This window comes from Mesocricetus auratus, unplaced genomic scaffold (assembly GCF_017639785.1).
Source record: "Mesocricetus auratus isolate SY011 unplaced genomic scaffold, BCM_Maur_2.0 Super-Scaffold_100014, whole genome shotgun sequence".
Classification (NCBI taxonomy): Eukaryota; Metazoa; Chordata; class Mammalia; order Rodentia; family Cricetidae; genus Mesocricetus; species Mesocricetus auratus.
This window is the reverse complement of record NW_024429197.1, coordinates 18,432,599-18,504,260: the sequence shown is the minus strand read 5'-3', so window position 1 is coordinate 18,504,260 and position 71,662 is coordinate 18,432,599. Positions and strand designations below refer to the sequence as shown.

The 71,662-nt window shown below is 48.6% G+C and overlaps 2 protein-coding genes across 2 annotated transcripts; one reads left to right on the top strand and one right to left on the bottom strand.

The window, feature by feature from the left end:
• The first annotated feature begins 33,966 nt into the window (after positions 1-33,966).
• On the top strand, positions 33,967-36,908 carry Pou3f1 (POU class 3 homeobox 1). The gene has a single exon (XM_005084354.4). It carries the CDS (start codon positions 33,970-33,972, stop codon positions 35,323-35,325), a length of 1,356 nt encoding a protein of 451 aa, XP_005084411.2. The 5' UTR covers positions 33,967-33,969; the 3' UTR covers positions 35,326-36,908.
• Positions 36,909-55,611: 18,703 nt separating this feature from the next.
• Positions 55,612-70,900, bottom strand: Utp11 (UTP11 small subunit processome component). Its single transcript, XM_005084355.4, has 8 exons — positions 70,720-70,900; positions 63,286-63,347; positions 60,712-60,814; positions 60,135-60,248; positions 59,431-59,524; positions 59,201-59,331; positions 56,747-56,857; positions 55,612-55,879 (listed from the first exon to the last, which is right to left on the bottom strand). Exons 1-8 carry the CDS (start codon positions 70,780-70,782, stop codon positions 55,796-55,798), a joined length of 762 nt encoding a protein of 253 aa, XP_005084412.1. The 5' UTR covers positions 70,783-70,900; the 3' UTR covers positions 55,612-55,795.
• Positions 70,901-71,662: the final 762 nt, after the last annotated feature.

Here is a 71,662-nt window from a genome sequence, read left to right as displayed (position 1 = left end):
CTGTGAGTTTGCATGATTCTGCCCACCTACCAAGGAGTCAGAGCTGGGACCCATGGAGGAAAATGCTGTTCCTGAGAGCCCTGCACTACCTGCTCAATGGTAGACAGAGGTAGCAGGGCAAGAAGCCAGGGGAGTGGGGCCTAGGCCAGGCCTGCACCAGTATCCTCTAAAGCACTTGGTCATTGACACAAGAGGAAAACCATAGAATATGATGGAAAGAGGACAGTTGTTCCTCTCCCCACCTCTTTATACGTGTGAAGAAGCTCCTGTGCTGCCAAACCCTTCCCAAGATCTGAACAATGCATTGGACATGTGTCTTCCAGCTGTAAAGTTAGAATGTCCAATGAGGTGGCCCTGTCCTCTGTTACCCTGGACTGATCAGTCCCACAACTTCATTTAACCAGTTCCACTGGGCACAGATCCCCACGTCCAGAGTCTGTCCCACATGGAAGCTCTGTCCTGCTTTGGGCCTGTTCGGACCTCATTCCCTTGCCCTTGTTATTGTCTGAGGGAGCCTGGTTTCTGCAGGACAGTAATGCAATGTGGCATCCCATTAGCCTGAGCCTGCCCTTTGTGCCCGCCTCCCTCCCCCAGCCCCCACACGCATCAACGCTTCATTGAATCACCAGGGTAGTAGTGCATGTCTCATCTGTGTCAGGGTCTAGGAACAATGTGAGCAGCACAGTCAGGTCACCCATCACAGGTGACACCACCCACCCATCAGCCCGGCCATCCCTGACAGGCCCCGCTGTCACTGGGGACAGCTCTGAGTTTGCCCATTCGGATCCTGTTTGTACCTTCAAAAAGAAAGAGAGAAATGCTGTAGCTCAAATGGGAACAGCAGGAAAAAAGCATGCATGCAGCAGGGGAATTGTGCAGGCGGGCAGGGGGGCAGCAGAAATGGAAAGTGGGGAGATGATGCTCTGGCAATCATCCAAGTTGGGGCTGGCCAGCTGAGGTCCTCCAGCTGCTGGAGACGAGAGAGCCAGACCCTACGAGGTCATTTGTCTACTTACACTCCCTCCCCCACAAGCGCGCCAACCAAAGCCACAGAAGCAGGCAGTCCAAGAGGATTTCAACCTGGAGTCCCAACTCTAAGGTTGGAAAGCAAGTCAACCAGAAGAGACTGCTAGTATTTAAAGCAGGCCAGTCGTTCAGACTGGTGCCAATTGGCAGCAACCAGATCTAATTGATTCAAGCTGGCTTCGGCCAAACCAAATCTGTTGGAGCCAGCTCCAACATACAGGGCTGCCCAAGACTGGATGGAGCTGAACCAAACTGGCTGTGACCTGCTCAAATTACCTAGGGCCGTTAGAAAGCCAGATATTCACACATTTTCTCTTACTCTTGGCCATATATGTCTTTACATATTCTTTCCTCTGAAGATGTCACAAATCCTTTTGTTTCTAGTATATATTTAGTATGCTTTTTATGTCAAGCATTGCAAGACATCCCAAGTGTGTGTGTGAGCACATGCACACATGTACACCCGGGTACACATGCACACACATCATCCTGCTGGGTCAGTGACACAGAGCTGGATTCTATCGCATGGCCCGTGTAGACCTAGGCTCAGGTCTCTGCACTGCAGTTTCTCAGCCGTGTGATCTTGAGGAGGTAACCTCATTTCTACCAGTCTCAAAAGTCAAAACCTCAGCTAATGAGCAGGACCTGCTTCTAAGAGGGCAGCTTTTAAAACCCAGACACAGATATAAATACAGGTATATAGATATAGATGGAAATAGGAGAGGGTAGTTAGAACTGGCAAGTAATAAGCACTTAATCTACAGAAGCTTTATAACACCATGATTAGTCCAAGGCTCTGATCATACATAGAGTAACTCCTATGGGTCAGAAAATAAAAATTCAGACTGACCTCCCCCCCCCAAGCTGGGGAGGTGGCTCAGCAAATAAAGTGATGGCTGTATAAGCATGAGGATCAGAGTTCAAATCCCCCAAAACTCATGTAAAAGCTGAGCAGGCATGCCAGACCATGAATTCAGGAAGCAGAGAGAAGATATCCCTAGGGCAAGCTGCTATCTAGACTACCTGGAACTGATGAGCTCACACACACACACCCATGTGCCCACTCATGTGAACATGCATACACATACATGTGTGTAACAACTAATTGAATTTTTGTTAAAAATAAAGCCTTGGATGCCTATGCTGCTGTTTCCTTACTGTGTGAACTTGGATTCTGCAGGTAGTGCCTCATAAGTCTGTTTCCCCAAAATGAATAGAGGAGTTCTCACATTGTTTTCAAGGATTGGCTTGAGTATTGATAAGATGCAGTTCACCAAGCAGGGAGCACCATGCTTGGAGCACAGTTAGCACAGTGTCTGACACATAGTGGCTGTGCCAGTTACTAGGAACACTTGATGCCAGCTCTGCCAGGTAGGGTGCTGAGGGCCTTGTGACTGTTGGCTGCATGCTCACCACAGTCTTGGGAAGAGGCTGCTTTATTAGCCCCATTTTCAGGAGAGGAAGACTACCATGTGTGGTGTTAAAGAAATGTTTCAGGGGAAACAAAAAGGACCCATTCGTCATGGTGCAGCGGTGAAAGGCTGGGCACAGGACAAGCCTTAGCAAGAAAGCGATATGCTGGGAAGAGGGAGGCTCTGCAGCCAGGCACATCTAGCCTCGGGTCCCCAGCTCATAGGCTCATAGTCTCCATTTACTCATCTGTCTAAGGGGAATAAGAAGTTTTTCCTTATGGAGTTCTACAGACTCTATTACCTATGAGTTCAATGCTCAAAAATCCAAGCTGGGGTAAGAGAGATGTCTCAGCTTTTGAGAGCACTGGCTGCTCTTGCAGAGACCCCAGGTTCGACTCCCAGCTCCCTATGGTGGCTCAAATTTCCAGTTCCAGAGATCTGACTTCCTCTTCTAGCCTCTGTGGGCACCAGGCAAACATGTGGTACACAAACACACATACAGGCATAATGTTCATACATATAAAAATAAAATAAATAAATCATTAAAAATAACTTTTAAAAAGGCAAGCTGCCTGTCTTCTTCCCCCAAAGACATTAGAATCCAAAAGTGGAGTTTATGCAGTGATCTTTGTCAGGGTAGGGGACCTTGCAGAGTGCACAGGATGACATCTGTCTGTGTGTGTTGTCTGTTTCTAATATACACCTATACAGCATCTCCCCCTTTCTACACACTGAACACCGGTCCACAGGGACATGCTGTAACCACATTGTTACCTCATCCGAGTTCCAAGCAGAACCAGTCAAGAGTTGCACTGGAGAAACCATCCAGATGTGACAACAAGCCCAATGATATGACAACCAGCCACACATTGCTTCATGAAATCCAGTGGGGCACAAGAAAGGGCCGAGGTCATCTTCTGAGGGACAGTCCAGCAAGGACAGGCCCAGGATGTGGGCCTTGAACTAGAAAAGATCTACTCGACATGCATTTGCCAAGTGATCATCTATGGCTGCCTTAGGCAGGTACTTTTCCCAGATGGTTCTCTCCTCTGTTCTGGAACACCGATGATCCCTGAGCCCAGTGACAGTGACAATGGTGATGGTAAAGATTACACCTGGCACTTACTTATGATACAACATGCCAGACGCTTTTTAATGTGTTTAATAATATGCTATAAAACATATTATTATATTCTCAGTTTCTGAGACACTAGGACTATTATCTCTATCTGACAGAAATTTAGTCTACATAACTATCCAAGTGACACCCATTAGGTGGAACGCTCTATGTGTGTGTGTGTGTGTGTGTGTGTGTGTTTGTCACACATGCACATGCAGAGAGGCCTTCAATGTCTTCCTCTATCATTCTCTATGTATTGCCTTAAGTTGGGGTCTCTTACTGAACTAGCTAACTAGTAGCTAGTTAAGTAGTGAGGTCTTGGGATCTCCACTCCACCAATGTGGGGATTATAAATATACAAAGCCATTCCTAGCTTTTCACAAGGGTACTGGGGATTTGAACCCAGGTTCTCAAACTTACAGAGCAAGTGCCCTTCACCAGAACCTGAGGTTCCAATCCACACTGCCTCATTCCAAAGAAAGCCCTGTGGGGGATGCTGCATGCCTCTGCCACGATGCCCAGAACTTCCTTTTCCTCCTCTTCACTCTGCAAAGGTTAATGTCCTCTGTACAAGAGAACAGGTCTTGGGAGACATATAAGGAGCACTGCACAGCCACTAACCTCAAAGTCAGTAAATAAAAATTACTGCAGAGTGCAGTGGGGACAGTGCAGGGACAAGTGCTGTGTGGGTGACAAAACTGATAGGAAGCCTGATGTAGCTAGCAGCAGCAGGCTAACCTGTTAGTCAAGTCTAGTGGGGCCAAGCTCCCAAACAGTAACCAGCACACAATAGCTTGAGTGACTTCATACATAACACTGATTTTGCTCAAGTCCACTATGGGTCCAGCAACCCTTCAGGACAGCTCTAGCTCTATCTCCAGGGGTGACTCTGGGACCCAGGAACTTGGGTCAGACACTGGAGTCATCTAGAACATATGGCTTCTGGGCCACCAGGACAAGGAAACCGAGTTGGAATGCCACTCCTAACGTCTCGATCCAGAAGATCATCTATCACTTCAGGTCACTGGCCAGATGAATCAGGAGGCCCTGGATGGCTACAAGGAAGGTAGGAGATCATGGGAGAACTAGAAGTAAAGATGCTGCCAGGAAAATGAAGCTATTTACCAAGCAATTCCTAGCCATTTTTTGTTGTTTTTGTTTTGTTTTGTTTGAGACAGGGTCTCACTGTGTAGCCCTGGCTGGCCTACAACTCACTGTGTATACTATGCTGGCCTCGAGCTCACAGAGCTCCTACGTGCTAGAACTAAATGTGTGAGTCACCGCATCTGGCCCTAATATTCACATTTTTTAGTTTTTATTATTGTTTGTTTCTTTTTCTTTTCTTCCTTCCTTCCTTACTTTTTCTTCCTCGGACAGGGTCTCACATAACTCAGGCTGGCCTCAAACTTGCTACATAGTCAAGGGCGACCCTGAACCAGGCTCTTATATTTTATTTGTTTTTTAAATTATATTACATATATTTTGTGTGTGCATATATACACTATCACCTGCACTCTTGCTCACACATGTACATGCCATGGCATATGTGTGGAAGTCAGAGGACAACTTACAGGAGTCAATTTTCTCCTTCCACCATGTGGGTCCCGGTTGAACTCAAGTCATCAGGCTTGGTGACCAGCACCTTCACTATTGAGCCATCTCAATGACCCCTCTAATATTCTCTTTGAAAAAGGAGACGGCCCTATTGCCATGTCAGGCACAGACTGTACCTGAGGTGACACGCCCAGTTCAAGAGGCTGTATTTTCAGAATGCCCAAATGCACTGAATTCCATAAAAAGAGATCGAGTTTGAGAAGAGACTCAAAGTTGATTCTTCTGAGTAAAAACTAGTCTCTAGAAGACATGAGACCAGATCATTGAAGGTTTATCAGTGAACAAACGATACAGACCACTGTTCAGGGCTCCAAGGAGAAGAAACAGACCAGTGGGAAGGGCATAAACAATTCCAATTCTGATAGAAATATTCCCTGTCCCAATAATACACAAACAGCATTCAGAACACCATTTTGGGTGGATGTTGCAGAGGAACTCAAGCATCAGGAGTAGAAATAGACATAGGACAGGAGCCCTTATGGGTGGGGTTTGAATGGCGGGTGTAGGGAGCACATCCCCATTCAGACTCTAAGCCTGGTATTGGGACCGTCCAGACCCTCAGAGCCCCTCCTTGCCACAGTGTGATAGGTTTCTACCATGACAGCCACAAAAACAAATGCCCCCAACTCTACAGGCTTATTTGTGAGGGGCTGGATGGTCTTTCTGGATCTGCCTGCCCTGGACTCAACCTTCTCCCAGCTGCTCTGAAGTAACAAGCTTTGTGTCTGATGCCTCCCTCTCTCAGGGATACTTATGAAGGACACCCAACGTGAAAACAAATAAAAGGAAATCACCCCATCAGAGCTATAAGTAATAATCAATAATTCAAAGCCTTGATAAAGTCTTACTGGAGAGCGCTTCAGAGAGAAGGCACAGGCTGAGTTTCATGGTTAATTCAATGTCAATTAGCTGATTGCTAACTTCCCTCCAGCTAAATCGCATGCAGTGCAGGGGAGAGAAATCAAACGTGCTCTCGCTTTAACAAGCCTGGTGTTTCAATCATTCATCTCTGGCCGCAGGCTCCGAATCACTGTCAACAGACATTCCCTCACAGTTTTATCAGCCATTTCTGCATGCCACTGTTTTCTCTGCTGCCCTTAATTGTCCTGAGACCAGACCTGGAACCCAAACTCAAGGGAGTAGCTTTCAGCTTCCTGGAAGATGTTAGATCCACAGCTCGTGAAACACAGTTTCCCCTAGTAACCTCCTCCAAGACATGGGGTGATTACTACATGTAAACGAGAACAGACTGCTGTTTGCACCATCAACGTAACTTTCCTCTGTCCCACATCCTGAGTCTGTCACTAGGCTCATCCTTCTGCCTCTGAGCCCCTGTGGAAACCTTGACTGTCTTCAGCACCATGGCCAGCACCTATGCCTGTAGGCGGAGATACAGCGGGAGGAGGGGCTCCCAACTGAAGAGACTGCAGAAAAACAGAAGAGAGGGGATCTCACTGACCAATGAGGTCACCACCCACTTTTGCATGGAAGAAAAGAGGCCAGAGATAGTAAGGAGACTCTCAAAATTACAAGGAACACTCCATCCACCCCCTCCCAAGCACAGCATCTCCATATCTCACGCTGATCCGCAAAAAGGATCATGACATTGGGATTCTTTAGGGTGTGGGGGACTGATACACAAGGAGACCCAGAGAAGTGTTTCTTGTGGAAGATACATCAACTAAAGACCCCAAAGGCTTGCCCTTGCCCAAATTTCCTGCAAAGTTCCCTTTGCTGCCCCCGCCACCACCACAGGTTTGCATGTAGCCTGGGCTGACCTTGAACTCACTACATAGCAAAGGACAACCCTGAACTTCTGATCCTCCTACCTCTGTCTCCCAAGTGGAACTGGGATCACAGACCTGTGCCACCATGCCCAGTCATGTAGTACCAGAACTCAAGCCTACAGCTCTACGCAGGCTGTGCTACCAATCTTATCAAATGAGCAACATCCCTAGCCCTAGAGTGGGGTTTTAATGGGTCTTCCAAATGGTCTTGCACTATGCACAGCATGGAGCTGCTAAGGGGTGACTCCTGACACATCCCTCCACCAATGTGCAGCTTATCTATACCTCATGGACTACACCCACACGCAGAGTGAGTGCAGACACAGTGTCCTGCACAATACAGACCACCATTGCACAGCCCACAAGTCCCGCCATGTCCTCTGCTTCCCTTAGGTGACAACAGAGAAAGCACATCCTCTCTCCAGCCTCCCTCATCACAGGCCGCCCCTGAGCTGTGCACACAATGCCTATCTGTGCCAGCTTCTTCTTAAGGATATGTAGGCTGTTTGAAGAACAGAGAAACACTACTGTTTCTGACCCTTTTTATTCTTTGAGGTGTCAAGAGTGAAAGCCTACAGAGATACTGAGACCCAGGTTTGACTACCAGCCAGGGAACACTAACCTTCCTGAGTCTTATTTCCTTCATTTATAAATAAGGGGCAGCAGGGTGGTGGTGCACACTTTTAATCCCAGCACTCAGAAGGCAGAGGCAGGAGGATCTCTGTGAGTCCCAGGCCAGTCTGGTCTACAGAGTGAGTTCCAGGACAGGCTCCAAAGCAATACAGAGAAATCCTGTCTCGGAAAAAAAAACCATAAGGGGCAAGATAGCACTAACCATTTTTTAATATTTTTATTTCATTTGCATTGGTATTTTGCCTGCATGTATGTCTGTGTGACAGTGTCAGATCTCAGGGTTACAGACAGATTTAAACTGCCATGTGGGTGCTGGGAATCGAACCTGGGTCCTCTGGAAGACCAGCCAGTGCTCTTAACTGCTGAGCCATTTCTCCAGCCCCCCTAGCACTAACCTTTAAGGGATTGAGGGGATTAAAGATATAATTCATATGAGGGACTCAGCATTATACTCAGCACAAAGTACTTCCTCGGTACCATGATTTTTCTTCAGTAAAAGTTTCTTTTGGAAAAATTCCCAGCCACAGAGATATTCCTGAGGAGGTCCTACTCAGAGGCCTGGGTCAGAGCTCAGGCTCCACCTGGGGTCATGTTCAAAGCTCTACAAGCAACTTATGACCCAAACCCTTCCCAATGAGCCTTAGTTTCTTCCTCTATTAAACGGAAATGATGGCCTTTCAGCAGCTTGCCTACAGGAAGTACCACCATGATGTCAACAAATGGTGAAATCTCAGGTGGTATCAGCCCGGGGCACTGAGCATCTCTCCTCCATGTTTTTATGGGATGTGGGACACGCCAGAAGGACCCCGGGTGGGGCTACTGCACAGGCGTACAGTCTTTTATGTAAGACATGGTTGAATCTGGCCCAAACTAAAGCTGCTAAATGGAAGTCAAGACCATGACGGGTGGAGCTGAGGTTGGGTTAGAACTGAGTTTAAAGCTGTGCTGGACTGGGCGCTGGGAAGATGGGTTAGCACCAGAAGCTGAGGTTGGGGTGTGATCTGGTCCAGGGTTAAGATGGGATAAAAACTGAAGTTGGACTGCGGGATGGGTTAAGACTGGATTGGAGAGCCGGGTGTTGGTGGTGCACGCCTTTAATCCCAGCACTCAGGAGACAGAGGCAGGTGGATCTCTGCGAGTTTGAGACCAGCCTGGTCTACAAGAGCTAGTTCCAGGACAGCCTCCAAAGCCTCAAAAAACTGAAGAAAAAAAAAGATTTTAGATTGGGAGCAATCAGAGAAGCAGGAGAGGGCTTTTGGGCCAAACTAAAGTTGGAGTTTGAGTTGGATCTGAGGCTGAGGTGAATAATGAAAGGGATACTGAATGGGAGCCAGGGTATGAGGCTCAGGGCCATCTCTGCCCACTTGGCCATGTAGCCTGGAGAAGCCACCTGACCTTACAGTAGAAAGAGCTACACACTGGCAGCTCATGCTTCCCTTCTCCGGAGACCACTCCATCCCTTCGTGTCTTACCTCCTCTGCCTGCTCAGTCACCTAACAGCTGTGCTGCACCCTGGAATGGCCACAATCCTAACAGACAGGTCCCCTCATGAGGCGTAGGAATTTCCTTCTTGTATTCATTACTTTTCATTTTATAGAATACCCTTATTTATTCTTTGACAATTTTATACATGTAAAGAATGTATCTTGATCATACCCACCCCTTTTGTCTCTGTGGAGAGGTGCATGTGTGCATGCGTGTGGATGCGTGTGTATGTGTGTGTGGGTGCACATCCACAAGTGCACACATTCATGTAGAGACCCGAAGTTGACACCAGAAGGTCTTTCTGATCACCCACCTTACATAATTGAGGTATGGTCTCTTGCTGAATGTAGAGCTCACGATTTTGGCTAAGTGTGACTAACCTGCTTGTTCTGGGCAGTCCTTGTCTCTGCCTCCCACACTGGGATTACAGGTGGCCATCACACCTACCTGGCTTTATTTGTGGATTCTGGGACTCAAACTCTGGTCCTTATGTTTGCCTGGCAAGTACTTCACCGCTAAGCCCTCTCCCTAGCCCTGTTCTCATTATTTTTCTCATCACTGCAACAAAATACCAAACAAAAGCAACCGAAGGAGAAGTGTGTTGTGGCTCACAATGTGTAGGGACACAAGACATAACCCACTGTGTTGGAGAAGGCATAGAGGCAGGACCATGACGCAGCTGACCACATCCTGTCTGCAGTCAGGAAGAGGGACACTGGTACTTGACACTTGTCATGTTTCCGCTTTTACTCAGTCCAAGACCCCAGCTCATGAGATGGTACACTCATGTTCAGGGTGGGTCTTCCCATCCTCCCCAGTTAAACCTCTCCGGAAACACCCACACTGGTCTCTTGTAGGTCACTCCAAATCCAGAGATGCTGACAACAGAAATGTATTGTGACAAGTCCTTTTCAACTTGACACCCAAACATACTTCAATCCATTAAGAGTTTGGTTGTGGGTTTTTGTTTAACTGGTTGCTGTTTTTTTGAGATGAAGTCCCTGTGTGTAGCCCAGACTGACTTCAAACTTGTATCAATTCTCCTGCCTCAACCTCCCAAGTGCTGGGATTGTATGTTTGCTACTACGCCTGGGTGTCACAGCAGTGCAAGGACCACAAAGCTGGTGCACACCTGCAATCTAAAAGCTAGGAATGAAGCACAGGGAGCATGCCAGTGCAGTATCGCAGGCCTATTAGCACACACTTGGGAAGCAGGAGAATCATGAGTTCAAGAACAGCCTCAGCTGCATAGTAAATTCGAAACTAGCCTGAACTACATGAGACTCTACTGGACAAGGAGGGAGGGAGAGGCGGAGGGAGGGAGGGAGGGAGGGAGGGAGGGAGGGAGGGAGGGAGGGAGGGAGGGAGGGAGGGGTCATGGAAGGTAGCTAAGCATGATGAGAACCTTCTAGGTCATCCAAAGTGATAGACTCCAGCTGGGAACCAAGGAGGGCTCCAAGAAGAGATGACAATCAGCTAAGCTGTATGACATTGAGCATGTGATTCCCCCTCTGAGCCCTAGAACCTCTTTGTTTTTGCTTGCTTGTTTGTTTGTTTGTTTGTTTGTTTGTTTGTTTGTATTGAGGTAGACAAGCAGGGCAGGAACTATTTTTCCCAGACGGGTCCCTACCATGGCAATCCTCCTGCATCAGCCTCCTGAGTGCTGAGATTATAGGTGTGAGCCACAACTTCTAGCTTAGTCTCCTCTTTGAGGAGGTGATGGTATTCCTATGTTGGAGGGCTTCGCATTCCCAGGAAAATCAGGTGCCAGCGAGTGAGAGTGCAGGAGCTCCAAGAAGGCCATCCATTCCCCCACACCAGGGGACCAGTCAGTCAGGCTTGAGTTGTCATCTACCCAAGCTGAAGCCTGATTGCCTCCTAGAGTTCCCACCCGTCGGGTGCCAGGCATGATCTTCACAGCTCTCAGGACAGCTCCAAGCTGGACTAAAACCTAATGACTAGAAACCTGAAGGGTCATGAAATTCCATGCAGTAAAACTGACTGGGGAGATTTGTTGATGGGGGAAGAGTTATGATGCTGAGCACTCAGGGCTCTGGGATGGGTATGGCTTTGGATCAATAAATCTGGTCCACATGTTTCCGGCTGACACCACACCCTGCACCACCTCCACCCAGCAGTCAGAGACCCTGCTTGGCAGGAGACTGCACCAGACTCTACCTCCTCACCGTGTCTTATAGTCAGGACACAGGAACAGCTTGCAGTTGTCTATAGAGGAAACTGAGGCAATTCTAAGCTCACACCCCTAGGCCACATGGTTGTCTGGAGCAGTGCAGGAGTATGTCCTGCTTCCCAGTTCCTCCACTCTCTGTCCTGGGGTCCACCACAGCCTGGCAGAGATGATGCAGTAGGGCTCCAGGCCTGGAGATGCACATGGTGGCCAGGAAGTGTCATTCTCAGGTCTCAGACAGCCACCAACCTTTTTTTTTCTTTTTTTCTGAGACAAGGTCTCTCACTGTTGGAGTAGGGGTGGCTGGCCAGAGTACGCACAGCTCTATTGGCCTAAAACTGTGGTTACAAGCACATGTCACCACTCCCAGCTTTTTTTGAATGTGGTTCCAGGGATGGAACTTGTATCCTTGTGCTTGTAAAACAAGCTCTTTACCACTGAATCATCTCCCCAGCCCAACAAGGACAATTTGAACTACTAAAGGTGGAGCCCCTCCCACACCCAGTATCTAACCCTACCTAGGGTAGAGGGGGAAGCTGTGGTCTTTCAGAACCCTCAGCCTACCTGCTAGCCCTTCTCTCTTATCTGACCCTAACTGCAATACCTCTGATCTATTGTCTCCTCCAGTCACTGTACTCCAGGTCCACTGATTCCCTTGTTGTTCACACATATCCAGCAGATCCTGCCCCAGGACCTTTGCACTGGCTCACTCACTGAACTATCGCCTTCTCACTGAAATCTGATGGGCTCCTCACCAGCCAAATGAGGTCTGACCTCCCCTGCACACTTCTGAACCCACTTCTCACTTATTTTTTTTTCCTCTGTAGTACACGTCACTAAACGTTTTATATTCAAGGCTGGAGAGATGGCTTAGTGGTTAAGAGCACACTCTGCTCTTGTAGAGGACCCCAATTCAGTCCCAGCACCCACACCAGGCAGCTCACAGTCATCTGTAACTCCAGTCCCAGGGGATCTGATGCCCTCTTCTGGGTTACTGCAGGCACAGTGTGCACAGGCGTACATACAGGCAAAATACACATACACATAAAACAAAAATAAGTTTTTAACCAGGCAGTGGGGGAGCACGCCTTTAATCCCAGCACTTAGGAGGCAGAAGTAGATGGATCTCTGTGAGTCTGAGACCAGCCTGGTCTAAAAAGTTAGTTCCAGGACACAGGACAGCCAGGGCTGTTACACAGAGAAATCCTATCTTGAAAAAACAAAATAATAATACTAATAATAATAATTTTAAAGAAGGAAGGAAAGGAAATGACAAGCCCAGGAGAAAAGAACAAATTTCAGCCAGGCAGTGATGATGCACACCTTTGATCCTAGCACTCAGGAGGCAGAAGCAGGTGACCGCTGAGTTCAAGGCCAACCTGGTCTACAGAATGAGTTCCAGGACAGACAGGGATGCAGAGAGATCTTGTCTCAAAAAACAAGAACAAATTTGAGAGAGCAGTCTGGGCAGAAGCCAAGGGGCAGAGGTCTTTTTTTCTAACTCAACCTTTCTCTATAGGTGACCCCAAACTCACAATGTTCCTTGCTGGACTCCCAAGTGCTGGAATTTAAGGTATGTGCCACTGTGACACCCAACTCTGCATTTGCAGATAAAATTTTTATTTTATAACTGTGTGTGTGGGTGTGTGTGTGTGTACATACATGCCATAGCACTCCTGTGGAGATCATAGGACAACTCTGAGGAGGTGATTTTCTCCTTCTAGGTTCCGGGGCTTGAACCAGAGTCTCCCAGCTTATGCGATAAATGCCCGTACTTGGTGAACCATCCCGCAGACACTGAATGTGCTTATTTTTGAGGTACAAATACTCCCACCATGGCCAAGTCCAAAGAGCTAAGGTGACATTTTTGTGCTTAGCACCTGCAGGCCTGTACAAGTGGCTCTCAGACTGCAGGCTGGCTGGCAGCGTGGCCTTACCCACCCCACACCGCGCAGGACTAGCTCCCATCTGCCTCTTTCCTTTAGCTCTTCCATTATGATCTAGAAGGAAAAAGAGAAGAAGTCAGGGAGAGGCCAGCTCAGGTATGGCCCTTGTAGGACAACATGTCAGCCATCTCCTACCCAGGGAATCCTGGGAACCAATGTCAAGGGAGTGTGGCAGGGGTGTGTGTATGTGCTTCTTTGAGACAAGACCTCACTAGGTTGCCCAGGCTTACCTCAAATTCACAATGTAGTCCAAGTTGGCTCAAACTCTAAAGAGCCCTCATGCCTCCTAAGTGTTGTCACTGCATGTGTGTGCTACCGTGTCTGACTACGGGATTCAGATTTTCCCCTGCCCTCCCTCTTCCCACAATCTCCGAACCCATTGAACCCATAGCCACTTGGATATGCACACATCTGCCTCTGAGGAAGACCAAAGTCATATGTACTTTTAGTGTCCCAAATGGCTTGGGGAGCCGGGCGGTGGTAGTGCACGCCTTTAATCCCAGCACTCGGGAGGCAGAGGCAGGCGGATCTCTGTGAGTTCGAGGCCGGGCTGGAGCAACAGCCTCCAAAACAATACAGAGAAACCCTGTCTGGTAAAAACAAAACAAAACAAACAAATGGCTTGGGGATGGGACTCCCCAGGCTCCATGTTCCAACCTCCTACACAAGTTTCCTTTAGAGGACCAGTCCCCTCCAAGGGACTCTGTCAGACCAAATGGAAAGGCTCTAGGAGCCAACTTCAGAGGCTTGGGGCTGTGCCAGTCCCACAGACTCTCTTCCACGGGGGAGGCCTCGAGCTCCAGGGTTGGCCACCTTGCTCCCTGCCTCCTCCCACCTCCTCCCCAGCAGGTTATCAGCGTGAAAACAGGAAGGCTGGCAGTGCTATTAATAAAACATGAAGCAGAGCTCTGCCCCATCAGGCTGCGGAGGTAGGCGGCAGCTCAGGCAGCCCCCGGGGAGGGAGAGAGACCTGCTTCTGGGCCTGGGCAGGGGTAGCCACTCCTCCTCACTGAGGCCAGACACCAGGGGCTGCCTCCATTTTGCTGACTGCTGTTTCCCTCCCCAGTGGATTCAATCCATATAGAAAATCCTCTGGCCTGGGACACAGGAGGCCAGGAATTTGATAAAAGGTAAACGATGTATGCAGTGTGAAAAGAAATCAAAGTCTGAGGAGTTAAGGAGGCTGCAAAAGAACAACCCAAGCCTAGGTAGCAAATCTGAATTCCAGCGCAGACCCACCTCCTAGATGACTTCAGACAATTCATTTTACCATTCTGAGTCTCAGATTCTTTACTTGCAAGGGCAAAGATGACAGAAGAAATTATAGGAAAAACCAAAGAAGGTCTGGGGACTCCCTGCCACACAGCAAACACTCAACAGAGGGGCCACTTTTATGACTGTGGACTTGGGCAAGCTCTTAACTTCCCTGGGCCTATGGGAAGATTACTGCTCTCCTTAAGGCCTGGGACACATTTGTTTGCCAAGTGGGCAGAGAGTGCTTTGAGGAGGGGCAGTTAAACAGGAATGTGACCCATGTGAAGAGATGGAAACTGGTCCTGGAAAGGGAACCTAGGGAGTTCAAAGGCCCTGGGGTAGAAACGAGCTCAGTCGAGTTTAAGCATGGAATGGAGGACAGAATGGTGGCAAGGATGATCTGTGAGGAACCAGAGAGGTGAGTCACCTTCAAAGGGAGAGAGTCTGGTTTGGACATGAAGGGTCTCCTCACCCAAAGTCTAGTGTGTTAAAGGCACAGAGCCTAATACAAGGAGTGAACAGGGCTAGGGACTTGGGGACAGTGGCTGGGTCGCAAGGGGCCTGCCTTCACTGATGAAAGGTGGGATCTAGATGAGGGAAGTGTGTCACCAGGGGTGTGTCTTGGAAGGATGTGTCTCTCTGTCCCTCTCTGATCCTCTCTACTTTCTGGCTGCCAGGAAGTACACAGCTCTCCTCCTCCAAGTCCCCCGCCCCACAGTGCTCCACCTCCACACAAGCCAGTCTGGAGTCAGCAGACCCTGAGCTGAAGCCTGTCATCGAGTGAGCAGAATGAAATCCATCCTCAGCTAGAAGGTTGCTCGATGGTGTTTACCACAACCATACAGAGTCCGTCTCACCACCTGCACACGGTGGATACTTCAAGGGCTGTGAGCTGAGGGCAGACATATTCGCCAAGGTCTAAAAGCCTCCCCTTGTGAATAACGGGCTCTGGGGCAGCACCGCCCACAGAAATGCCATTCACTATTCGTGTGCAATGTGAACCTTTCCGGTGACACATCCAAAAAGGTGAAGACAGCTGAACGTGGTGACTCATGCCTGTATCCTAGCTCTTGGAAGGTAGACGCAGGAGTTCAAGGACATCCTCTGTGTCCAGGCTGAGACTGGGGCCAAACCTATTCTACATAAGAATCTACTGTCTCAGAAAATAAAAATATGGAAACAAGTGAAATTAACTTTAGGAACATTTTATTTTACCCATCTCAATATATCATCTATGTAAAAACAATTCTTACAGACATTTTACATTTTTTCCCCTCAGACCCAATCTCCCAAATTCAGTACATACTTTATGCTTACAGCCTTTCAATTTGGCCTAGTCTTGTTTTAAGGCCTAGACGCTACATAGGGCTGCTATTTGGGACATGGGGGGGGGGTGAGGGCCAGAAAGAAAGCAGAGAGATTCAGGCAAAGGCAGAAGTACAGACACAGACTTGGGGGAGGGACAGGCGAGTCCTGGGGGAGGGGCTGTGAGAGGAAAATGGGGAGGCAGGGATGAGCTCTAGCACACAGACGCCTCTACTGCATGGTAACCAGATGTTATGCTGCAGGTACAAGTCATCGAAGCTAGCTCAATGGCCTTGCATCTGATCCCTTAGACACCCAACAAGGCCAAAACCTGGCCTCCAGTCAGGGGTGAGGGGATGGATGAGTTTGGAGCAGATGTCACTTCAGGGATAATCCATTCCTAAGCAAGTGCAGCCTCCTGCCTGGAGGTGCGGCTAGGACTGTCTGGTACCTCAGGCAGGTTTGCCACATGGACCAAGAGTGGTGCCTGAAGCAGGCTCAGGAATGGGACCCCAGAACCTGAGTCTGCTCAGGCCTGAAGCCCTGGGAAGCCAGGCCACCTCTCTGCCTTGGCTGCAAAGTGAGGGGCTGGCACTGTGACAGGACACAGGACACAGCAGCCACCCAGACAACTCCTTATTCACCAGAGGTAGGACTCCCCTGCCCTGATATCTCCTACACTTGGGCTATACAGTCACACCAATAAGAGATCTGGGTGTTATTTCAGGATGCTGTGGTCTGCATGGACACTCTCCTCAAAAACTCTGACTGAGATTTGATTTCCAGCACCTCAGTGCTTAGAAGTGACTGGGCTGTTCGGAGGAACTAATGCAGCTCTCATGGGCTGAGAAGCAAACTCAGCCCTCGTGTCCACCAGACTCTCCCACAAGCACACCTCTTTCTTTTCTGATACAACACAAAGCCTTGGCCAGAATCACCCCTTTGATCTTGAACTTCTGGACATCATACCCATGAACCAAACAAGCAACACTCCAAAAGCCTGGTGTGAGCTATTGGTCAGCAGCCCAAGGCCCTGGCCCTGCCCACCTGGTGACCAAGTTAACATCCCAAACTTATGGCTCTGAAGGTCACAAGTCGGGTCTAGAAGGAGCATCATGCAAGATTCCCCATCAGGGTACACAAATTGAGCAGCCACTGTCAACCCATAGCCAAGGCAGAGTCTTCCTTGACTCTACAGAAGGGGCAGTGCCACTGCATGAGAAGTGTCCCCACAAACCAAGTGGGGACAAGACAGAACAGAGGACTCACAGAAATAGAAGCACTGCCCAACTCCCCAGAATGCCAATTAATTCAATGAGCAAAAGTGAGATGCAGACTGCATCAGGCATCAGTCAGCAGGCAGACAGATGACCAAAGAGCTACATGGACGGCCATAGGTTGGTAGATAGGTAGGAGGAGGGATGCCTGAATCCATAGATGGATACATGTATGTGGATGGATGGACGCAGGCATGAATGCATAAATAGGTAGATAGGTGGGTGGGTGGATGCATGGATGGATAAATGGATGCAGGCATGGGGAAACAGATAGGTGAGTAGCTGAACGGATGGTTGATGGGCAGACAAGCGAACAGATATAAAAGTAGATGGAGCCACGGTTTCCAGGCCAGCACAGCAGCATAGGCCTCCACACAAGACTTGATTTCCCTTCCTCTCACCAACAAAACTCCTTTTTCCAGCTTTCTCACTCACTAGAGGCAAACTGAAGAAGCATCAGGCTTCTTCCTTGGCCCCTGGGTTTTGAGAAAACTTCTCTCCCCCACCACCCCTTTTGCACCACAAATGAGTACGGAGTTCAGACCATGGCTGCCAGCTAAACACATGGCCACTAGTGACTGCCAGAAACTAGAAGCCTTGTGAATTCTGCATCATAAGGAACAGGGTGAGCTAAACAGGCCACACAGCAGCCTTGCTGCCTCCAGCAGAGTCAGTGAGTCTGATCAGAAAAAGTTACAAGAAAAAAAATTAAAAGAAAGAAAAAGACTGGAGAGATGGCCCGGGGGTTAAGAGCACTGACTGCTCTTCCAGAGAGCCAGGGTTCAATTCCCAGCACCCACATGGCAGCTCACAGCTGTCTGTAACTCCAGTTCCAAGGAATCATGCATCCTCACACAGACATATATCCAGGAAAAACACCAATGCACATAAATAAATAAATCTTTAAAAGGAAGGGAGGGAGGGAGGGAGGTAGGGAGGAAGGAAGGAAGAGACAGACACCCTTCTTTTGTCCCTCCCTGAGCTGGGGTGTGGCTTCCCAAGAAATGCTGATAGACAAGACTTGAGCTGTGCAGAAGAGTCGGGAATAGCTGGGCAAGTCTGGGTGGAGCAGGTCAGGGCAGGAGAAGAGGGATGTCTTGAAAACAAAAGTTTTTTTTTTTTAATGTTACCTAGGCTGGGCGGTGGTGGTGCACACCTTTAATCCCAGCACTTGGGAGGCAGAGGCAGGTGGATCTCTGTGAGTTTGAGGCCAGCCTGGTCTACAAAGCTACACAAAGAAATGCTGTCTCTAGCCCCCACGCCCCCCATAAAAGAAAGAAAGTGTTATGTATCAGCACCTAGGAGAGTGCCTGGCACAAAATGGGCACTAGATATTTATTTGTTGAACGAATGCATGTGACTCTCATTGAGGTGCTCTACTTTGTACACTGCAGGGCAGGAATCTTTATCGTCGCTACAGCTACTACGGGAAACAAACACATCAAGCCCATTCATATTCTATGTGTCCTCTCTTGATTTAGAATTCTTCAGCTGAAAACAAGGAAGGGCCTAAGCACTTCCCAAGGCCTCACCAAACACATACACACACACACACACACACACACACACACACACACACACACACACACACACACACGTGGTCCCGACTAGCCAGCTTCAATTCCCCTCCAACCCATGGACTTGTGCAAACAGGACTTTCTCCTGGCAGGTGGTTCTTCCTATAGAAACGGCCTCCAGTTTCCACACATGACAACAACCAGGAGTGAAGACTTTTGGCTCCATCACATTTCTTAAACTCTTTTATTGAGCATTTACTTTGTGCCAGCCGCCATGCCAAGCTCTCCACGCTTGAACTCATTCACCCTCGAAACAACCAAAGAAGGCTGATATCCTTATTTGGCACCTAGCTAGGGCAGAGCGAGGCAGAGCTGGGTTCTGAATCAGAGCTGTGTGACCTTGGACAAGTTGCTACAGCAGTCTGAGTCTGCTTCCTCCTCCACAAAGAGGAGATAAGAGAGCCTCTGCCCCTCTGGGCCCTAGTGAGGATTAAGGTAGATAATGGATGTAAATACCACAAGGTGCCAGGCTCACAGCCCTCAGAGGTGAGGTCAGAGCTGCCCTTCCCCCCTTATCTCACCAGTGTCCCTGCCAAGGCTTGCAGGCTGGGACAGACCTTCTCCACAGTTCCAGGCACAGGGTTGGGCGCTACCTGCACACACACAAATTATTGCTGATCAGCAGCTCTTCTCTCCTGAGGCATCTGGGGCCAGCGATTGCCCTGGCAGCACCAGGGGAGGGCACGCTGGAGCCAGGCCCCTTCTATCTCTCAGTTTCTGGGTGGCTTGGAAAGCCCCTCTGCAACTTCACCACACCTGCTGTGGGTCACCCTGGCACTACAGACTCTGTCATGCTTACCTGAGTCTGAAGTCCTTAGACAGTCTGCCTGTCACCATGACACCTATCTGTCCCCCTCACTTGAGCACTTAAGAGTTTTGACCCTGGGCCAGGCGTTGGTGGCGCACGCCTTTAATCCCAGCACTTGGGAGTCAGAGGCAGGTGAATTTCTGTGAGTTCGAGACCAGTCTGGTCTACAGAGCGAGTTCCAGGACAGGCTCCAAAGCAACACAGAGAAACCCTGTCTTGAAAACCAAACACACACACACACACACACACACACACTCCCCTCAGGTGTTCAAACCATCCATTCTGGAATCCCAGGCTCCAGTCTGCCCATTCTGTGCCCCTGAACCTGCCAACCACCTACCCACAACAGTCACTTGCATCCTACCCAGAAGCCCCACACACATACACAGACTTTCACCCACATCCACACAGGCCACGGCCTCTGCAGGGCCCTGAAGCCTGCCAGAAAAATCACAGACACACTTTGACATTAATCAAAGACTCTCATAAATAAATATGTGTAAATCATATGCAAACCAGGTAGGAATTTACATCTCTCTCTGATGAGTCAGCATCTCCAGGCACCAGGGAGGCTGTCTACTGCTTGGGAGGTTTGGGACAAGAGCCCTCAGCATCCAGGGGAGCCCACTGAATTCACCATCTCAGATTCTAGAATTTTCCTGTTGGAAGTATAAATCATTTCATTGCCACAACACGTTCTCCTACACACAAGCTACTAAAAGTATTTAATGAGCTATTATGTGATGTGTTTAGAAGGGTCACTGGTAGTATGCACCCAGCTTATCTGCACTCTTCATCATATTATCTCATCTAACTTTCACAGTAATGGCAATAACCATATGACAATAATAAATAAAGTAATAGATGATCTTCTTTCTTGGAGGCTTCCAATACCATAACCTCCCTGTGTGCAGGCAGCAGAGGCCTAGTGTTCCACCCCCATACCCCTAGGCCCTACCATTTCCGTACACTCCTGCCTGGCTTCCTACTGCCAGGAACTGCAACTTTGCCTGAGGGCTTCTGTTTTCTCCGGGACACTCCTCTCCCCTCCTAGGGCCACAAGGGTTGGAGACTCAGGCCCCAAGGCAGAAAGAGTGGTACACAGCCAGAGAGATGAACTCACTCGTTCATCGTGTGGTGGAGCTTCCAGATATGTTCCACACTGGTGCCCAGTGGGCCTTGGTTGGACAGGTGTCCGGAAACTAACTTGTTACTTGCTGAATAAAGCCCCAGCTGCTGGCTAAGCTCCCCACCTCCCCCATCCTCTCTCCACTGTTTCCTGGATGCTTTCCTGTGGTTTGCTTGCGGGGAAAGGTAAACGAACACCAGGTATCTCAAGTCTCCTAGTGACCACCCTAGGAAACAAGACTGTGCATTTATCAGGGACTCAGCATGCTGTTCACATTTCCACCAGACCCTGCTATGCCTGACCCAGCTTCCTCCAGACTTTCAGCAACTACTACTCCCTCCTTCTCTGCTCTGTGAGGATAAATCAGAACTCCTGGACACCCAGCCCATCTTCCAGCTCAAAACATTGCTAGACTTGGTGTGCAATGGGCTGATCTCATCCTGCAAGACTCAGAGCTTACACAAAGTCCTCAAAGGCCTTTCTCAGGCTGGGATCCACACTTCTGTAGCAACTCCACTATTTCTACTGGGGCCTCCTCACAGCTCTTGATACACTCTGTACTGAGTCTTGTCTTCCCTTCCAGAAAGTACTATGCTTCCTGTGGCCAAGAGCTTAGTCCATTGTTATCATTTCAGTGCTTGGCCCTAAGCAAGAAATCAATATCATCAGTGTCAGGCCTGTGAGATGGGTCATGGGGATAATAGGCTTACTACCAAACCTACTAAAAGTTCAGTCACCTGAACCTACATGGAGAAAGGCCAGAACTGACCTACCTGCACAGGCACACATGATCCCACATACAAGGGCAGGCAGACAGAAACACACACACACACACACACACACACACGTAAATGTTGTTTTTATTTCTTTGTTTTTAAATAATAGTTGAGAATATTGACAACATACTAGTAAACCAATATTTGAAAAGCAGAGCCAGGAGATGGTGGCACACATCTTTAATCCCAAGACTCTGAAGGCAGAAACAGGCAGATCTCTAGGAGTTCGAGACTAGCCTGGTCTACAGAGCAAGTTCCAGGACAGGCTCCAAACAATACAGAGAAACCCTGTCTCAAAAAACCAAAAAAGAAAAAAGAAAAGAAACCCAAAAACAAACAAACAAACAAAAAAACCCTTATGTTGATGCTGCAAATCTGAATTTGACTGGTCTGAAATGCTCCAGCAATCTGCTTCGCTCTTCCAGGCAGGGGAAACTGGATGGCAACAGAACTGGAAAAAAAGCCTCCTAAGACCAGCATTACTGCCCCCAAAATCCAGTGCAGTTTGTCTACTCCTGAGCTCTGCAGGCATTCAGATACAAGCTACAGTCTTGTTTCATTTTGTTTTTCAAGACAGGGTTTCTCTCTAGTTTTGGAGTCTGTCCTGAGAAATAGCTCTGTAGACCAGGCTGGCCTGAAACTCACAGAGATCCACCTGTCTCTGCCCCTGGAGTGCTGGGATTAAAGGTGCACACCACCATCACCCGGCTCAAACTACAATTTTAAGGGTCTATGAGGGGTGGACACATAAATTACCTAATGGACTGGGCAGTGGTGGCACACGCCTTTAATCCCAGCGTTTGGGAGGCAGAGGTAGATGGATCTCTGTGAGTTCAAAACCAGTCTAGTCTACAAAATTTAGTTCCAGGACAGGCTCCAAAGCTACATAGAGAAACCCTGTCTTAAAAAAAAAAAAAAAAACAGCAACAACAACAAATTACCACATGGGACACAAATGGATATTATACTATATAGCAAACCCAAGGGTAGGGAACAGGAAGTATATTTTATAACATAGATACATAGATATCCAAAATATAGCATTTTGTCTGTCTGTCTGTCTGTCTGTTTATCTCAGACAGTGTCTCTCATTGTAGCCCTGGTTGTCCTGGAACTCACTATGTAGACCAGGCTGGCCTTGAAACTCTCATATATCCATCTGCCTCTGCTTCCAAGTTCTGGGATGAAAGGTGTGTACCACCATGTTCAACACAGTTAATTTTTAAAAAAACAAGTTTAGGTAGAGTACAGTGCTTCAGGCCTATAATTCCAGGACTTGAAAAGCTAAGGCACAGATAACTGCAAACTCCAGCTTTAGTGAACTCAGGCCATCCTTGGCTACAGACTTAGACCCTGTCATAAAGATAAACTCCTACAATCTGTCCTCTGACCCCCCACACATGTGCTATAGCACACACAGGCAGTTAGTATTCAGGCACCTGTACTGGCCTGCCATTGGGGTCCTGACAGGATACGTCCTCAGCTGCAACCACTAAGAGCACCTCCTGTGCACATTCACTACATTCCCTTTTAAAAGATGGACATTGCCCACCTCCCATCTCTCCCTCCCTCTCCCTCCCTCCCTCTCTTTCTCTTCTGCCAATTTTAATAAAAGAATCCATGTCCTACTTAGCTGGGCAAGGTGGTGCATGCCTATATACCAATACACACAAAAGTAAGACCAAGGTCAAAGTCAGCCTGAGCTGTATACCCTTTCTTGAAAAAGAAAAAAGAAAAGATAGCTATACCTACATCTATAACTATATGTTTACATAAAATCCATCCATAGGTATATGAAACAAGTTGTCAATTTGGCAGATTAATGCAATTCTCCAAGCCTCAATTTCTTCATTTGTAAAACATGGCAATAGTTGCAAACATTTCTGTAAGCATGCAGCATGGAAGGCCAGGTATGAACGTGAGCCCAGCACCTGCACAGAGCAAGCGCTTATTAAACCCTGGCTCTTATGAAATAGTGTGTATATGGGAAGAAGGTTCTGGAAAGACCTGACTAGTTAGAAGAGGTGAGGCCGAGAGGGAGAGGCAGATGGAGGACTTTCACCTCCTATTTCAGATACTTCCACAGTAAAGAATCTTTATAAATGAAACTGTTGCTTTCTTTTGTGGGCAGCAGAAACAGTTACAAAGACTCCTATTTGCTAGAGTAAAAGCTACAATGTCTAGACCATGTCCCAGGTGCTCTCCCGGGACTTTATATCCTTCTTATGCTGGCCAGATGCCAGGCTGACCCACCTGAGAAATCACTCTGCTCTATACAAATGGATGTTGCTAATACCTTACTTCTTTCCTCTTTACCGGGATAAGCAAAGCCCTGCACCCCGTAGTTTCTCCATTCAAGCTAAGACAGATTCTATACAACTCTATCCCTCAGGGGAAAATCGTGACATATGTTGGGACACTGGCCTTTCCACTAGATTTAGTCTTGTCACACACCCCACACAGAGGTTAGTATGACAGGATTCATGGCTGTCCCTGGCCTGCTCCAGCTGGCAGTAATGATTTCTACTCTTGTTGTCATAGCTAAAGAATGTTAGGCAGAACCTGGGGTGGGTGGGGCACATGCCTTTAATCCCAGTACTCCAAAGGCAGGGGCAGGCAGATGTCTGTGAGGTCGAGGCCAGCCTGGTCTACAGAGTAAGTTCCAGGACAGCCAGAGCTGTTACACAGAGAAACCCTGTCTCGAAAAACAAAAATATAAACAAACAAAGGTTAGGCAGAACAGAGCCCTAACAGGCCCCCATCCTGGAGCTTTGGGTCCATCACCCAGCCCATTTTGACAATAGGTAATGACCCAGTATGAATAAAAAGAAACACCCCTTCTCTGAGGCTGCAAGCCAGTAGTTATAATATCTTCTCGTCATCCCCTCTTAAAAAAGAAAGCACTAAACCAGGCATGGCGGTGCACACCTGCAATCCCAGAACCCAGGAAGCTGAGGCAGAAGGACCATTGATTCCAAGCCAACCTGATTTGCATAGCAAGATCCAGTATCCAAAACCAAGGAAATTAATAAAAAATGTTAAAAGAAGGAAGGAAGACGGGTATACCTTTAGTCCCAGCAGGAGGCAGGTGGATCTCTGTAAATTCAAGAGCAGCCTGGTCTACATATCTAGTTCCAGTCTAACCAAAGCTACATGGTAAGTTCAAGGCTACCCTAGCCAAGACCCTGTTAAAACATTTTTTAATGGGTGCTCACTATAAACTAAGAATGGAGTTGAGTCCTAGGGGAGCAGGTAAAATGGAGCCAGTAAAGAAACAGACAACAAAGAATCCAAGGAATGTGGGCCTATAAAAGCTATCGCAGTGATGGATTATGTCAGTGGGGCAGAGACCAAGTCTCCGTCTGGAGGGGGAAATGTCCCAGTACTACTGACCCTTGAACCCAGACTTGAAGAACATGAAGCAGGGAGAAAAGCATTCTGGGAAAAGAGGTTCTGGTGTACACAAGCAGGAGGCAGAGGAGGGCCTGGCTGCTTTGGGAAAACAACTTGTCTGTGTTCAAAGAAACATAGGATAGGGCCACCAGGGCTTGGAATTTGCTAATGTGCATATACGGAAAGTCATGACATGGTGCTCAGAGCCAGGTATCATGGCTAAGATGGGTCTTTGTGGGAGCACTCTGACATGAGTCAACAACTCAATAAGGATGAGAAGGAGGCAGAAACCCTCCAGTCCAGTAACTAGACTGAACCTGTCACTTCCCTTATAGCTTCCTTTAACCTTGGCTTCTGGGAGTCACCGGGGTACAGATCTGGACCATTCCTCAAGATAGCCACACAACCAGACCATGATACTCACAACTACAGGTAAATCGAGGCACTCCATGTAAGTGTTCTTCTCTAGTGGAGAGTGGAGATGTGAGCCTTCCACACACAGTTCTCAGCCACAGACCAAAGAAAGTTGTGATTTTATCTGCAATGGCAAGCTCATTCCTGGGCTCAGGCAGGTGTTGTTCTGGACACAGCAGATGTGCCCAAGTCAGACACATGTCCAAAGCTCAAACAGACATTGCCCCCAGGCCGGGAAGATGTTGCATGATGCCCAGACAGATGTTGTGCCTGGCTCAAACACATGTCCTGAGCCCAGACAGAAGCTATCCCGGGGCCAGATAATGTGCTGGGCTCAGCCAGGTGTCCCAGCCTCAAACAGATGCTGTCTACAACCAGGCAGATGCTAGCCTAAACTCAGACAGATGTCTACCACCAGAGATACATAAAGATGCTGAAAGGCCTCTAGGAAGACATCATTTCTAAAGCTGCCTTTGCCCCTTCACCCTCCACCTGCTATCTACCCTAAGAAAGCTGAAGAAGGCCAGCTAACAAGCCCATAAAAGCCACCAAACCACATCCATGTATTTCTTCATCCCCCAGCTCCAAGGAGGAGGAGGCAGAGCCATTCTGTATGGTGAGAAATGAGCCACCTGCACTACAGTATAGGATACCCTGACTGTCTGAGTAGTGGTAGTGGTGCCTATGCTACAGTATAGGATACCCTGACTGTCTGAGTAGTGGTAGTGGTGCCTGTGCTACAGTATAGGATACCCTGACTGTCTGAGTAGTGGTAGTGGTGCCTATGCTACAGTATAGGATCCCTGACTGTCTGAGTAGTGGTAGTGGTGCCTGCGCTACAGTATAGGATACCCTGACTGTCTGAGTAGTGGTAGTGGTGCCTGTGCTACAGTATAGGATCCCTGACTGTCTGAGTAGTGGTAGTGGTGCCCAGCGTATTTGAGCTCAATGTAAAGGAGAGGGACACTCGAGGATGATTTAAGGACCTCAAACCCTCACTGTGGGACTGAAGAGGAGGAAGTCCTGTGATCTCATCCTCATAAACATACTCTGGCCAGCACCCAGGCAATCTCATTCCTGGGTCATTTAAAATACTTGCTACCCCAAAGCTCAAGTGCATATAGTGAGTGTGAAAGGGGGACCCAGAGGCTGTCCCAGGAGGAACAGAGTAGGCTTAGCCTTAGTTGGAAGTCCTTCTCCAAAAGCATCTTGCCCTGGGTAAAAAAAAAAAAAAAAAAAAAAAAAGTCCCCCTGGTGGCCACAGAACTGCCATCAAGAAGCTAGAACTTGTGGATCTCCAGATCCAAGGCCTGGGGCCACTGGTGGAAAAGGCATCTTGGTCACCCTACATGTAGTGGGAGCCTGACTACTCAATCTACCCTGAGGGGGCTCTGTTGGCAGCTGGCTCATGAATATGTAAATAAAGCACAAACCACACCTTTCAGCAGGTGCTGATTGGGACGTCCCTCCAGACCTCAAGAGCTAAGCCTAGGCTGAAGAAAGTGAACAAGACAAAGTACAGTCTTCACACACAAGAAGGCATCTTCAAAACAAACACTGGTATGTGCCCATTAGTACAAACCAAGTCCAAGCCATAAAAAATGAACACACACACTTACAGGAAGCTTTAAAACATAACCACAGGAGTACATACTCAGTGCACTTACATACATGTAAAACACTCATGTACATGAAATAAAAATAGTGTGTGTGTGTGTGTGTGTGTGTGCGCGTGTGTGTACACACAGAGCCAGTGATATGACTCAGTTGGTAAAGACACTCATGCTAAGACTGAGTATATGAGTTCATCCTCAGTCCTGCAGAGCAGGAGAGGACCAATACCCCCACATATGTCCTCTTACCTCCACATATGTACCATGACATGCACATGTGTGAGCGTACACACGCTAAACACTAAATTAAAAAATGTAAAATACAGTCACAGTAATTCATGGAAGCCAACACACAGACAGTCACCCTACACCAAAGCACCCCAAGGCTCCCCAAGACACCAGCTACCACTGCAAATACAGAAACACAAGGCAACTCCCCGCCCTCCAGTCACCCCAACAAAGCTACCTATACCAGTCTTCAGCTGCACCACAAAGTCAACCCCAGCCTCACCTTCCAACAATGGTGACAAGCCCTCCAGTCACCCCAACAAGCTACCTATACCAGTCTTCAGCTGCACCACAAAGTCAAGCCCAGCCTCACTCTTCCAACAATGGTGACAAGCCCTCCAGTCACCCCAACCAAGCTACCTATACCAGTCTTCAGCTGCACCACAAAGTCAACCCCAGCCTCACCTTCCAACAATGGTGACAAGGACTTAAACTAGTACTCGCTACCCTCGCCCCACCCTGCTGTGGTGAAGAGAATGGAAGGAAGGAGAGAAGGAAGAGGAAGGGTGGGGAAAGGAGAGGGAGGAAGAACGAGGAAAGGAGGAAACCAAGCCCAGCCCCAGCCTTTCACAGTAATTAATCCCCTCTAATAATTTACCCATTCGCAGAGTGCATGTTCCACATAACAGGGCTATGGGCACTGATCCCACTCAGAGACCCCATTCTACTAAAACAGAAGTACATTCCAATAGCAACTAACCATTCCTGGTTTAAATACTATGGACTAGAAGGACTATCACTCGCACGCAAAGGCCTGCGGGCTGAGGTGGCAGGGAGAGCCGAGGAAATGCATTCCTCCTTCTCTTCACCAAGCAGAGACTGGAACTCTAAGACTCCAGTAACACTGTGTTTCCTCTGTCAAAAGCTGAACCAACCTGCCTCCTTGGCCTTGAGCTCCAGTGGGCTCAGAAAGGACGGAAGACTAGAGTTCAGAAATAAGGGGGATTGCGGCTTTAGGTGGTGTTGGGCACCTAGCTGGTGCCCACCCATATGGACAGAATGACCCCAACACCCCCACTTCCACCTCCAGAGGCTAGGGATCTATGACAGCCAGTACCCTGACAAATGCTTCCAATCAAAACCACATTCCAGTATGGGAATGCAGCTCAGTGGGTAGTGCTTACTTTGGATACAGGAAGCCCTGGGTTTGAGCCCCAACAGGGCATAAACCGAGTGTGGTGGCACACATCTATCATGTCAGCACTAAGGAGGCTGAGATGCAGGTCAGTAATCCTTGTCTACATAGTTCATTCAAAGCCAGATATACAAGGCTATGTCAAAGATAGATAGATAGATAGATAGATAGATAGATAGGTAGGTAGGTAGGTAGATAGATAGATAGATAGATAGATAGATAGATAGATAGATAGATAGATAGAGATTCCAGCCAAAAACAAGCAGGCAACAGGCCCCAGTGGGCATGGTCAGCCCTGACACCTTCAGCAAGAACTACTAGAGGAAGGCAGGTCGACCAGAAGGTTCAGCAGTAAAAGCCCTTGCTCTTGAACGCTGTTCTCTGTCCTTCTCACATGAGCTGTAGCATGCACACATCCACACACAAACTCACACCACACACATAGACAACAACGTAAAATGAAATAAGAACTAATCTGAGGTCGGGCGTTGGTGGCGCACGCCTTTAATCCCAGCACTTGGGAGGCAGAGGCAGGTGGATCTCTGTGAGTTCGAGGCCAGCCTGGTCTACGAGTTCCAGGACAGCCTCCAAAACAACACAGAGAAACCCTGTCTCGAAAAACCAAAAAAAAAAAAAAAAAAAAAAAAAGAACTAATCTGAGGAACCAGCAGTTTTTGGTCGCACTGACTCACCCAGACAGCTAGTAAAGAGCAAAATCAAGCCATGCATACCCTTTCCAAACTTCCATAGGGTGATAATCTGCCCCCACCTTCTTAATTACCATCAGAGCCCATCCTGCCCCATTTATAAAGGAAGCTATGCAGAGGTCAAATGTCGCAGAGATTAGGATACTGAGATTGGCTCAAGGTCTACAAGCCCTGAGCCAAGGTGCAGATGAAACCCAGGACCCTGACTCCCAGGCCCTGCTCTGTGTGTACAACAGACCCAGTATGAGAAGAGTGGTAGACGGAGGAAGTGGCAGGTGAGTGCTACCCAAGCCCCACCAGCCCGAGACTCCAAGTCCTAAGACTCTTTCAGCAGCCCAACAGGTGGACCCTATCCCTCCCTCCTTCCTTTACCTCTTCCCAGCATCCCTGATTTGCAAGGGCTCCGGGTGGTACTTCAGGAGTCTGCGTCCACACCACAAAGGCTTTTGGCCACAGCTGAGCCTGCCTCCTGCCCTTCCAAGCCTCCCAACTAATGGTTTAGAAGAAAGCTCCAGGGGCAGAGAGACCTAAGAAGAAAGCAGTCAGATCCAGCTGCCACCAAGAGACACTAAGCAGGACTGCAGCTCCTTCTCCCCGAACCTGTGCTCATGAATCACAACACAAGTTGTCCTACCAGGGACACGGAACTGAACTCAGTGCATCGCTGCCAGGGTGCTGAGGGTAACAGCCTCAAGAGTGTAGCTGTGGCAGCCTGTGTGGGTCTGTGTCTGTGACCTCAGGCTTTGCAGCCTGGCGCTTGCATAGCTCTGACTCCTCCCTACAGAGCCCTCCCCACACCCACACCCACACCCACCCCCAACTGCCCTGCAGCTCAAAGGCCCCCCACAGCGAGGGCCCCATCTGCTGGAGGCTCGGTGACCTGTGTCAAATGAGCAGGCGCTCGGTCACACTCCAGAGCCTAGAGGAGGCTGTGCACTCTGGGAAAACTGAGGAGCTCCTGCCTGGGGTCGGCTGGGCAGGGGCCCCAAGAGGGAGCCTGAGACTGGCAGCAGTCTAGCCGGGAGCTGCCCCGCACAGGCAAGAAGAGTGAAGGGGAGGGGAGACAAATAGAAGAGCTTTCCTGTCTCCTGGTCCAGACCCTAGACTGAACGCAGCCCCTTCCTGCCTTCTGGTCCCTTGTGCAGACCTGATGATTCATTCAGGGAGCGGATAAGCATGTGTGTGTGTCTATGAGCTGGGGAGAACCCTTTGTATCTGTTCACTCGGGTAAAAGAGTGTGTATGGCCAGCTCCATCTAACAGATACCAAAGTGCACCTATTTGTGTGAATAATACTGTGTGCCACTCAACAGTCACTGAGTTTGTGACCCCAGGAACCTTTTGGTCTCAGATTCTTTAGTATCGGACAAGAAAGACCCATTTCTGTCTGCGTGAGAGTCTGTGTTTGAACCTGCTTAGACACAGTTATTGCCTGTATTTATTGCTAGGTACTGCTTTGTGTAGCTGCATGTTTAGCCTACTCAAGCAAGACTGCATTCCTGTGCTAAATTAGTACATGTGTCCACATGCTGGCTTGCATATCTGTATCTGTATGTTCAGTGTGTGTGAGAGTACACATCTCCCAGCATGCCTTCACCATCCCATCCGCACCAGCCAACAAGGTACCTGACTTCCACGTGTACACCATGGCTGTGCAGAATAGTAATGAAGATAAGTCCTCTCTGGTCTGTGAAGGCAGTGCTCCGATGGCAGTGGCTCTCAACCTTCCCAGTGCTGCGGCCCTTTAATACAGTTCCTCATGTTGTAGTAATCCCCAATCATAAAATTACTTTCATTGCTACTTCATAACTGTAATTTTGCTACTGTTATGAATCATAATGTGAATATCTATGCTTTCCTATGATCTTAGCAACCCCTGTGAAAGAGTCATTAGACCCCCAAAGGGGTCTCAACTCATAGGTGGAGAACCATTGTCCTGTATAGGGGCCAGTCTGGTACAGGTATCTGCCCGGGGTCTATGGTAGTCTTCACACACTCTCCAAGAACAAGAGGGAAAAGGATTCTAAGATTTTCTATGAGAAACTTAACCCCTAGGAAAAGTAAGACTCAAACCCATAACGTTGTAGAGGATCTAAAATGCCCAACACAAAGTTAAGAATTTTACCTTTCCTAGTTCATACTGCTGCTCACCCCCGGGGCAGTATCCATTATGTACAGAAAGGACACTTATTACACTCGTACTTATATCCTTGGAGCATCAGAGCAATCCTAAGATGCAGGCATCACTGTCCCCACTTTAAGATGGAGAAGCTGCAGCTCCAAGAAGCAAGTGACTCACACAGGCTGTTTGCTTATAGGACTGCTAGCCCAGGGACTGAGATGTGCTGGGCCACAAGCTGGAGCTTGGGTACTGCTTTACTGAAGATAACCCTCTGTTCAGCACAGACCAGGAAACAGCTTCCAGCTAGCCCCAGTTGACCTACAAGTATGGCCAGAGATAAGGCTGTAGGCCATCTTTGCCCCGAAGGCCAAAACTGCCACTTTTTGCAACCTACAGCAATGCAGAGAAGGATGAGTAAGACGACATAAAGAAGACTCAGCTCTGCTCTATACTCTGAGGATGCTGTCACTAGTGTTAAGGCACAGGCCAAAAGATGGGAAGAATAGCGCCATGCCCATGGATTCTTCAAGCCTCAGTGGTGACCCCAAAATCTGTTTGGCATAATATCTGCTGTCCAGTCATTTCCCATCCTGCAGCAGGACCAGAGGTAGATGTATAGAATCTCAATCTGTCAAAGCTGGAAGAGCAAAGGAGGTAAATTGGTCCAAACCTATAGCCCACTGTACAAATGAGGAAGCAGGCTTAGTTGCCCGTCCAGCAGACGCCACTGTACAAATGAGGAAGCAGGCTTAGTTGCCCGTCCAGCAGACGCCACCAACAGGAAAGAGCAGAGTAAAAAGCCCTTTGTGTGTCGGGGGGGCACCCACTGTCTCACACCACTCTCTGCTCACCTTAGGGAGACAGGAGGACTATCAGATATTGTCAGCCCCAATTTACAAAAACAAAAAACAAATTCAGACAGTCCTCTAACCGGGAAGACAGGGGAAGCTCCAGTTTGAGCCCAATCTTCAGAGGAACGCAGGCCTGGTTACGACTGTGTAACACTAGAGACTTCAGCTGTAGGAATCCAAGCCTTGGTCCTACACTTCTTAGGTCTGGGAGAAAGCTTAACCAGGTAAGTGGATCAAGAGAATTTGAGCTGCCTCAAGGTGACTACTCCCTGGGCCAAGATTGAGGAAAGCCAGCATTCCTATATGGGTTCAGACACTGGAATCCATCACAACTCCTGCAGCTAGCATGGAACCTGAAAGTGCCTGTTCAGGACTGTGGTCATTAACCAGACAACCCTGACCTCTTCCATTCCTTCTCTTGGGGGCTAGCCAGGGGCTGGACTTGGGGCATCCAGGCCTCAGAGGACACGGTATATACCCAGGGTAACTCTTATCACTGCCAATTCTGTTCCCTGAGATCATCCCCACAGCAGCTGCCTTCAGAGCCCTTGGATCCTTTCTTCAAATACATAAGCTTCATTCCACAGTCCTGAGTGGACCTGTCCGCTAAGGCTCTAGCTAGGCCCCCAGTTTGGCACCCTAGAAGCTCTGAATCACCTTGAAGCAAGACTAGGGGCAGAAGAGGGCAGGGCCTAGCAGTGGATGGGACCCCGCGCAGAAACAGACAGAAGTGTTAAACCATGCAGGGTAAGGAAGCACAGACCAGCTGCAATTGAGGCCCAGATAGATACTCCAGCACAGCACGGCAGGAATGAAGAGATTGGCCGCATCCCACTGTCCACTTCTCCAACAAGGACACCTCAGTCTCAATTCCTTACCAAGTCCCAGTTGACTCCATGGAAGGCTGGACAGCTGCCAGCTTACGCATTGGATTTTTGAACTGTCCTTCCCTGAGTCAGTCCACCCAGTTTCCCGCCTGTATGACCCCATCATAACCAGCGCCAATGACCGACGACCGATTCACGCTGGGGAGAACAACACGAAAAGGCTACAGCAGTGCAGGACAGGGCCCAGTATCCATCCCCCACCCACTGGTGGCGCTTTCTCCGGAACCAGTCTCCACCTCTAGGTCCTCTCATTCCAGAACACCGGAGCACAGCTGTTTACAGAAGCTCGCATCTCTGTGTAGAGCCTCTGCGGCCGGCTGTCCTAGCGCAGCACCGCCCACGCGGTACTCACCTGGCCTCGGTGCCCAGAAGGAAGAAGAGCCGGCGAAAGGCGTGAAGCCCGAGTCGATCCGACTCTGTCCGTGCCTGCTGCACTTTCAGGACTGCAGAGGTTCGGGTAGTTGTGACGTTGAGTCTAGAGAGAGAAGGGGGAAAACAGAGACCATAGGAGCGGCGCGAAGGGGAGCGCTCGGTGGGACCTGGAAGCCGCAGGAGGCGAGGCCGCGGAGGTGAGCAGCCGCGCGGTACCGAGCAGGGAAGCCACGCCGCCTCGCTCTCGCTGCAGCCCACACTCGCGGGATCCTGGCCCGCAGGCAGCGGCGCAGCGCGGGGAGGAGTGCCGGGCTGAGTCTCTGCTCGGAGCCGGAGCGCCTCCCGGAGCCCGCAATCCCCCCGCCCCATTGGGATGCGGGCGGAAATTCAGTTTGTGTGGAACGTGGGACCCACCGGGCTCCGAGTCCCCCGCGCTGCGGGGAAAACGGGGCCCACGCAGCGGGGACCAGAGGGGGTGCGGTCCCAGTGCCACCCCCACGCCACTCCCCACGTGGCGGCCGCGCCCCCGGGGCGTGAATGTGTACGCGGACCGTGTTGGGGGGGTCATGAATGAAGCCCCAGCGGCCAATCAGCACGGCCGGCGCGCGGGACCCCGGGAGCATGGCCCAATGACGAGCTCCGGGCTGCAGGCCCCGGCGGCGGGCAGGCGCGGGGGGCGGAGGCCGGGGCCGGGGGGCGGGAGGCGGCTCCGCGGGCAGCCAATGGGCGGCGGGAGGGGTGGGGCTCAAGAGCGCCCAGCGGGTCCCGGCTTTAAGCCGGCGGAGCGCGGCGGCGGGGCCCGCAGACGGAGCGAGGCGGCGGCGGCGGCGCGGCGCAGGGCGCGGGGCGGCATGGCCACCACCGCGCAGTACCTGCCGCGGGGCCCCGGCGGCGGAGCTGGCGGCACCGGGCCGCTCATGCATCCCGATGCCGCAGCGGCGGCGGCAGCGGCAGCGGCCGCCGAGCGGCTGCACGCGGGGGCCGCGTACCGCGAAGTGCAGAAGCTGATGCACCACGAGTGGCTGGGCGCGGGCGCGGGCCACCCCGTGGGCCTAGCGCACCCCCAGTGGCTACCCACGGGAGGAGGCGGCGGCGGTGACTGGGCCGGTGGCCCGCACCTGGAACACGGCAAGGCGGGCGGTGGCGGCACCGGCCGAGCCGACGACGGCGGCGGCGGCGGCGGTTTCCACGCCCGCTTGGTGCACCAAGGGGCGGCCCACGCGGGCGCGGCATGGGCACAGAGCGGCACAGCGCACCATCTGGGCCCCGCCATGTCGCCGTCGCCCGGGGCCGGTGGGGGCCACCAACCCCAGCCGCTCGGGCTGTACGCACAGGCGGCCTACCCCGGTGGCGGCGGCGGCGGCCTGGCCGGGATGCTGGCGGCGGGCGGTGGCGGCGCGGGACCCGGCCTGCACCACGCGCTGCACGAAGACGGCCACGAGGCACAGCTGGAGCCGTCGCCACCGCCGCACCTGGGCGCACACGGACACGCACACGGACATGCACACGCGGGCGGCCTTCACGCGGCGGCAGCGCACCTGCACCCAGGCGCGGGCGGTGGTGGCTCGTCGGTGGGCGAGCACTCGGACGAGGATGCTCCCAGCTCCGACGACTTGGAGCAGTTCGCCAAGCAGTTCAAGCAACGGCGCATCAAGCTGGGCTTCACCCAGGCCGACGTGGGGCTGGCGCTGGGCACTCTCTACGGTAACGTGTTCTCGCAGACCACCATCTGCCGCTTCGAGGCCCTGCAGCTGAGCTTCAAGAACATGTGCAAGCTCAAGCCACTGCTCAACAAGTGGCTGGAGGAGACCGACTCGTCCAGCGGCAGCCCCACCAACCTGGACAAGATTGCGGCGCAGGGCCGCAAGCGCAAGAAGCGCACGTCCATTGAGGTGGGGGTCAAAGGAGCGCTCGAGAGCCACTTTCTCAAGTGTCCTAAGCCCTCAGCGCACGAGATCACCGGCCTGGCCGACAGCCTGCAGCTGGAGAAGGAGGTGGTGCGTGTCTGGTTCTGTAACCGGCGGCAGAAGGAGAAGCGCATGACCCCCGCTGCCGGCGCGGGCCACCCGCCCATGGACGACGTTTACGCGCCTGGGGAGCTGGGGCCTGGTGGGGGCGGCGCGTCGCCACCCTCTGCGCCCCCGCCACCCCCGCCGGCGGCGCTGCACCACCACCACCACCACACACTGCCCGGCTCGGTGCAGTGACCCTGCGGGCTGGGTTCCCCACCGGCGCAGCGGTGCCTCTGGCGCGCAGTCAGCCCGCGCGGCCTGGACTCTTTTTTGTTGTTGTTGTTTATTCGGTTGCTTTGGATTTTACAAAAAGGAAAAAAAAAAGCCCAGAAACTTTTAAACAAAACCAAACACCCCGGACCGAACCTCTCTCCGGCGAGCGGCGAAGGGCGGCCAAGAGGCTGTGTCGCCCGAGTCCCGGGAGAGAGCAGCGAAGATCCGGAATGCGCCAACTCACTCTGGGCGCACTCTGCCCACTGCCTGCTCCCTGTCCCCATACCCTCGACGACCCCCGCCCCTGCCCCCGGGCTGTTCGGGGCCGGATCCCGGCAGCGGCCTCCCCACAGCGAAAGGTAACGCGGTGCGGGGTTAGGGATTCCCGGGAGAAAGGACGAAGAGAGAGGAGAGTCCCCAGCAGCTCTCCCGGACGCGGACTCCCTGTAGCCTGCAGGTCACGGGTGGGGGGGGCTGTCACTTTATTCTCTACGCGCCTCTTCTCTCGTACCAGGATGCGCCCCACCCCCTCAGCCTTTCTCCGGGCTTGGTTTTTTACGGTTTTTATTTATTCGTGGAGCCTCTCGGCTCCTGGGGTCCTTCTAACTCCGCCCGCGCCCTTAATTTAAATCGCTCTATACTGTATTTATCGGGGCCCCGGAGGGGAGGCCGCGAGAGCCGCATCTGTGTATAAAAGCAGGAAATAGCCAAAGCTTTAATCTAGCCTAATTTATTTTCCCTTTCTCTTACCCTCTCCTCCTTCCTCCAAGAACGCAAAACAAAAACAAACAAAAAAAGAACTAACAAAAAAATTTTTTGAGTGTTCATTTTCGTTTCGTTTTACCCGAGCCCTCGTCTCGGTTTCTGGCCTAGCGGAGAGGGTCTGCGCTCCCACGCACACCCGAGTGGGAAGGGGCATCTCCGCCCGCAAGACCGAGCACGCACCGCGGGCCGCCGCTTCCCTGCCGGGCCTTGCCCCTCCTGGCCTTAACGAACGAAACTTGGAAAAGTTGGAACTATTTTTTAACCAGCTGTAGAAATAGACCATTTCCCCAAGAACCTTCTGCCTGATTCCCTACCGCCTACCCCTGCTCTCTTTCCAGCCCCTCGGGATGCTGGGGGAACCCTGGAGAGAAATTTTCCAAATTTGGGGTAAGGTGGGAGCCATGTAAATATGTGAGATATGTACACACTGGCAAGGGGGGAAGAAACATTTTGTGCTTGGTTTTTATTTTTTGGTTTTCTGGGTTGTTGTCCCTCCCCATCCTAAAGGGTTTTGTATGCCCTACTAAGCCGAAAAGGATATTTTAATACGGTCTCCTGATTTCTGACCCATCTCTATTTATTTTCTGGATGTGTTTGGAGCTTCCCCTTCTCCATTTCTTCATCTGTTTGTTAAGGTTTAAGCTTAAATTTTGTTATTTTATTTTTATTATTTTTGGAACAATGTTTGGTGCATTCTCTTTGTATCTTTATTGCAAAAAAATAATGTAGACTGGGAAGTTCCCTTTATATTTATGTTATAGTAAATATTTTATTACTCACATAAACATGTACCCCAGGGCTGTGTCCTGTTCTCTTTACTGCTAGGGCTTGCTTTTCGGGAAGGGATGAGATTGCCCTACCTGGTCCTCTCTCCTGAAGTTCTGGACTCAGAGAAGAAAGGAACCGCCAGCCTTCTTCTGGGTCAGTACCAGGACTGGCTGCCTGTTGCTTGGTCAACACTTGAGCACCTGGCCCAAGTACACCAGTCTAGAGAAAATGAATCCCATCCCTTAACCATTGACATCTGAGACCAGATCAGGGCCTAGGACAGGAAACCACTGATACCACATGGAACTTGAGGTCAGCCAAAGAAGCCGCTCTTCCTGGATTACCAGCCTTGAATCTGTTTCCCTTACCTGACACCCCAACCCCTAACATTGATCTCACCATGCATTCCATGTACAGGGTCCAAGCCAAGTTTCATCATCATGGGGCAGCTGGGAACCTGGTCAAGCTCTTCCATCCTATCCCAACTGATTCTCCATCCAAATGGTACCCAGGCCCACCTAGATACATTGGACATCGGAGTGTTCAGACTGAGGTCCTGCAGTGGTCCTGCAGAACGAAGTTGGCTTGGGAGGGAGTCCTGCCTGCTTGTTTGGGCAGAACTAGCTCTGCTTTGCAAACAAACCACCAGTCCCAGCCAGTAAACCGTGCTGTGGGAAATGCTTGACACATCTCCTAGGGCAGACACGGAAGAACAGCATGCAGGGGAGAGATGAGGGTACTGGTGAAAGGGAAACTGCAGGGCTATGCATCAGAGCCTGAAGGAAAACATTCTGAGATGTTCTCGTCTCAATTCCTCAGGAGCAGCATCCACTCAGAGAGAGCCCCTGTACTGGGTCTCAATTCAGCTCAAAACCCAAGTCGCCTGGCATCCCAGTCAGGAAGATTTTTTTTTTTCATTTAAAACTCTTCCCATTTCTGTCGTAAACCATGGTTCTTCCCCCTTCTCAGGAGAAATCATACAAGGTCCCTCTCGGTGGAGCATAGTGACTTGTCTGGGAAGAAAGTTGTAACCCTGGTGAAGGGGTATATGGAAGTCTGCAGGCCATGGAAGCTGCTCAAGTCTGGGCCTTGGAGAGCTCTTGGCTCTAGCTGGTAGGCTGGGTGATACCCAGAGTCAGGTGTTCCAGGACCCCCAAACTGGTGCTCCTTGGCTGGGCTGAGGAGACCTTGGGATAACTGATGGTTCCTAGTGACTCTTCTGGGTTCTGCCCCTCGAACCGAAGGGATCTTATCTCTCCAAGCACAAAGGCTCCTGAATTTTTCAAAAGCTCAGCTCACTTTGCTACTTTTTTTTTATTATTTTTTTAGTTCATGAATAGCCCTGTGATGGGCACTGGAGTCCCTGCTGTTCCTCCTGTCCCTGCTGAGCCTCCTTGTGCTTCTCAAGGAAGAGACAGAGACTTGTGAACCAGCGGGCAATGGCAGAGTCGGGAGTCATTGGTCACCCTACCTCAACTTCTCATCTCATGCTTCATTAAATACAAAACTCTGAAGTCATTCCATATGCTTCGCTACTCCCTAGTTCCCCACCCCTAGATTCGTCCCTGCCTTGGGGGTCCCAAAATGGAAGCAAAGGAAACTTGGCTTCCCAGCCCAGAGTGTCTGCCGGCTTTGAGATTGCAAAGGCCTCAGAGAAGACTGGGACCTTTCACTGGCCTCTTGGCTGCAGCTGACACCAATTGATTGATTGATTTCCTAATTGTCTGCTTAATCTTGTACAAGAGGGTGGGCTTATTATTTCAGCAAGTCAACTCAAAAATAGCCAAACAATGCAGCCTCCCTCCCGAGATTCAGCGGCAGCTGAGGAGTGGAACAAAAAGAAAGGGAAAGGTGGGAAAGGGGGTGGGGGGAAATCTTGCAGTGCAAGGATTCTGCTTAATGAGACACCAGCCTGGGATAGCTACCCAGTGATGACCCCTTCATAGCGAAAGGCGCTAGGGCTTCTTCCTCCAGACTCCTGTTTCAGACAACCTAGGAACCTAGAGTCCTGATCCCTTGGCAAAATAGTTTTTAAAATGCACATCAGTTGTAGGCTTCTGTATTTCCTGTGCAGGTCTACCTGCTTGCTCCAGAGTTCTCCAGATTTTTCATTTGTCAAAAACAGGCATGTATCCCTGATGTTAACCTCCAAGGAAGCCCAGGTTTCCATGGCAAACTTTGAATTTCTGAGGCCATCTCTCACCTTTTACACTCAAGCAAAATTATTTCTTGTAATCCTGCAGCCACAGATCAGTAGAACTTGACTGGTCTCTTGAGAACACCTACCTGCTGATGTTTGTGTATTCTGTTGCATATGTGAAAATCCATGTCTGATCCCAGAGTCACGTGGTAGGGGAGAAATCCATACTATTCTGAGAATTTGCAGGGGTAAGGGATTGTTAACACTGAAAAGGGGGTTACCTGTGGTTATCAAGGCAAACCGAGAAGGTACCCTGTCCTGATAACCGAGCACAGATATTCTTCCTCACCCCCTGCCCCAAGTTATACAGGCTTCTGTATTGCTTGGCATTAAGTCCCAAGCAATCATCCCTTGTCCCTAGAATGGTCTACCTGAGTCTTAGCCACAGTTGCCCACTTGGAGCCACTTGGAAGTTCCTAGTCAGGCTCAGGGACTACATAGGTGAAGATTAGTCAATGTGACCCACCCAGGACCAGTCAGTCTTCTTCCTTCCTGAACTTTCCATAGGAAGGCTTGCACTCCAGAAAGGAGAACCCCCTAGGCAGAGGGTGGAGTGAGAGGGTTATCTGACCTAGCTACTCTCATAAATTCAGCCAAGATCTTCCCAGGGTCTCAGGTTAGAGACTGCTGCCAGACACAGCTTAGAGACACTTCAGTTTTGTCCTCTCCTGGAGTTAGTGTTTGCTAGGTCCGCCAGGGCTTCCCTAGTGCGGCTCAAGACTCCATGTGGGAGGACTGCCCTCTATTGGTCCCTGAGCTGGGACATGACACCACGCACCAGAAACACCTAATTGTTGAGCATGTCCTCCTCCCAAGTCAACTCCAAGATGATTACTCCACAGGCTTTGCCAGCTAGAGCAAAGCTGACTTCAGGCCCCAAAGGAAGCAATCCTGCTTCACTCGCAGACAAAAATGTGCTTGTCTGTGATGCTTCCCTTCCCATCTACCAACTGCCCATTCACACAGCCCCGCTCAGAATCCCACTCCCAACCACACAGGGCCTCTTCCGTCTCCCCTACTCACACAATCCCCATCACCCCCTCACCAGCTCATCAGCAGCTTACACACATACACGGCCTTACCCACACTACCCTTCCACCACGCAGACTCAGCTTTCTGGTGGTTGGCATTGAACTCTTGAGAGTCCAGGTACCTGGCCCATGACTGTTTGATTAAACACACACCACTGTCTGCTGTCACATTTAGCCAGACCCTCTCCTTTCGAGATTTCTAAGCACTTACCCCAAATACATCCCTGCCCGTCATTGCCCCAGCTCCTCCCAGATCTCTTTCTGCTCCTTTCAGATAATTAAAGTTAGGCTGTGTGTTTGTATGTATGTGTGATCTTATTTTTTAAACACACACCCCCACACATACATATGCGTGTATATATACAAACACACACAGCAATTAGCTCTACCCATTCCACCATCATCCTTGAACAGTAAAACCTAGCTATACACAGGCCTCCACGTGGCCCTGTGATAAATCCAGTTTCACTGAGTCACAGGCTCCTGATGTCATACACACACACACACACACACACACACACACACACGTGCACATATGCACACTATAATTTCACAAAATAATAATCACTCTACACTACAAGAGTGTGACCCACCCCCTGCTTCCAACCTCCCTTCAAAGCATCTTAATGGACTCTCCTCAAATGACCCAAGGACCAGTAGCACAGTGCTACAACCTTTCCCTTGCCCACCCCATCTCCATCCACACAGAGCAGTAGCCATGTCTCCGTGCTGAGCCTGACCAGGGTGGGTCTGGGTATTATTAGGCTATAGAGACAGCAAGGAGGCATATGGTCTCGTACACAAGAAATAATGTTCATGTTAAATCAGACCTCATGCATAATGCATGGTGCCTGATCTCACATTATTTTGGGTGTTCGTCAAAATCAGTGTTCTTTCTTGTGAGGGCTCCTGAAAAGAAGGGAAAAAGGCGTTTGCTAATTACACCCACAGCCTGGACCCAGGGATCCCAAAGTGCCCTGGGAGCATCCACTGCCCCGCTTCGCCCACCAGTGGGTCCTGCCCCTCTCCTCCACTCTGTCTCCCCACATGGAAAGAGGGCTTGCCTTGGGTTTGTAGCAGGCATAAGGCCCCGTGTTATTTTTATTTCTTTTCTCTCGGCTTTCTGTCCCTGGAGGGTTCTGGGGAATAGCGGTGGCTCCGTTGCTCTCACACCCGATTCATTTGCCGTTTTATGAACTCCTGGTTGATTCATCGCCTCCCTAAGTCAATGATTCACTCCTGATGGCTTTTTAGAAATCCTTCTTGAAGGGCTCCCAGTTATTCAGCTTTGAACAGGAGCCCGAGTCAAAGCAGACCTGGACCCTGCCACTGCCACTGCTCCCTTGGCCTGGAGTCGCCATTTGGGCTTTTGCAGAAGCTGATCTGGGGAGGAGGGGGTACTTCCTCCACGCAGAAGCTGGGAGAATGTCTCCAAGCAGCTCACAGCCAGATCTAGTCTATGGCGATGTCCCCTTCCGCTTCTGTGGATCACCTGCCTTCTCCTGTGTCATCAAAGTCCCAAGAAACTTGCTGTGACTCAGGAGGCAAAGCACACGGTGTGAGCACAGGGGCTGTGAACAAAACGAATACGAGTTCTAGCTCCATCTTTCATCAGCTGTGTGATCGTAAGCCAACAACTTGCATTTCCATGCCTTAGTTTCCCGGTATGATGGCAATGGCCATTCTGTATTGTAGAGTTGTTTGGAGAATTAAGTAGGATAATGTGCATAATATTTAGCATAAGTGATGAATAAATCAAAGTTGTTTTATTCTGAGGTCTGAGCTTGGAAAGTTGCTGTACTGGAAAGAAAACCATAAGATAATGAATAACCTCTGACCAGGGACCCCATTTTGTCCAAGGGCACTTTTACAAATAATACATACTCATCACTCACCTTGTGCTTTATGTAGTCTGTCTCACACAACATAGCCCCGTTTTATAAAAAAGGAAACTGGAGCCCAGACAGTAGTCATAGCTTAACCAAGGCAGCCTGACTAGTAAGTGCCAGCGATCAGGACAGAAGCCATTGTAACTGGCTCCTGAGCCCCTGTTCTTTTTATACTAAGGCCAGCAGCAAAAATAATAGTGAGTGCTTGAGTGTCTGTTCAAAGCATGGAAAGCTCCAGAACTTGGGCATGGAAACTGAGAAACAAGGTTGTTAAAGCTAATTTCTACTACTACCCAGAATCAAGTATCCACAAGCCTAAAATAGTTCACATGATCAGGAAGTCCTGAGTGGTCCACTCACTCCAAGCCTCCACATACTGAACAGCCATACGTTGTAGGATGGAGAGCTAGCCTCTGCCCAGGCATTCATCCTGATGCACCTACCTACCTACGACCTATGTATGAGTCTTCTGGCAAGTTCCTTAAACTCCCGTACCTCAGTTTCCTCTTCTGTAAATGAAAGCATCAGCAGCTGCCCCATAAAGCCGCGGTGAGGACTTGATGAGGGACGATATACAGCATGAACACTTAGAGCCTGGCATGTCATGAGAGCACATTAAATGTTAGCTGTAAAAAATAATTTTATATGTACAGTGTATATTATTGCTGAGCTGCTGCAGAAAAAAATAATAATGTCAAGTGCTTCCCCTACCACCACTACCCGCCTAGAATGATTTCTCTCCATTCATAAAACCGCTATAGGAAATTTAAGTCTAGAATTTCCATTCCCAATCCACAGGTGAGGTAACTGAGGCCTCAAGGTGACCCAGAAGATCAGTGATAGGTGCAGCTTTTTTATTATTATTTTGTTTTTCATTTATTTGATAGGTGCAGCTTTTTTTTCCTAATTCTTCTTTTTTATTTTTATTTATTTTTTTGTTTTGGTTTTAGTTTTTCAAGACAGGGTTTCTGTGTGTAGCTTTGGGGTCTGTCCTGGACCTCGCTCTATAGACTAGGCTGGCCTCAAACTCACATAGATCTGCCTATCTCTGCCTCCAGAGTGCTGGGATTAAAGGCGTGCGCCACCGCCACCACCACCTGGCTTAGGTGCAGCTTTTAAGCCTAATGCCTACTTCCATTTTGTGGCAATCCTACTTCCCCAACCATGTCTGCTGAGGCTATAATATTAAGTACTAGTAGTGTGTACCAAGGCTTTGTACTGGGCTCTGCAGAAACAGCACCCAGATGAATTAAGATGGACCATGAAGAACGGGGCAAAGATTTGCTTAGGAGTTCCTGGACCGTATCCCTGGTCCCAGAGACTAGTCAGGCATTCAGCCCCTGAACCCTCAGACCCCATTCACAAGCCCTTTCTGACTTCTGAACCTTTATGGCTTTTTTGTCCTGTTCTGGCAGATCCTGGCACATTTTTTACCTCAGCACAAAAGATTTAGCGCAGGGTGAGGGCCTCTAAACCTCATGGGGTCACAAGCCATGAGATTAAGTCTACCTGAAGTTTCCTTTAGGTTTCCATGACTGGTTTTACTGCAACCCTGGCCAGAGGTTAACCACTAAGCCATTTAATGGGGTATCTCAGCCCCAGGTACTTGGGTGCTGATTTGTCACAATGGACCTCAAAATATGAAATAAGTATTCCCTCATTCATTTACCCATCAGTCCATTCTACACTCTTCCTCTCATCCATTCATGAAGCCGCCCACCTATCCATACAACCATTCATCCGCTTACCCTTAAACTACCTATTCAACTACCCAGTCGTCCATCCGCCATCCATTCATCCAGTCAATCCAGCTGATCAGAGGCAGAGAAGACCACTGCCTCCCACCTCCACACACTTGTGGCTAGGCCTCATTCCCTCCTGGCCCTCAGCCTTATAGGGTAGGTATATGGGAGCCAATGAGAATAATGATGTTGGAGAAAACAATGAAATCTGTTGTTGTGTCTATGAAATTGTGTGTCAAAGTGCTGGAACCCTCCACACTCCACTTATTTCCACAGGGACTCAAAGAAGGTGTCCATACAGCCCCTGGCATCAGTCTATATGGCCTTGGGATTCCCCTCAGTCCTCATTTCTTACCCCAAGAATTTCAAGTGCTGACCTAAATATAAGGTGTTTCAAAGGGCACTGGGGAGATGGAACTTGACAACATAGCCTTTACCAAAGCCGGCACTGGCTTGCCTTTTTCTTTTGAATATGGCAGGCACATCTAAGCTTCAGGGAGATAAGCGGTGATGTTCTGTTGCCAGCCTGTCACTACCTGGATGTGTAACTTGGAATTAATCCCTGCTGCATCCATCCTCTCAATTCCCACTAGTGCAATATGGGGGTCTTCTCAGTTTTGAGGACCTCGCCTGCCTCCTAGCCTGGGTGGGCCTGCTTCTTTGACAATGGGGCTTCTCTAACCAGCCCACACAAGAGGCAGGGTAGCAGATGACGTGGTTGGTGTTCAGAGCCCTGAGGACTCAGCTCTAGCTATTCAGCCCCCTCCCCTGACACAAACAATCCTCAGTCACCTCCCCCTCCTGCTCCCCAGAATCTGGGCACAGCTGGAGCCTGCTATGCCCTAGCCACCCCATGAATCACCCCTCTATGGTCCCCGGGGGAGTGGTCCAGGGAGCATCCTACGCTCCACGAGGAGTGAGGGCCAGAACTGCAGCCCTCAAGCAGGCAGTGTCCACAGAAACAATGGGGGCCTGTGGCTAACAGCCGGAATGCAGCCATTGTCCTGCCCTGGCCCCCAACCCCAAGGCCTCAGGTCCCCAGGCCAGGCAGGCTGGCGTGGATCAGTGCGTCAGACTCGTGTACCAGAGCTGGGCACACATGACCTGCAACTTAACTTCTCTGGTTAGGCAGGAGGGTAGGCTGATGGGCCAGACCCCACTCCACAGACAACCTCACAAAGGATCCCCCTGCACAGAATGAGAGCCAATATGGGACCCACGGGAGTAAAGGCAACCTGCAACCTACTCATCCCTGGGATACTCTGAGACTCGCAGCAGCTCTGAGACCCAAGCTATACATCACAGTGGGGAGGGGACCACATTAGAATAATGCAGGATTAGAGTGGGGTTGCTATAGCGACGTATTAGGGCAATACATCTAGGGAGCCCCAGCCCCTTGGTGATGTATGGCTCTGCTCAGCTGTGGGGAGCAGGGGGAGGGGACCTGTCCCACCCTTCCAAGGGAGAGCAGACACCAAGCACTCCACTGGAGGAGAACATCTGCATTAGACACTAAAAATAGGCATCTCAGAACCCTGTCAAGCCTGAAAGGTATAGCCTGCCAACCCCCACCATCCCACTGTCCTCCACATTCAACTTGGTGTCAACTTCAAATCTCAGCTCTAACCTTAGCCTCAGCCTCTGCCTGTGTTCTATCTTTAACCCCAGCCCATAAGATAGCACTAAGCCTCCAGCCCAACCCCTCCAGCTCCAGTTGTTTCATTACTAAGGACCAGTCCCATATGTCTCTCTGAATATCTGATGGTATTCATAGGATCTGGTAGGGGCCGAGGGTCAGAGAAAGGAACAGAACCTGGCAGTGGTGGTGCATGTCTTTAATCCCAGCACTCAGGAAGCAAAGACAAGAGGATCTCTGTGAGTTCGAGGCCAGCCTGGTCTACAGAGTAAGTTCCAGGACAGCCAGGGCTACACAGAGAAACCTTGTCTAAAAAAGGTGGGGGTCAGAGGGGAAGGAGATAGGATAGTCCACAAACTCTCCTCGGGCAAGCCACTGGAAGACTTACCTGAGTGAAATCCAGGGAGCAAGTCTTAGATACATGCACTGTCCTGTCTTACCAGAGGCCTCATGTGCTGACAACTGGCATCCCATTGCATCTAATCTAAGTCTACCCAGCTTCCCTTCATCTGATCATCTCAGGGCCATAGGGAGGCTGTACAGGTGACTCTACTGGAAATAGAGGTGGGTAGAGGGAAGGAGGGAAGGAAGGAAGGAAAAAAGGAAGGAAGGAAGGAAGGGGTAAGGTTGCCAATAAAGAAATACAAAAAAGACAAAAGAAAGAAAAGAAAAAAAAACTTTCACATGATATTTGTGCTGCTATGTGACAGTCCAATGGCAGGCTGCCTTCCAAGCATGCTGTCAGGTCTTTTGTACTGACTTACCTACCTCCAAAGCCCTGAACCTCAACTCCTTGGGGATATCCAGGGAAGATGCTCTAAAGATAACCCCCATTTCTGCACCTACCTCAGAGTCGGGCAAAAGGAAGAAGAAAGGAAAATCTGCTTCAGAAGCAGACTGTCTCTCTTGACTTTTCATGCATGGTCCACATTGTATATGTGCATATGTGTTGAAGTGCAAGGTGTGTAAGTGCATGTGTGTGCATATGCATGCCCTACTTCCTCATTAAATGATATCTTTTTAGTTCATTCATTGAGTACAGTAATGATACAATTCCCCCAAAGCCTTCCATTCTGTTGTTGTTACTTTGTTCTGTTGTTGTTTTGAGTCAGGTTCTTGCTACATGGCCTAGGCTGGCCTTAAACTCAATCAATATCCTCCTGTTTCTGCCTCAGAAGAGCTGGGATAAAAGTGTGAGCCACCATGCTGACTTTATCCGTTTTGACTTTTGGAAGTGGCACCAAGGTTCTGGTTGCAGCCTGGGCTTCGGGTGGAACAAGATGTGTCCACAAGAGTCAGCCTCCATCACTGCCACCTCCTCCAGAAATAAGGAAGACCAAGATCAAAGGACAAGGCAGAGTCGAGAACCCTTTCTAGCCTCGTGTCTGGTGCCATCCCCCAGAGAAGAAACACGGTCTTCATTCCCGATTTCTTTCTCCCCTATCTTGCAGCCTGAGTGTGTCTCCCTTCTCACGGTCAGCCAGGCACACACAAATACATTCACAATGCACACACTCTTCCACGTGGTGGAACAGAAGAAAGACTAAAAACAGGAGGTAGGAGGAGGACAGAGTGTGTGCCCAGAGGGCAGTTCCTGGGGTCGGGTGGCAGGATGCCCAGGGTACTGAGTGGGCAGGAGACCTCATGGGCTTCCTCTCTTCTCTAGCCAGCGACCAAAGGTCAGCTCAGGCGGCTCAGCCACGTGCAGTCCACCCACAGCCCTGTTCAGGTCATGTGAGACCAGGACTGAAGCTTTGTCAACACTCCATTGTCTCCCAGAGCCCAGCCCATGTGGAAGGGGAAAAAACCCTCTCCAGCCCAGGCTAGCTGGTGTGTCTCCAGAGCCTTGATCGGCTCCCAAAGGGATGCCTGCACTCAGGAGTCCTCAGTCCTCATGGTGATGACGATGATGGTGATGTACAGCAGGACCTCATTCCTCTTTGGGACTTCACCATCCCACAAGTGGGGAGGAGTGGCCTTCCTTGGCACTGAGGAAGGGAGCAAAGCGAAGAGGGGCCATCTCCCCCTGTTCTCCTAGGGTCACACTATGCCGCAGTTTGACCCCAGCACCCCACCTCACCCATTCCACAGATGCTCTGGGGGAAAGAGAGCAGAGCAGAGAAGACTTAGACATGGCCCTGAAGGTCATCTTGCACGTCAGCACTGGGAGGTGCCCCGGAGCTCTTGTGTCCTGGCTCCCAGCCTGGACCACAACACAGGCTCCATTGACTCCTATGTACCCTCTTTCCCAAGATGCCCACAAAGCTGTGGGCTCATGGTTCCTGCCCACAGGCTCCTGAGCCACAGGATCCACCCAAGAAGAAGGCCAGGGTTGGCCAGAAGGACAGATACTGCACCTGTACAAGAGTCTCCTGGGCTGGGCATTGGTGGCACACCCCTTTAATCCCAGCACTTGGGAGGCAGAGGCAGACGGATCTCTGTGAGTTTGAGGCCAGCCTGGTCTATAGAGCAAGTTCCAGGACACCTTCCAAAACAATACAGAGAAACCCAGTCTCGAAAAAAAAAAAGAGTCTACTGGGTCCAGGCTGAAGGTCATGGCCAACCTCTAGGCCCTGTCCTACCCAGTCTAGAATGGAGTTACATGGAGAGCCAGCTAGGGCACATCTCCTGCCAATGCCATCTCTGCCTACCCATAGTCTTATTAACTTTAAGGATACTCCCGACTCAGCCCCTACCACTGGGACGGAAGGCAAAGCCACCTTGGTCCACTGTGTCTTACCAGGGGAATCAGGTGAGGGAAGAGGGCTGTGCCTGGGGGAGGGAGACTGGAGGGAAGCTGGGGCTGAGGAGCTCCAGTGAAGGGAGGGTTGGCCCTGCCGAATGACAGAGAGATGATTAAACCCACAGAGAAGATTGATAAGGGAGCTAAACAGCTGCAACTCTGCAAGGTGGGCTGGGGACAAATCTCATCTTGTCCTGGCAGTGCTCAAAGCACTGGGGGGGCTGGGCCAGCCTGGCTGAGCTCATGACCTGTACAAGCCCCAGAACAGGAGCTTGGGGAGGCGGGGCTAGAAGGCCACGCCCTGCTTCTCCCTCCGGGCCTCTGCTGACGGCTTCCAGGCTCACCCCAGAGACACCCACCCCCCCCCGCCCCTTAACACCTGGGCAGTGCATCCCTTCTCAGCAGCGCCCCCTTTACCCGCAGCACCCCTGCCTCAGCTCTCACTCTCGTTATTATTAGATGTGATTTACAGCGGAAGCGCTGAGTCAGACAAACTGAGATTTCCCCCAGACAGAGGCAGTGGGAGAGGAGAAGAGAGTCCAGGGGAGGTAAGCAGGGTCCAGGAGGGAGCCAGGAGCTGGGTATGTCAGACTCCAACTTCTAGAATGAGCAGGGAGCTTTTGCTGCTGTTTCTTCTGCCTGCTCTAGGCCCAGGATCCTCAGCTGGTATTCTTGGACATTCAGACCCGTTTTCTGACTTCTCACCTGACCTCTGAGCCTGTCTTTGAGCCCTCAGATCCCCCTTTATACATTGAAGAGATGAGCCCAGAAGTCCTGAAGTATGGAGATGAGGTGATTCTACTGGGCCCCGTGTCTTCAGAATGGCTCTGAAGGTGGTCTCTGGCTCCCAGAGACAGAGAGAGGCTACGGGAGGGCCCCCGGCCACCCCACCCCCAACTCTGCAAACAGAGACACTATCTCTGGATTCCAGGCAAGCGGTTTTGGGGGGGGGGTTCAAAGGCCCAAGACTGCCGGCAGGGAGAGCACACATTTCTGCTTCCACCTTGTGCAGAAGAGAGTGGTGGGCAGGTCGGTCTCTGCTCCCTGGGTCTCTGACTCCCTTGCAGGGAGGAACTGGGCATTGTTGCCAAAAATAAACGTTCCTTCTCCCGCTCCCTGGCTCCCGGCTCCCGCTCATTAGGATGCGTGGCGTTTGGCTGCGGTCCCACACCTTGCAGCTCATTATAAATATGCAGTCGCTGCTGGCGCTACCCCAATCATCTCTGCAATCAGAGCTTTTAATTAGGTTAATTAAATTGTATCAAATCTCGCAGGGACGCAGTTCACTGATGCTGATGAGGCAGCCAAAACAGACCCCAGCTCCTTGGCTAATGAAGGCCGCTGCCTGCCTGAGCAGTGAGGGGGCAGGAACGCAGAATAAAGGGGTCCATCCTCTGGGAGGAGCTGCTGCCCAGGCCCAAGCTCTGGGGACCAGGTAAAGGGTCTTCATCTAACAGGTTGGGCTCCAACTACAGCAGTCCCCAACCCCAGGGACTATCAGCTTCGATGGAGAACCAACCACGGTAAGCATGAGGAGCCAGGGCAGGTGGGCAGGGTTAGGCCTAAGCACCTGCCACCCCCCCCCTACCACATGGCAAACTGGGTGTCTTGAGATCCACGGGCTCTATCTGGGAGCTTCTTACTTCTTCCACAGAATATTTTAACAAGGCTCATTTTGCAAGCTCACACATGCACTCGCACACATACACACACACACACACACACAGAGAGAGAGAGAGAGAGAGAGAGAGAGAGAGAGAGAGAGAGAGAGAGAGAGAGAGAGATCTGTCACTGCCTCCTTCCTTGGTTACCTTATTAGCCTAAGAAGAGGCCAGGCTGAGGCTAGGAAGCCCATCCCACTGCTAGCCTAGTCTCCATCTGCCATGGAGGCCATCTGCCCCTGGCAGGGGGTAGTTTATAATGCTACCAGCCAGAGACAGGAGGGGGTAGCACCCCCTCCCCAGCCTCTATGTGCCAGATGGACCCTGTATTTTCCCACCTATCACTCCACCTAAAGAACCCTCTCTGGGGGAGAGACACTTGTCCCAGACGTGCGGGATCAAATTAGCTGAGGAAGAGAGGGCTTCCTTCCTACCGGCTCCCTCCTCGCCCTGAGCCGACTGCTGCCCTAAGCCGACTGCCGCATGTCCTGCAATCTCCCACTGCTCACTGGAACCCATACAGCCTAGAGCTGGAGGAGCATGGGAAGGTCTTCCCCTAACTTGAAGAATGGCCAGTGCTGCCACCTCCCAAGGGGCTGTCCCTGATGCTGCTCAGCTGGGTTCCAGCCCTCTCTTCTTAACCCTTCAGGCTCTGGTTGTGTCTGAGCACATGACGATGGGGACTTTTTCAGCACTTTCAAAGTGAAGTTCTTTTCTGTAGGAGCTGCTTTTGGGGGGTTAAAAAGGATTTGTTTGTTTGTTTGTTTGTGGTTTTCCACCCAGTAATGTGAAAACATGAAACTCAGAAACCAACTCCCAATATTTGTCACCTCAGAAATAAGCCTTTGAGGTAACAAAAGGAAAAAAAAAGCTGTAAATTAGTCAGACTAGCTCAGGGCAAGGGAGGGGAGTGCCCACCTGCCTCCAGGCACCAGGGTTTCATTAACACTGGTGATCCGAGCATGGCCATCAAGTGACACTTCCTTCCCACCTTTCTTAACCTCCAAACTCAGTAACCCCCTGCCTAGGTCCTTGGTTCTATCCTAGACCAGCCTCTACCACCACCTGGCAGGAACAGACTGCCTGACCTCCTGGCAGTAGTGTGTCCCGTCATATGACAGGATATGGCCATCACCCTTCCTAAGCCCGTCACATTAGGCAGAGCAGATGGATAGGGAGAGCTGGTGCAGCTGAGACAGGACCTTCCAAAATGGTGTGACAGTGGACCTGGGAGGAGGAGGCAAGGAGATTCCTTACATGGAGGCAGAAGCAGCCAGAGAGATGCTTTCTCTGGCCAGACAGTCTAGGGGCAGACAAGCAGGAGCATGACCTGCTTGCACAGCCTCTTCTGGCCTCCTGAGTCTCAGAAGTAGACTTGGGCTTTTGGGAGGCAATGCTAAGGATCATGTCCAGGCCTTGCATATTCTAGGTCAAAGCTCGGCCGCTGAGTGTCATCCTGGCCCATGGACCTAGGAACAAGCAGCTTTGCCTTTCCTTGTTGCATTCCTGCTCTGTAATCCCTATGCTCCAGACCCAGAAGCCAGTGGGAGCCCTGCCAGCAAGGAGGCCCCATAGCCCTGCTGGCTAGAGTGCACCCTCTGACCCCAGAAGGCAGCTGCAAAGCCCAAGAAGCCTGCCAGCTCAGCCTCGGACAGTCTACCCCTATTCCTCCACTCATCTGCGGCTTTGGGCCAGGACTCCCACCCAAGCAAGGCTCAAGGCGCCCTTCCCAATGCCCCATGCATGAAGCTTTGGGAACTGGCAAGCTGAGATGGCTTTGGGAGGAAAAGAGCCCAGAACCACACACCTACTTGCCTCATGGTTTCCAAGTCCCGACAGGCCCTGGCCTCACCGGCCTCCACAGGCAGGCAGAACAGTTTGCGTGTTGGCTGCTTTCCCTGCTGAAGGACGTGCGGCTTCGATTGTTCAGTGACCCACAGGCAGCAACACGGGGAGACATTAAGCCACAAGTCAACTCTCAGACCTCCACAAAAGGAAACCCCCCACATCATCCCTGTGAACCAACCTCTGGGAAACCTGAGGCCTTGGGAAAGGCCCTAAAGTCCCTACAGTATCCTCATTAAAAGTAGGAAAGCCACAATACAACCAGACTAAAAGGAAAGATCTTTTTCATGGAGCTCTCTTCTGTGGCATTAAATTCAATAAACAAATCCATACTCGGCATCTCTGGGGGGCAAGGAGGTTCTGGCAGAAGCTACTTCCAAGGTAGACACAGGCTCACTGATAACCAGCCCAGAGAGAGGCAGCAGCTCCACCTGCTGGGCTCCTTTCTGCCTAGCAGTTCCTTCCGTGGACATCAGAATTAGATTCTTATACTGAAAAATAACACAAGGCCTTGACACCCTCCTGTTTTAGTCAAAAGGACCCTAGGATGTGGCTATAAATTAAGCTGGCTTGGGGACTGTTCCTTTGACAGATCCATGGGTTCCGATGGCTGTTGCTTTGAACTCTTGTCTTATGCCAAGACATGAACCAAACAAGAATACTTGTTTGGTCCAGGCAAATTCTCCACTTCCACAGGCTGCCTACTGCCTTGTGGCAGTCAGAGTGGTATACCATGTCAACAGGCCAACCATCCCAAGCCTAAGAAGATGGCTACAGAGAAAACAAAACCTCTCCCTCTTCTAGCGAGTCTGCCTGTGGTCCCACTGAGAGCCCTACCTTAAAGCTGTGACCTGGTCTCAGAATCCATGAGACTAGAGCTGTGATGGGTTAATGACAAGGGACCACTAATCTCTCCCCTTAAGAATTCTTGGGGCCGGGCGGTGGTGGCTCCCGCCTTTAATCCCAGCACTCGGGAGGCAGAGGCAGGCGGATCTCTGTGAGTTCGAGGCCGGGCTGGACCGACAGCCTCCAAAACAATACAGAGAAACCCTGTCTCGTAAAACCAAAAAAAAAAAAAAAAAAAAAAAAAAGAATGAATTCTTGGGACCTCAGCCAGGAGTTAGTGACGCATGCCTTTAATCCTAGCACTCAGGAGGCAGGTGGATCTCTGTGAGTTCAAGGCCAACCTGGTCTACAGAGAGTTCCAGGACAGCCTCCAAAACAATACAGAGAAACCCTGTCTTGAAAAAAAAAAAAAAAAGAATAATTCTTGGGACCTCCAGACACAGTGGCTCATACCTGTAATTCTGACAGTGAGGCAGAAGAGTAAGTTGAGAGCAGTCCAGGCCAGCATGAGACCATGTCAAAAAATTATAACAAGGAGCTGGAGAGGTAGCTCAAGAGTGCTTGCTGCTCTATCAGAGAATCCTTGGGCCCAGAGACAGCCAACAATGGCTCAGCAACAAGGATGCCTAGTCTTGTTCCTCTAGTTTTGATTACCTCCAGCTTGGAAGCTGGGGAACTCCAAACACAATGGACTTTGCAGCCCCTTTGGACTGAGCACAAGCCTTCAGGCATCTCCACTGGTGTGTTGTGCGTGCACCCAGAGGTGGGTGCATGGCTGTGTCCATACCTGTTTATGGAGCCCAAGTTGTTCCTGCCCCATACCTCTGTTAACATGAGAGCCCACGCAGTGTTTTGTACTTTTGTGGGGGGGTTCACCTTTCTACCCAGGAATGGCAAGAACAGAGCTGCAGTGCCTGGCAGCGTTCCCCAGAACAAACCATTGCTTGGCTTGTTAACTCTTTAGAATGTCAAATTCCCTTTCAAGTACCATCTGAAAACACTACCTTCACCTTGCTCCAGTCTGGGTTTCTTAACAGTGTTACCCAGATCATTGGCACTGAGCTCAACACCCCTTATTTTCAGGGCTCCCAGATCTGAATTCCACAGTATACATTCTTAGAAAACAGTTTTCATTCTAGGCTTTACACAGGAACCTAGTAGCTATGCCACTTACTAACATTATACACACACACACACACACACACACACACACACACACACACACAGACACACACACACACACACACACAGAGGCCTGGAGAGATGGCTCAAAAATTAATAGCACTGGCTACTCTTCTAGAGGACCAGGATTCAATTCCCAGAACCCACATGGTGGTCACAATCACCTATAATTTGTTCCAAGGGACCCAACACCCTCTCTGGCCTCTGCAGGCATCAGGCATGCATGTGCTACAGACATAAAGGTAAAACACATACACATTTTTAAAAAAAGAAAATCTACCAGACTGATGTGACTATTCCTCTCCAGGAAGTGGGGTATGAACAAGACTCCCAAAACCCTGTTCTCAGTTCTCCTACATCTTCTGTAAGCCTGCTCAGTCCTGTTCTGACTAGCCATGGCCAACCATCCCTATATATGGGCAAGGAAGCAAAGGGTGGGACCCAAAGAAGAGAAAAAACAGCTCCATATAGCCTGGGGTCTGTATTCTCAGGTGAAGTCATTTATAGCCTTGGAATCAGCAATTGGCTGGGAGCAGAGCGCAGGAACAGAGCCAGTCCTAGTAAATTCTGATGTGAGCTTTCTGAACAAATAGGAACCCATAGGGTTGCTGTTTCCAAGGGTGTCTATCTCTGAATGTAAGGAAGGGGAAATGGACTCTTAGACAAATTATGAAGCCACCCAAATAATAATAAAGACCCCTTTCCCCACTGTACACATATCTTCAAAACCATTACTTCAGCCAGGAGTTTTGGCATGTCTGTAATCCCAGATCTTGGAAAAAAGACAGAAAGATCAGGAGTTCAAGGTCACCTTTGACTACACAGCTAATTTGAGGTCAGCCAGGGCACATCCCATCTCAAAAAAACAAAAGAAATTCAGGTTCCATTACTGTGTAAGCATAAACGTTAAGTTTGATTCCCAGAACCCACATTTTTGTTGTTTTTCCCAGACAGGGTTTCACTGTGTAGCCCTGGCTGCCGTGGAATTCTAGATCAGAGATCCAATTGCCTCTGCCTCCCAAGTACTGGCAGCCACTGCCCAGCCCCAGAACCCACATTTTAAAAGCCAAGTGAGCGAGGGAGCTGATACGATGGCTCAGCAGGTAAAGGCCCTTGCCACTAAGCCTGATAACAGAGTTTGATTTCTGGGACCACATAGTAGGAGAGAACTAAATACACAAAACTGTCCTCTGACCCCAACAAGTGTGGCGTTCCTCACCTACAATCCCAGCAAAAGCAAGCAAAGACAGGTGGATCCCTGAGGCTCACTGGCCGGCCAGCCTCATATAACCAACGCACTCCAGGTCAATGAGACACTGTCTCAAAACAAAGAGGACTGAGTCTAAGGTCAGGCATTGTTCCACGTCCCCCACATGCACCACCACATATGTGAACCCACCCTAACACACAAAAACAACGACTTTACCTTTTACTTTGATCTTATATTACTTTTGAGAAATTGTGTAATATAACAAAAATAGAACAGAGCTAGTGATTTAATTAAAAATTAGAATGTAGAATTTGCAGTAAGGAGTGTGACAAAACAAAAATATAAACAAAAACTGATGTATAACTCTCCCAAGTGGAGGACATACACCAGAATGCTCACAGTAGCAGTTTACCTCTGTAACCCTAACTCCTACTATGGAATAAATATCTGTTATTCTTAAATACTAAGATCAGAAATGATCTTAGTATTTTCTACATTGTTATATGAGATTATATAACTTGTATAAGGAGAAATAGGTACTAAAAATAAGAGAATGAATTCATAATATAAAACAAAGCCAGGCAATGGTAGCATATACTTTTAATCCCAGCACTTGAGAGGCAGAGGGATCTCTGTGAGTTCAAGGCTAGCCTGGTCTACAGAATGAGTTTCAGGACAGCCAGGGCTGTTACACAGAGAAACCCTGTCTTGAAAAACCAAGTAATAATAATAATAATACAGAAACAATGATATTGGGGAAGGGACTTTACTATTCTCATAGAAAGATATCAAGTATCAGGTTGACAATAAGTCATGATTACAAAACAAAAAAAAACAAGGCATCTGAACTAATAATGAAATTTGAAGTTATTACAAAAGAGGGGAAAAAAAGAGTTCTTTTCAATGCAGAATGACGAGGCTTATTTTTAACACATCAACGTTTTCGGCGAGTCTGGAATCTGTAAATAGCTGGGGAGTTCACTGTTTCCTTCTTCACCTTCACCTTGTTTGTTTTATCCTGTAAGGGTAAAAGGTGACCAGTAAACGTAAGTGGGGTTTCATGGAGCAGCAAAGTCAGTAAGCTAGCTAGGGAGAAGCCCGACAGAGCCCACAGAGTCTTCTCCAAGTTCAGAAGAGCCATAGCCACCCACTGTATGGAGTCACTTAACCTCTCCAGGAGCACACAGAATGCTACCAGCTGTGGACAATCTTTGGGAAACTGAGGAGAGAGCAGCTCGAGTAATTATTTTGTTTAAATTATAAATTTAATTCTCTCTCGGAACCCCAGTTGAAAAAGGCCAACCTAAACGATCTGCAAGGCTGAAGAATTTGACATTTAGAGGAATGATAATGCGAAGGAGCTTCTTAGATTCCTTAGCTCTGCTATTTAACTGCACAATGTTGTCTATTTTTAAACACCCGTGAGTGGCATGTTCTGTTTGTTAACCTGTTTAAATGTTACCGGAGCTGCTCATAAGCTGTAAAGTCCACATGCTACCTGATCCTACCCTCTGCTGCTCCAGGGCATTGACTAATAACCCCTTATTACCTTCTTAATCAAGGAATGTTTCAACAGTGTCAGAGCAATAGACACTGGCTCAAACCACTGCCCCAAAGGAGCAGACATTTTCACTGTTGTTGATTTACACACAGCCGAGATCCAGTCTCAGTTAAGACCTTTGTAAGAAAGAAAGGGAGAGGGAGAGAGAGAGAGAGAGAGAGAGAGAGAGAGAGAGAGAGAGAGAGAGAGAGAGAGAGAGAGAGAGAGAGAGAGAGAGAGAGAGAGAGAGAGAGAGAGAGAGAGAGAGAGAGAGAGAGAGAGAGAGAGAGAGAGAGAGAGAGAGAGAGAGAGAGAGAGAGAAGGCTCAGGCCGACGCCTCCTCACCATAAGATCTTTGCGGGTTTGAATTTTCTGTGCAACCACGAACAGCTTCTTCTCCCGATCAATTCGCTGTGTCAAGCAATCATACTGCCTTTGTCTTTCTTTAGCTATCCTCTATAGAATAAACATATATTTAAATAAACCAATTAACAAGACAAAAATGAATAAGAAGCTGGTTCTTGAGTCCAACTATATCAATGGTTTCATCAGTTCCCTCTTTATTCCAAAATCAACTCAAGGTGACTATTAAGATGCCCACTTTAGCCGGGCAGTGGTAGCGCACTCTTTTAATCCCAGCACTTGGGAGGCAGAGGCAGGCGGATCTCTGTGAGTTCAAGACCAGCCTGGTCTACAAGAGCTAGTTCCAGAACAGCCTCCAAAGCCACAGAGACACCCTGCTTTGAAAAAAAAAAAAAAAGATGCCCACTTTAAAGCGAACACATTTTACAAGTGAAAGCAACTGTGGAAACTACACTATCAAAATCTATCATTTAACAAATGTAGAAAAAAAAAACAGAGAAGAAAAGTAACTGACCCAAAGGTAGAAGGTTTGTCTAAAAGGTAGTCAGGACTGTCCTGAGCCCCCACTTCCAAGCGTGTTCCCAGAGGTACACTAAGGAGCCTCAAACTCTGAGTGCCTCAGTCACTGGAGCTGAGGGCAGCACCCGCGCAGGACTGGAAGCCTGCAAAAGTAAACACAGAGCAACAGAAGGACCAGTGATGCAGAGTGCTGGGGCGTGAGATCTCAATGTCACAGAGCACAAGGGGAATTTTCAGCACTGAGACCTGAGAAGACTCAGCAGCTAAGGATTCCCCAGATGCTACTGCAGTCCTTACATTTCAAGACTCAAGCATCTGAGAAACTAACAACTTTGGCTTCTTCTCTAAGACAGCACATAGACTGAGTCTCACTCATCCCTACTGCTTGGAACCAGAGTGTTTGGATTTCAGATTTGGGGGTGCTTGGAATATTTGCATGCACATGAGATAAATTACGGATGAAACCCAAGTCTAAATAAGCTATTCATTGTTTTTCATGTATTCCTTATATACAGAGCCTGAAGATAATTTTACACAGTATTTTTAGCATGCCTGCATTTTGACTGTGGTCCATCATACAAAATCAGGTATGCAATTTCTCACTTGTAGTATCATATCAGTGCTCAAAACATTGCAAGTTTTGAAGGATGTTAAATTTTACTGTTTTGAACTACTTGTGTGTACATACACACAGAAACCTGTACATACATGTATGGACAAAGTTCCAGTGTTGGGGGGCTGGATGTTCATAAACTTCAAGCCATTCACAGATTTTGCTTATCACTTCCACATTGCAGACTTGCAATCTACTCACCGGCAGCAGCCTCTCGATAAAAATAATTACCCTTTAAGCAAAGCAATGGAGTGAAACAATACTGAGCAAAAATGGCAGGCCTGAGCCCTCTTACCTTCATAACCGCTCTGATGGCAGACGGTTCTTTAGGGTATGGGACACTACCCCATGAAAGGACTACAGTACTACCCGAGGGACATCAGTGATTCAGCTAACTGAAAACCCAACTAATTGAGAAACAAGGCTATCACGAGAACACGTCACCCGGCTCCCCAGCTGCAAGTGTTTCAGATGTGAAGGGGCCTAGCACTGGGCCTCAGACCAACAACTCACCAGCTTGAGCAGAGTCTCTCTCACAGCGGTGGTTTCAGACAGCTTTTGTTTTCACTTTATTGCACAGACTGTCAAATTTATGGGATTACCCAATATAGTCAAACTAATTAGGGGTATTTATATTACTAAAGCAAGTTTAGCTGCCTCTGAGCTAGAGGAAACTGCTGTGAAATTAAACATTGGAAGCAAAACTGATGCGGTGTAAATGCTTCAAATCAAAACAGAACAGCTGTCTGCTTGAAACACATTGACAGCATTTTTTTTTTCAAATGAGTCAGTCAGAAGTGAGAGTTCAACTCCAGAAGGCTTTGAGAAAAAGCCTGTCATCTCCACAACCCAGTTATGTGATAGAAAGCACCATAAGGAAAAGTCAATACAAAATCTTGGTTACAAACGGAGTAATATGAAAACATTTTAATATGCATATTCATTGACAAGGGTTCTAGATCAAAGCACCACACATCACAACCCTGATCTTCAATGTTCCTCCCCTGCGCTGCATTTTTTAAGTGTCAGCAAAGGATGAATGCATTAAAAGCACAAAGGACCAGATCAGAGTTGGGATTCAAACCCAAAACCTAAACTCCTGATCACTATGGAACATGTCCTCCAAAACAAATAAACAAAAAATCCACTTCCACTCCATCACCAATCATCTTTCTACTTTATCAAGAGTTTCTGAAGTTTCCTACAAATACTTATATGAAACACAGTGGCAAAAAAAGAATCACAGACAAAAAAACCCGAGCCCCCACCCCAAACTCCCATCCGAGTGCAATAGAGAAACATACCTTGAGTCGAGTCTGAGGGGTAACACCTTTCACTTTCTCCTTCTGCAAGGTCTCTATCCTGGGTCTATTAAAGACCCTGTCTACTAGCTCTGGGGCTGTTTGCAAGTGAGTCGCAACATCAAACCGTTCAACTGAAATTCAAGACAATCTTTAAGGCACAGGTCATCTCTAGCACCATCCAACACACAGTGACATGGCAAACCATCCCAGACACCTCCAACATTTCATACCTTCCTTTTTGGTGTCAAAAAAGAACACGTGCTTATTCTGTTGTTTTCCCTGGAAATCCAGCAGGTGGAGCTCTGATTTCAGTCTTTCAATTTTCTAGAGTGAGGAATATGGTCTTTAAGTAGGTTCTTCCCAAGTCTCAGAAATAAACTTTCAAAAACTTAGACATTTCACATCATCACTGTCAGTCAGCAAAGAATTAAAGAATTCATCGTCTCGATCTTTTTGATATTTTTAGGCACTGGCTTTCATTGTGGCATCATCATGCATGTCTGACATACTTTGTTATCAATAGTTTCATTCTTTTTTTTTTAAGACAGAATTTCTTTGTGTGGTCCTGGCTGTCCCAGAACTCACTCTGTAAACCAGGCTATCCTTGAACTCACAGAGATCCGCCTATCTCTGCCTCCCGAGTGCTGGGATTAAAGGAGTGCACCACCACTGCAAGGCAGGTTTCATTCTTTTACATGAAAGCACTTAAACTTACCAAGTACCAACTATTTATCAAGCACTAGACTAGGCATTCCACAAAACTTAGTATTTAAAATATATGACTGAAATAAGCATTCTCAAGTTAACTGGTCCATAACCATGGGTCTAGAAACTGGCAGAGCTAGAATTTAGCCTACATCGGTCTCATTCTCAAACCTGTGTCCTTTCTTAACCAATCAACAAAAATGCATCAGAACAAAGATGCAATGGTTACCTTTGCTTCTGCAACCCTTTTCATCTCTATATACTTAATATCCTGAGTTCTCATCAGCTTCAGTTGCTCTGGTGTCACTTCTTCCTTGGTCTCCTTGATGATATGAACTCCATCCTAAAAGTGAAGGTTAACAGATACAGTCTGTAGCAGAGTACAACCACTAGTAAGATGTTAGGGCAATTCACATTTAAGGCAAAGGCAAGCAAGAGCTGCATGCACACTAAGAGTAATTCAAGGCCTCAGGCCACTGACACCCACCCACCTTGAACAGACACATCTCCATTCACTTATTCTTCAAACAAGAGGCTGGGGTTAACTCGGGGGTACAGAACTTTGTCTAGCATGCAGAGGTATGAGGTTCCATTTTTAATACCAAATGAAACAAATCGGGAAAAAAATTAAACAAAAGATGGTGCAAAGGCAGGAGCATGCTGACCAAGAAAAGGACAGTCTGTGGTGGACCTCTCACCAGGAGCACCTGGTCCGAGTGGAGAAGGACCACAAGGATGCTTCCTCCTGTTCCACCTCATTCCCCATCCTTAGGGCTCTGAACAACTGTTATCTGTTTTGTACCTACCTGGAGCTTAGCCCGGGTCATTTTATAGTAGAATTCATCTGGATTTTTTTCAAGAGCCTTCTTCCGGAGAGCTTTGAGGAAATCTTGCTTTTTATGATAGTCACTATAAGAACAAGTCAGGAGAGATTTGTTACAAATGGAAAAAAAGGAAACCTATCCACACAGATGAATACACACATTTAAAAGTTCATGATCTGGGGGCACACCTGCTACCTCAACACTTGGGATGCTGAAGCAGAAGAATCACAAATCTAAAATCAATCTGACTTAAAGTGAGCTGTCTCACACAACAAACACACTAAATCCCTCAAAACAAACAAGCCAAGGAAAACCACAACAAACAAATGTATAAGAAACCCAAAGCAGTGACCAGATTGCTCCATTGTCCACTGTCACGAGTCAGGATCCCTGTAAGACCCACAATCCTCAGAGCCCTCTGTTCCAATCATACAGGTGACTGTCTCCTTCCCACATCCTCCTCCACTTGAACCACTACAAAAGGATACCACATAAAGCACAGCTTCAAACTCCTCACGAAGAACTATAGTCCAAGCTTCAGCACCCAGGTCCTGCCATGACTCACCATTCACTGCCACAGGGCACAGCAGCAGAGTGGTGACCTCTGCATCCACACTGTGGCTCTGTATCCAGACTCCACTATTCCTAAGTAACCCTGGGGAAGTTGAATAACCTTCTAATCCTAATTTCACACATAAAATGAGTATAACAGTAACCTACTCCAGAAGATTGTTGGAAGGAATAAACAGACATACAAACTCTATCTTACCCAACTACAGCACTCAGGGATGGGCTATAGCTCACCAGTAGAGAACTTTCTCTCGAATGTATAAGGTCTTAGGTTCAAGTCCCATTTCCTACCATACTACAAAAAAGGAAACCAATCCAGTGCTCAGTTCTTACAATTAGTTTCAACAGCACTATGACAGCCAGCATGGTGACATACAACTTTAATCCAGGCACTCGGAAGGCAGAGGCAGGTAGATCTCTGAGTTCTAGACATCCTGGTCTACATAGTGGAGTCCAGGACAGCCAGGGCTACATAGAAAGACCCTGTTTCAAAAAAAAAAAAAAAAACAAAACAGGGGCTGGAGAGGTGGCTCAGAGGTTAGGAGCACTGACTGCTCTTCCAGGGGTCCTGAGTTCAATTCCCAGCAACCACATGGTGGCTCACAACCATCTACAATTCAATCTGGTGTCTTCTTCTGGCATGTAGGCAGAACACTGTATATGTAATAAATAAATAAATCTTAAAAAAAAACAAAACAAAATAACAACAACAAAAATCTCTGGTACCAGCCAGGCATGATACATAGAATTGTAATCCTAGCACTCAAGAAGCTGAAGTAGGAGACCATGAGTTTGAGGCCAGCCTAGACTACACAGGGAGACTGCCACAAAAATAAAGTTAATAAAGGAGGGAGGGAGGGAAGGAGAGAGGGAGGGAGGGAGGGAGGGAGGGAAGGAGAGAAGGAGGGAGGGAGGGAGGGAGGGAGGGAAGGGGAGAGGGAGGGAGGGAGGGAGGGAAAAAGCAAGCAAGCAAGCTGACTGCTCTCACAGAGGTCCTAGGTCCAATTCCCAGAACAGACATTGCAGGTAACAACTGTCTATAACTCCAGTTCCAAGGGGCTCTGATGCCCTCTTCTGGTCTCCACAGGCATCTATCAGGAGGCAGAGACGGGCAGACTGCTGTAAATTTGAGATCAACCTAGTCTACACAGTGAGTTTCAGGCCAGTCAAGGCTACATAGTGAGACCTTATCTACAAAAATAAAAAAATTTTTAAAAATTAAAATCAAGCCAGGTATTGGTGGCGAACGCCTTTAATCCCAGCACTCGGGAGGCAGAGGCAGGCAGATCTCTGTGAGTTCGAGGCCAGCCTGGTCTACAGAGTGAGTTCCAGGACAACCTCCAAAGCAATATAGAGAAACCCTGTCTCGAAAAGCCAAAAAAATAAAAAATAAAATAAAATAAAATCTGAGACCTACAGAAATCCATTTAATCATCACCACCCACCAAACCAGGAATATAAGAACCTCAGCTGACTTGTGTGCTAATGAGCAATTACAAGCATTTTGCAAATGGAGTGCTAAAGAAAAGAACAGACATAATTGTTTTATAAAATGTTTTCAGAGTTCATCATCACCCACTCTCAGGCTCATGAATCCATCTTTCGCAGCTCTTCATTCCACACCACATGTAATGGTGTAAGAGATCCAACAAACTTTAGATTGTATCTTTCACTTCAAGAAAAGGGAGCAGAAAGATTCGGCATTTGGTTCAAACACCAATGGAGCAAAGCAATGCCACTCTGAGAAAACCACCTGGAAGGGCCTATTAAAAAAACTGACAGTGCTCAAGCACTTAAGTAAGTAACGCTCTGTCTGAACAAAGGGAAGCTTGGAGTCACAGGAAAACCTCTAACAGGCTGCCAGAGCTTTGGGTATTTTATCAATGGCAGGAAATGATTCCCCCATTAGACACTTGGATACTTTAGCTGTAGTATGGGTGTTGTAAGCTTTCTTGGCAGCACCTCCACCAGAAATACTGCACTCACTTTGCACGAAGTTTGTAATCTTTCTTCTTCTCCAGCAAACCCAGCCGTTTTCGAAAGCCAGGCTAGAAGACAAAAGGAGAAAGGTGCACTTAGTTCTCTTGGCAAACACATGCTGAGAGCAACATGACACCTGACAGAAACAAGACTGTAGTACTCAGTAAATCTGTGTCCTTGGAGCCAGTCCGCTACCCTGCTCCCCCCTCCTCCCCATCACTAGGCCCTGCCCAGGGATGAGAGGGCTCATCCAGGAGCCAGACAGGTCACAAGCACCACCATAGTAGGTTTCTTGGCCTATTAAGGACAGAGAGAGGCAACAATGACTCGGCACTAAGCAAGCAGTTGCCAGTTGTACTAAAATTACTACCAACTTAATCCAAGGGCTTATAAAATACTATGAAGGGAAAACATAGTAACAGGAGGCAACTGTGGCAAAGGGAGCTAAATTTAGAGTTTTCAGACTTAGGTTCAATCCATGCTTTACCTCTTAACAATCTATGACCTTAGGCAAATAAATCACTTAACCTCTCTGAGCTGTCATTTCCCAACTATAAAATAAGAACAGTAAGGCTGGTACTTGCCTGCAATTCTGACACTTGGGAGGCTGAGGCAGTAGGATTGCAAAGGCTACATAGTAAGACCACAAACAATTAAAAAAAATAAAACAGAGAACAGCAGAAGCAAAACCAAGTACAATGGGAAAGTATTATCTCTGATATTCACTTCTATAGCATGCAAGGTTCAGTGACTACATCTTGATCTATTCTATAAGTTACAATGTTACTTTGAGTGCTTAATGTCAGGTTAAATTGGTACATGTCTATGTACCAATTTACTACTAGATCTTAAAAATAGAAACAAGAGGATCAGGAGTTCAAGGCCAGCCTAAGCTACATGAGACCCTGTATAAATTATGTGTGTGTGTATGTTAGATGCTTTTCTGATTTTTTGCTGTAGAGTTTTTGAGACAGGGTCAGTTCATAATCCTTCTGCCTACTTGAACTCCTAATCCCCCTGCCTGCACCTACAGAGTGCTGTAATTATAGGTGTATGCCACCATGCCTGGCTTTTATTAGGTGCTGAGGATCAAGGCTAGAACCTCTAGCTGCTAGGCAAGTACTCTACCAACTGAGCTACACGCCCGGCGTTACCTACATCATCGTAACAATTATGTGCCTACTCTGTTCCAAAGCAATGTGCTATGCTTGTTACATACTCCTATTTCATCTTTATGACCATTACAAAAAAGTAAAGCATATTCCAGAAAGGGAATGGCATTTAGAGAATGTATTCAAGAATGCAAAACCAAGGCTGGGGATGTACCTCAACCATTTGCCTAGCATACAAAAACCCACAGGTTCAATCTACAGCACCACATAAACCAGGCACGGTGGCACATACCTGTAATCCTTACACAGAAAAAGTAGGCAGGCAGATCAGAAAGTCCAAGGACATCCTTAGCTGCATATAGAGGAGACATTCACTCTAGGAATGCAGAATCACTAAGCCCCAAAGCTAAAACTAGAAACTCTACCTTTTGTGGATAGTCTATGCTATTTCAGAGCCCACTATACTCTCTTTCTGCTCTGAATGTTTGGCTTCGGTTTTAGAAGTAGGTTATCATACAGCTCTGGTTGACTTCAAACTCATGACCATCTGCCTCAGCCTCACAACAGCATGATGATGGGTATGTGCCCACCATATCCAGCTTTATGCTGACTTTTTTTTTCCGGACAACGTTCCATCTATTGCCCAGGTTGGCCTGGAACTCACTATGTTACTCAAGGTAGGACTTGTAATTCTCCTGGTCTGAGCCTGCCAAGTGCCAGAATAACAGATCTGCACCACTATACCCATACCTCTGAATAACCTTAACTTCTGAGGCTGCATATTCATGTCTCTACTGAACTTAGGATGGGATTCTTTCATTCACCTTTGTCATCTCTTAATCTTTCCAGGGATAACATAATCCTGGAGTAAAACCCAATGAGTAAAATAACAACCCAAGATGGTTCAATGCGCCTACGTGATGAAAGGAGAACTGACCTCCCACAAGTTGTCCTCTGACCTCTATAATGACTCCCTGGCATGGCTGCCTAACACTCATACACCCATACCCATAGAAACTAGTAAGTAACTGTAATTAAAAAAAAAATGCTAAACTATATGTGGTGGCCCAAACCCTCAGAGCACTCAACCCACAAGAGGCAGGGGATCTCTGTGAGTTCAAGGCCAGCCAAGACTGTGAAACAATATCTTAAAACAAACTTTTCTAATTTTTAAAAAATTATTTTTATGGTTAGTGGTGGTGCAAGCCTTTAATCCCAGCATTTGAGAGGTAGAAGCAGGAGGTTTGCTGAGTTGGAAGCCAGCATGATATACAAAGCCAGTTCCAGAACAGCCAGAGCTACATAGAGAAACCCTGTCTCAAAAAAGAGAAAAAGAAAGAGACAGAAGGAGATGCTTACTCAAAAAATGGGCCTGGAAAGATGGCTCAGTGGCTAAGAGCACTGGCTGTTCTTTCAGAGAAGCTGGGTTCAATTCCCAGCACCCACATGGCAGCTCGTAATTGTCTGTGATTCTAGTTTCAGGGGATCTGACACCCTAAGACATGCATGCAGATAAAACACCAATGCACATAAAAAAAATTTTTTGAGACAGGGTTTCTCTGTATTGTTTTGGAACCTGTCCTGGAACTCACTCTGTAGACCAGGCTGGCCTCGAACTCACAGAGATCTGCCTGCCTCTGCCTCCTGAGTGGTGGGATTAAAGGCATGTGCCACCAACACCTGGCCCATAAAATAAATTTAAAAAATTTTCAGGTTTTGGGTTTTTTTGTTTTGTTTTTTTGAGACAGGTCCTCTCTGTATAACAGCTCTTGCTGTCCTGGAACTTGTTTTGCAGATCAGGCTGAGCTCGAACTCACAGAGATCCTCTTGTCTCTACCTTCAGAGTGCTAGGATGGCAGGCGTGCACCAACCACCTCCACTAAGCTTAGATTTGTTTTATGTGTATGAGTGTTTTGCCTATGCATAGGAATGTGGTCATGCATGCCTGGTGCCCTCAGAGGTTAGACAAAAGCATCAAATGCCCTGAAACTACCACGTGAGTGTTGGGAACCAAACCTGGGTCCTCTGCAAAAGCAGTAAGTGCTCTTAACTGATGAATCATCTCTCCAGCACCCATAAAAGCCATGATAACTTTTATCTTTAAAAAAGCAAAGGGAGACTGACAGAGAAGGAAATGTCAAGGGTCAGAGAACAACAATGCAGTAGAAGTCATTAATGTGTGAGTGTACATGTGCATTACGGAGGAAACCAGATACTACATATGAAGCAAATCACACATTTACCTCCACAAAATCAAGCGCTTTCACTGCATCGCAAAGGAACAGGACAAAGAAAAATGCAAGGAACTCAAATTCAGAAGTGATTCAGGCATCAACTTGAAATCCCTTTCTTCTATGTTAACCCAAGTCAACTGTTTGCAACTGTGACTTTAGATGTAAATTTAATCTCTTTAAGCATTAGGTTCCTAATTTGTAAGATGAAATAGCATCTATCGATGGGCAGTGGTGGCACACGCCTTTAATCCCAGCACTCGGGAGGCAGAGGCAAGTGGATCTCTGTGAGTTCGAGACCAAGCCTGGTCTACCAAGCGAGTTCCAGGACAGGCTCCAAAACAATACAGAGAAACCCTGTCTCGAAAAACCGAAAAAAAAAAAAAAAAAAAAGAAATAGCATCTATCTCCTAAGGACACCGTAGGATTAGGGGACACTCCTTTTACAGCATGCAGAGCTATTCCTAGGATGCTCAAAAAGTGGCCATTTTAAGCAGAATGTACTGTAATCCCAGTATCAACTGAGGCAGAAGGATCACAAAGTGAATTTGAGGTAAGTCTAGGCTAAAGAGGGAGATCTTATCTCAAAAACAAAACAAAACAACAAAAAAACCACATCTGATAGCTTTGCCTTCAAAAGCAAACTAATCTCCAACTCCAAAACATCTTAACACAATTTTACCGTTTCCACACATGTTGCACACTTGGCATTTTAAATTTCTTTGATTATTATTTTTTATTGTATGTTTATGATTGCTTTACTTTCATGTATGTCTGTGCACGACTAGTGTGCCTGGTGCCCAAGGAGGCCAAAAGAGAGCCTCAAATGCCCTTGAACTGAAGTCACCGAAGGTTGTGAGCTGACATGTCAGTGCTAGGGACTGAACCTGGATCTTCTCAAAGAGCAACAAGTGCAGTTAACCACTGAGCCATCTTTCCAACCCCCACATCTGATATTTTTAATGTACCACATCTTTAAAAAGTTGTCTCTATATTATTTTACTCCTTTTTAAATTTTTTTCATGATTTTTTAAAAATCTATTTATTTATTTATTTAGTTTATGAGTGACCTGTCTTCATGCACACCAGAAGAGAGAATCAGATCCCATTACAGATGGTTGTAAGCCACCATGTGGGCTGCTGGGAATTGAACTCAGGACCTCTGGAAGGGCAGACAGTGCTCTTAACCACTGAGCCATTTCTCCAGCCCTCAAGATTTACTTTTACATTCATTGTTGTTTGGCCTGCACTTATGTCTCTGTAAGGGTGCCAGATTCCCTACAAATGGAGTTACAGACAGTTGTAAACTGCCATGTGGATGCTGGGGATTGAACCCAGGTCCTCTAGAAGAGCCACAAGTGATCTTAATTGCTAAGCCATCTCCACAGTCCCACCTCTATATTCTTGAAACAGCTGATGTGATTTCAAGCCTTGCCATATGACAGTTGTAGCTGTAGCTCTTTGGACAAAGTACTTGACCCATCTGAGCCTTCACTTCCTCAAGGAAATGTGAGGACATAATAAAGTGCTTCCAAACAGCTGCCTTGAGTTACATGGAAGTGAGAGTCATGCATGCACCCTTCACCAAGTTCTAGCTAGCTACTATTAGTTTTCGATAGGTCTGTATACAGTTTCACAATTAAGATGTTAAAATACACTACTGTGACGTGACTCAGTGGGTAAAGGCATTGGCTGCCAAGTCTAATGACTTGAGTTTGAACATGGAGACGACTCCTGCAAGTTGTTCTTAGACCTCCACATCCATGTATGATACTGCTTCGACTAGGCATTCACCCTACTAAATGCTATTAAGCAGAAAGGGTGGACTGTGCTCAAGAAGACTCGGTACTATCACTCCTCACCCTTTTGGCTAACATCAACTACAGAAGGATTTTTAAAACAGAGACAGACAGAGGCCTCAGTTCTACAGCGTCAGTCAGTTGCAGTTCCAGAGATAATGTCCTACCCCTTTCTTCAGCCGCTGTACAACAGGTATCTCTAAAAGCCTTGTTGGATGTTTATATGGGGGTTCTGCTTGTTGGTTGTTTATATGGGGGTTCTGCTTGTTGGATGTTTATATATGGGGGTTCTGCTTGTTGGATGTTTACATGGGGGTTCTGCTTGTTGTTACTGTGATTTAATTTTGTGTGTGCACATGATATAACTGTATGTGGGTATACAGGCTACTGCATATATGGATGTCAGAAGACAACTTCTTAGGAGTCCATTCTCAAAAAAGAGGCCAAGAAGTTGAAAGAGCAAGCATTGGTACATGGGAGGGTTTGGAAGACAGAAAGGGAAGGAAGAAATGTTGTAATTAAGTTATGTTCTCAAAAATAAAAAGTTAAAAAAGAAAAAAGAGTCCATTCTTTCCTTCTACCTTTGTGAGTCAGAAGGTCTTACTGAGGCTCTTACTCAGGTCTCCAGGCTTCTGCAGCAAGGATATTTACCAGCTGAGCCATTTTCCCAGCCCATTTTGTTTTGTTGAGATACTGTCTCGTGTAGTCCAGAGTGTCCTAAAACTGTGATGGATTATCCAAAATTCTTGATCCTCTTGGCAAAAAAGTAAATAAATAAAAATATTTGAGGGGCTAAAGAGATGACTTAACAGTTGAAAACATATTTTTCCCTTCCAGAAGATCTAAGTTCATTTCCCAGAAGCTATATCAGGGACGCCACAATTACTGTAAACCCCAACTCCAGGATGAGCTCCCACAGGCATATGTATTCATGTGCACACACCCGTTCACAGACACACATATAAGTTAATGTTTTGATTTAAAAAAAAATAAGCTGGAAGCTGGACGGTGGTGGTACACGCCTTTAATCCCAGCACTTGGGAGGCCAGTCTGGTCTACATAGCTAGTTCCAGGACAGCTAGGGCTGTTACACAAAGAAACCCTGTCTCAAAACAAGCAAATACATACATAAATAAATATAGAAAATAAAAGCTGGCCTAGTGATGACAAGACATTGTCAACCAATCCCCCCAAGGGAATGAGAACAAAATATTAAAATAAAAGCTGGGTAGTGGTGGTACACACCTCTAATCCCAGTGCTCAGAGGCAGGTGGATTCTCTGTGAGTTCAAGGCCAGCCTGGTCTACAGAGTGAGTTCTAGCGTAGCCAGAGCTGTTACAGAGAAACCCCGTCTCAAAAAACCAAAATAAGTAAATACTTTTAAAAGATGTATAATTGTGTATTTCTGTGAGTATGAGCATGTGGAAGCCAGAAGGGAGTGTGGGATTTCCTGGAGTTGGAGTTACAGGTATCTGTGAGTGTGGGTGCTAGGATTTGAACTCTGATACAGCAGCCAAGTGCTCTTAATGGCTGAGCCCTCTTTCCAGTCATTAAAGCTTGTTTGAACATCATGTGATTTCTGAGAATAATAAAGTGGATAATGTGACTCTGGGTATATCTTTATTTCTATCGAATATTCCCACACCGACACATTCTCCTTAGAAACCCCGAAATTATTTATTCTAACTAAAATTTAGTGGCGGTCTATCTTCCTCCTTTCTTTCATCCTACCAAGGCCCAAACCTTGCTAGGCAAACAGTTCAACAGTTCACCACTGAGCTGGACGTCTAGAATTTTTTTAGGCTTTTATTTTGAGACAGGTCTAAGTTGCCCAGGTAAGTCCTGAATTTGTGATCTGCCTTGGCCTCAGGAGTAGCTGCAATTACAGACCTGGGCTATCAGGTCCCCCAAGAGTTTGTAAATGATCAAGTCACTCTCCTCACGGGAGAAGTGTGAGATCTACATGAACCACAAGCCCCCGCCAAAAGTTGGGCCCACTTTAGGGACAGCTGTCCTCGATCACAACTCCTGCATGCGTCGGATGTGGGGCGCCCACTGCTGCTGGTCACCAGGGGAACGCATGTGACACACCTCGCCCCACTCGGTCACCCACTGGACCTCCTACCGTAGACAATCCCCTTAACCAGGTCCCCAGGTCTCCCCGACAAGGCACGCTGGGGTCAGGCCCCATGTGTCGGGGGTTTACAGAAGGCAGATGCGCTAGCCGGTATCCCGACGCTAGGATAGCGAAGGGGCAGGGGCCACAGGCCGTCGCCCAAGGGGCCTGCGAGGGCCTACCTGGCTTCGTTCTCGATGTTCCCGCTGCCGGGACTTGGCTGCTTTGCGAAAAGCCGCCGACATGCCTACTGGGGTCCAGAAATGGTTCAGCAAACTCCACCAGCGATACCAGAGCAGCAGCGTCCGCAAAGACTACCGGAAGCAGGCCTAGCCGCTGGAGGCTTGCACAAGCCTATCAGAAGCCTACTTCGCCAGAAATACATCCCCACTCAAGCAGCCCGGACAGGAGGCTTCTGGGAGATGTAGTTTCTTAGATCGAGTCACGTGATTCCTCCAGAGTTCTCACTCGCTTGAGAGTATTCATACACAAGGACCAAGGCTTCGTTCTCGCCACAAGTTGGCATCTGGGAACACGTGGCTGACACTGCCCTCTGGCTGAGCTCGGCTTACGTGTGCACATGTGCAGTCACTGCGACTTGGCCTGGGTTAAAATCCTAAACAGAGCGGGCCGTGGTGGCTCACACATTTAATCCCAACAACCTTCAATCCAAGGACTCTGGAGGCAGAAACTGGGATTGTGTGAGTTCAAGGCTAGCCGTCTCTTACATAGTAATTGCCAGGCCAGCCAGGGCAACCTAGTGAAATGAAATTCCTGTCTCAAAAAGAAAGGGAGGGAGGGAGGGAGGGAGGGAGGGAGGGAGGGAGGGAGGGAGGGAGGGAGGGAGGGAGGGAGGGAGGGAGGGAGGGAGGGAGGGAGGGAGGGAGGGAGGGAGAAAGGAAGAAAAGAAGAAAGGGAAGGAAATAGAAACAAAACAAATGATGGTGGCACATGTCTTTAATACCAGCACTCAGGAGACAGAGGCAGGCAGATCTCTGTGAGTTCAAGGCCAGCCTGGTCTACAGAGCTACTTCCAGCACAGCCATGCTACACAGAGAAACCCTGTCTCTAAAAACCAAAAAGAAATAAAAAGAAAAGAAACAAACAAAAACAGGAAATAATGTG

Excerpts from the sequence above, each read along its gene's own strand:
- Pou3f1 (XM_005084354.4), top strand. The coding sequence starts at position 33,970 with ATGGCCACCACCGCGCAGTACCTGCCGCGGGGCCCCGGCGGCGGAGCT.
- Utp11 (XM_005084355.4), bottom strand. The coding sequence starts at position 70,782 with ATGTCGGCGGCTTTTCGCAAAGCAGCCAAGTCCCGGCAGCGGGAACAT. Across the intron at positions 63,348-70,719 it reads AACATCGAGAACGAAGCCAG|CCTGGCTTTCGAAAACGGCT; the intron begins GTAGGCCCTCGC and ends TTTGTCTTCTAG. Across the intron at positions 55,880-56,746 it reads AAACCCGCAAAGATCTTATG|GATAAAACAAACAAGGTGAA; the intron begins GTGAGGAGGCGT and ends TTACCCTTACAG.